This window comes from Musa acuminata, chromosome BXJ1-7 (genome assembly GCF_036884655.1).
Source record: "Musa acuminata AAA Group cultivar baxijiao chromosome BXJ1-7, Cavendish_Baxijiao_AAA, whole genome shotgun sequence".
NCBI classification, from domain to species: domain Eukaryota; kingdom Viridiplantae; phylum Streptophyta; class Magnoliopsida; order Zingiberales; family Musaceae; genus Musa; species Musa acuminata.
In genome coordinates this window covers 13999115-14071203 of record NC_088333.1, presented here as the reverse complement: position 1 = coordinate 14071203, position 72089 = coordinate 13999115, and the positions used below count along the sequence as shown (strand labels likewise).

General features: G+C 41.2%; 2 protein-coding genes across 7 annotated transcripts; both read right to left on the bottom strand.

Annotated features, from left to right (window-relative positions):
• Window positions 1-39745: 39745 nt before the first annotated feature.
• On the bottom strand, window positions 39746-45848 carry LOC135678918 (putrescine hydroxycinnamoyltransferase 1-like). Its single transcript, XM_065192171.1, has 2 exons — window positions 45125-45848; window positions 39746-40781 (listed from the first exon to the last, which is right to left on the bottom strand). Exons 1-2 carry the CDS (start codon window positions 45518-45520, stop codon window positions 39888-39890), a joined length of 1290 nt encoding a protein of 429 aa, XP_065048243.1. The 5' UTR covers window positions 45521-45848; the 3' UTR covers window positions 39746-39887.
• A 1227-nt stretch (window positions 45849-47075) lies between these two features.
• On the bottom strand, window positions 47076-70043 carry LOC135678916 (AUGMIN subunit 8-like). 6 transcript variants are annotated; one of them, XM_065192168.1, is made up of 7 exons: window positions 69771-70042; window positions 67410-68794; window positions 66739-66858; window positions 65528-65644; window positions 65311-65400; window positions 48036-48143; window positions 47076-47615 (listed from the first exon to the last, which is right to left on the bottom strand). In XM_065192168.1, the coding sequence occupies exons 2-7, from the start codon at window positions 68706-68708 to the stop codon at window positions 47550-47552; spliced, it is 1800 nt and encodes a 599-aa protein (XP_065048240.1). In that variant the 5' UTR covers window positions 68709-68794; window positions 69771-70042; the 3' UTR covers window positions 47076-47549. The 6 variants fall into 6 exon arrangements, with proteins under 6 accessions (XP_065048240.1, XP_065048238.1, XP_065048237.1 ...); XM_065192166.1 differs by having other exon boundaries at window positions 67410-68718; XM_065192165.1 differs by having other exon boundaries at window positions 67410-68711.
• Window positions 70044-72089: the final 2046 nt, after the last annotated feature.

The window sequence follows — 72089 nt, the reverse complement described above, 5'->3', positions numbered from 1 at the left end:
CACATCCATCTGCCAGATCTCATAATCATAGTGTGGTGCAATAGCCAATAGAATTTTGATGGATTTTAGCATTGTTGCGGGTGAGAAGGTTTCGTCGTAGTCAACACATTGCCTTTGACGATACCCCTTAGCCACTAGCCTTGCTTTATAGGTCTCTACCTTTCCATCTACTCGGATCTTTTTCTTAAAGATCCACTTGCAACCGATGGGTACAATACCTTCGGGCGCATCAACTAGGCTCTAAACCTTGTTGGAGTACATAGAATCCATCTCAGAATTCATGGCTTGTTGCCACTTCCCGGAGTCTATACTCATAATAGCCTCCTCGTAGGTCTGAGGATCAATATCCTCAACATCCTCTCCTCTAATATGTCCCACATATCTCTCAGGAGGATGGGATACTCTATCAGACCTACGTAAAGTTGAAACTTATGTATTAGGTACCTGAACAGACTCGGGCTGTAGAGTGGTGCTTGAGCTTGGTTCTCCAACCTCGCTCAACTCTATCATTCTCGCACAGTCTCTGCCAAGAATGTGTTCCTTCTCAAGGAACACTACTCTCTTAGCTACAAAGACCTTTTGGTCCTCGAGATGATAGAAATAATACCCACAAGTTTCCTTTGGGTATCCCACAAATTTGCATCGCTCTGTCCTTGATTCTAACTTATCGAGGTTGTATCTTTTAACGTGGGTAGGGCAGCCCCAAATCTTAACAACCTTAAGATCAGGCTTCTTCCCTTTCCATATCTCATATGGTGTAGACACTACCGACTTAGTTGAAACTCTGTTCAGAAGGTAAGCTGCGATTTCTAGGGCATATCCCCAGAATGAGATGGGTAGGTCAGCGAAACTCAACATGGACCGTATCATATCTAATAACGTACGATTTCTCCTTTCAGAGACACCATTGAGCTGAGGTGTATAAGGAGGTGTCCATTGGGATATTATCCCATGGTCCTTGAGGAACTGAGTAAACTCTATACTTAAGTACTCACCTCCTCGATCTGATCGAAGAGTTTTGATACTCTTTCCAGTTTGGTTCTCCACCTCATTCTTATACTCTCTGAATTTCTCAAATGCCTCAGACTTGTACTTCATTAAGTACACATATCCATACCTTGAGAAATCATCAGTAAATGTAATGAAGTAGGAGTAACCTCCAATGGCATGAGTTGACATGGGTCCACATACATCACTATGTATGAGTTCCAACAACTCAGTGGCTTTCTCTCCAGTTCCACTAAATGGAGAATTGGTCAGTTTTCCACGAATGCAAGGCTCATAAGTTGTATATGACACATAGTCGAATGGATCTAGATATCCATCATTTAGCAACTTTTGAATCCTTCTTTCATGGATATGACCTAGCCTACAATACCACAGGTATGCACTGTTCATCTCATCTTGTTTCCTTTTGGACACATTTACATTCATGATATGTGGAGTAGTGTCTTGCATAAACAAACCTTTATGCAATATTCCTCTCGCCAATCTCCCCTCGGCTTTGTTAGAATTTACAATAAATTGTAGATGTGATAAGCAATACTGGTATCCAATACCAATGTACTATCACAAAAATCTGATAATTAGAGATTGATCATGAATATGCCTGAAGCTTCTCCAAGCTTCTATTTCGCCCTTTCTGCAAGGTACTCTTTGTAGTTTCTCTTCCAGTGCCCATCTTTACTATAGTGGAAGCACTGGCCTTTGTCCTTTGCTGGGTATTTCTTAGCAACCTTTGCTTTACCTGGTTTGCCCTTGCCCTTTCCCCTCTTAAGGGACCTTTCTGCTTTCCTTTTCTTTTTGGTCTCACTAGTGTAGAGAACTGGCTTCTCTTTCTTAATAGTACTCTCTGCCTCCCTCAACATATTGAGGAGTTTTGGGAGAGTCACCTCAAGCTTGTTCATATTAAAATTCATTATGAACTGTGAAAAGGAATCTGGTAGGGACTGAAGAACAATGTCCACACACAAGTTATCCTCTAGGACCATTCCTAGACATGTGAGTTTCTCTATCCACTCAATCATCTTTAGGACATGGTTCTGAACCGGTGTCCCCTCAGTCATCCTAGCGCAGAAGAGGCTCTTGGATATCTCATATGGCTGAGTCCTTCCCTGTTCCTCAAACAATTTGTGGATATGTAGGAGAATGGATCTAGCATCCATCTTTTCATATTGTCTCTGTAACTCAGGAGTCATAAAGCCCAACATATAGCACTGAGCAAGAGTGGAGTCATCAATGTACTTCACGTAGTGAGCGATCTCAACCTCGTTTGCTCCTTCTTCGTGTTAGGATCGAGAGCACTAAGAGGGGGGGGGGGTGAATTAGTGCAGCGGAAATCTTACAATAATTTAAAAACCAAAAGCTGCGTTCGTTCAAAAATTATTATGATGCAAAAGCAAATTCTCAGTTTGTATCTAAGTGCAGTTTGCGTCTAAGCGCAGATTGCGTTTAAGCGCAGTTTTGCGTCTAAGCGCAGTTTTGCGTCTAAGCGCAGTTTTGCGTCTAAACTCAGATTTACGTCTAAACGCAGATTTACGTCTAAACGCAGATTTACGTCTAAACGCAGTTTTACGTCTAAACGCAGATTTACGTCTAAACGCAGTTTTACGTCTAAACGCAGTTTTACGTCTAAACGCAGATTTACGTCTAAACGCAGTTTTACGTCTAGACGCAGATTTACGTCTAAACTTTGAAACTCGTTTGTATAATCGCAGAAGGCAGTATGCAGTTGAAAACAAGACGTAAACGTGAACTGAAATCTGATGATTGAGCGAGGAAAGCCGATTTACGTCTGAATGCAGTTTTACGTCTAAGTGTTGAAACTCGTTCGTAAAATCGTAGAGGACAGATTGCAGTTATTAATAGGATTAAAATGTAAGCGTAAACTGCAAAGAAGCTCGTTCGTAAAAGCACGGAAAACAGTTCTGCAGAATCAAACGTAAACGTAAACTGTAATGTATGAAAATACGAATTTACGTCTGAATGCAGATTTGGAAGAATAGCACTTAGAACTTGTTCGTGAAAGCGCAGAGAGCAGTAGTGATGAGGGAGGTTTGCAGTAATGATAAAGTGCTCGAAAATAAACGCAAACCAGAGATTTAGAGTGGTTCGGTCAGCCTTGACCTACTCCACTTTTGGCTTCCTCCACCGATGAGGTTGCCGACGTCAACTAGGTGCCTTCCTTCAATGGGCGAAGGCCAAACTTCCCTCTTACAGTTTCTCTCCTTTTGACAGGCTTAGGAGACAACCTTTACAGACCTTTCTCTCCTCACTTTACAATTGAAAACTTGAAGAACAGAAGGAGGAGACTTAAAGGATTTACAACACTTTTGAGCTCTTAGAATCACAGAAAAGATCAAGATTTCGGTGTAGGTCTGTATCTTTTCAGTGCTGAATGAGTGGGGTATTTATAGGCCCCAACCCAATTCAAAATCCGAGCTCAAAACGATCAAATCGATCAAATCCCAGAATTCTGGGATCAGGCGGTTGCACCTCTCGACTGGAGAGGTGGCACCGCCTGGCAGAGCTCGAAGACTGAGCTCTGCCGATTGCTTCTCTCTGCCAGAGCTCGAAGACTGAGCTCGATGGTTGCATCACCTGGCAGAGCTCGAAGACTGAGCTTGGTGATTGCATCACCTGGCAGAGCTTGAAACTGAGCTCGGTGGTTGCATCACCTGGCAGAGCTCCAAGCTGAGCTCAGGCTGATCCACCTCTTTGCCAGAGCTCGAAGACTGAGCTCGGTGATTGCATCACCTGGCAGAGCTTGAGACTGAGCTCAGGCTGATGCACCTCTCTGCCAGAGCTCGAAGACTGAGCTCGGTGGTTGCATCGCCTGGCAGAGCTCGAAACTTGAGCTCTGGCGGTGCTACCTCTTGGCAGAGGAGGTTGCACCGCCCAGTCTAGCTCGAAGACTGAGCTCTGGGCGGTTGCACCTCTCGGCTGGAGCGGTTGCACCTCCCAGCCTTGCAGCCCTGGCGGTTGCACCTCCTGGCTGGGGCGGTTGCACCTCCCAACCCCACAGCCCAGGCGGTTGCACCTCCTGGCTGGGGCGGTTGCACCTCCTGGTGCAATCAGGGTCCGAATGGTTCACTCCATTCGGCCCACTTTGAATCTTTTCAGGGGCCCAATTGCCCCAAGATTAAGCTAATGGGATCACCTCCCATTTTCATGCTTAATCATCATGCTAACTACGATTAACTCTAAGACAACTTCTGCAGCTTTGCTCCGATGCGTCAATCGCTTCTTCCGGCGAGTTTCCGGCCAACTTCCGTCGATCAACCGATAACCCTCGGTGATCCTTCTGCGGACATCCGGCATACTCCTGGACTTTGCGACGATCCACTTGGCGAGTTCCGACGAGCTTCGCTTGGCAAGCTTCTGGACTTCTCGGATCTGTTCTCGCTGAACCTCCGACGACCGTCCGAACTTCCGTCGAACTCTCGAACTCCCAACGTGATCATGATCTTGACTCCGGCGCAACACCTGCTGCTTGTCTTACTCTTATCGTAGTTAATCCTGCACACTTATCTCAACACATAGATTAGATAACAAATGACAATTGACTTCATCATCAAAATCCGAGATTCAACAATCTCCCCCTTTTTGATGATGACAATCAATTGATAAAGGAGTTGTCCTTAACTCCCCCTATCTATATGCCATAGTTGAGATAAGTCAACCTTGAATTCAAGACCTAAGAATTCAAGTGACGTATTGATAAGTTAGATCAGTTAAACTTATCAATGCTCCCATCATGATGCCCATCATGATGTATCTCTTCAAGAATTATGTCAAGGCATGACATACATCATCAAGTTTGTATGATAGTGTTTGTAACCATTCATCATGTAATCATATAAAGCTACGAAGGACTTTTTACATGATGCACACATTTGAGATTTTCTAGCAAGTTTGCATTTTCTTCACAATATAGAATATCAAATCAAGATTTGATGTAAACTATAGCACATGTTCACATATCTCTTGGTGATGCAAGGATGGCATAACATTGTTTATAGCATCACTTAAGTATTTGCAACTATGACATAGATATGATTATGGCAGTTCAGTTATGACATAGTGTTTATCAATTCATATGTTTCTCCCCCTTTGTCATCAACAAAAAGCATGATAGCATTATCAAGCATATAAAGGAAGTCATGACACATATATCTCTTTATTGTTTTTGCTTGACGGAGGAAAGTCATTTTTCAAAGAGTTTTCATAAGAGTGTACGGGAACATCCCATTTTTAGCATACAACCCGAAAAATGAACTTCTTACATGCATTTGGTTAAAAATATTTGTCACATAATTTGCAGCATGTTATTTGATCAAGCGTTGTCAAGGCATGTAATAGTAATAACATTCGAAAAATAATTTTAACTAGTTTAAGTATTCGGACACATCAACATTCCTAATTCTCTTCTTATGTAATCAAATTGTTCTTCACATAGGGGTTTTGTGAAGATATCAGCTAGTTGATGTTTGGTATCAATAAACTCTATGGTTACATCATGATTAGTGACATGATCTCGTATAAAGTGATGTCTAATATCAATGTGTTTTGTTCTTGAGTGTTGTATAGGATTTTTAGTTAAGCATATTGCACTCGTGTTATCACATTTAATGGGAATATCTTTAAGATTCACTTTGTAATCTTCTAAAGTGTTTTTCATCCATACAACTTGTGCACAGCATGCACTTGCTGCAATGTATTCAGCTTCGGTTGTTGATAAGGCAATCGAGTTTTGTTTCTTAGATGACCAGGATACAAGGGCATGTCCTAAAAATTGACATGATCCTGATGTGCTTTTTCTGTCTAGTTTACAGCCAGCGAAGTCCGCATCAGCATAGGCTGTTAATTCAAAATTTTCTGATTTTGGGTACCATAATCCTAGATTGGTAGTTCCATTGAGATATCTGAGTATTCTTTTGACTGCTTTGAGATGAGATATCTTAGGGTCTGATTGAAATCTAGCATAAAGTCCTACACTGAACATGATATCTGGTCTGGTGGCAGTAAGGTAAAGTAAACTTCCTATCATACCCCTATAGGTTTTTTGATCGAAGCTTTCTCCATTCTCATCAATTTCTAACTTAGTGGAGGTGCTCATAGGAGTGTCAATGGCTTTTGAATTATTCATTTTGAACTTCTTTAGCAAACTCACAGCATATTTGGTTTGACTAATAAATATGCCATTGCTTAGTTGTTTGATTTGTAGGCCTAAGAAGAATGTTAACTCTCCCATTAGACTCATTTCGAATTCATGACTCATAGTTTTCGCAAAGGATTCACAAAGAGATTCATTTGTAGAACCAAAGATAATATCATCAACATAAATCTGAATAATGAGAAAATCATTTTCAAAATTTTTGATAAACAATGTAGTATCAACCTTGCCTTTTATGAAATTATTTTCAATGAGAAAAGAGCTAAGTCTCTCATACCAAGCCCTTGGGGCTTGTTTTAAACCATAGAGAGCTTTAGTTAATCTAAACACATGATTAGGGTAGCCATTATTTTCAAATCCAGGAGGTTGTTCAACATAAATTTCTTCGGAAATGAAACCATTTAGAAAAGCGCTTTTAACATCCATTTGAAATAACTTAAAATTATTGCAACTAGCGTAGGCAAGGAGCATCCTTATGGCTTCCAATCGAGCCACAGGTGCGAAGGTTTCTTCGTAATCGATACCTTCTTCTTGGTTGAAACCTTTGGCCACTAATCTAGCCTTGTTTCTAACCACGATACCATTTTCATCTTGCTTGTTTCTAAAGACCCATTTAGTACCAATTACTAAATGGTCATTTGGCCTAGGAACAAGCGTCCACACCTCATTTCTCTCAAATTGATTTAATTCATCTTGCATTGCGATAATCCATGAATCATCTTTCATGGCTTCATCAACACATTTGGGTTCAATTTGGGAGAGAAAAGCGGCGTTGGCACAAAAGTTTTTAAAAGAAGATCGTGTTTGAACCCCCTTTGATGTGTCTCCTAGGATTAGCTCCTTAGGATGAGCATCTATATACTTCCAATCCTTGGGTAAGGATGTTTTGGAAGTGGATGCAACCAAGTTGCTGGTTGGAGACGGGGTTTCGTTTAAATTCAAGGAATCAAAATTAACATCATCATCAAGATCATTTTTCTTAATTTCTGAAATCTCATTGAAAACAACATGGATGGATTCTTCAATAATTAAGGTTCTTTTATTGAAGATGCGAAAAGCTTTAGAAACCGAAGAATAACCAAGAAAGATTCCTTCATCAGATTTAGCATCGAATTTTCCTAGGTTATCCTTTTCATTCAAGATAAAACACTTACACCCAAAGACTTTAAAATATGAGACATTGGGTTTTTTGTTATTCCATAACTCATAAGGAGTTTTGGTGAGTAAGGGTCTTACTAGGACTCTATTTAAAATATAGCATGCAGTGTTTACAGCTTCGGCCCAAAAATATTTGGGTAGGCTATGTTCATTCAACATGGTTCTTGCCATTTCTTGTAAATTTCGATTTTTTCTTTCTACTACCCCATTTTGTTGAGGATTTCTTGGAGTAGAGAAGTTATGGTTGTATCCGTTGAGTTCACAGAATTCTTGGAAGTCATGGTTTTGAAATTCTCCACCGTGATCACTTCTAATTGACGAAATCATAGATTCCTTCTCATTTTGAACAAGTTTACAAAACTTGGTAAAATGTCTAAAGCATTCATTTTTTTGTTTTAAGAAGTAGGTCCATGTATATCTGCTGTAGTCATCAATAATGACAAAGGCGTATTTGCTACCTCCTAGACTCGATGTAGAGATTGGTCCGAACAAGTCCATATGGATCAATTGTAGGGGCCTAGAGGTGCTTATTTGATTCTTAGCTTTGAAGCTACCCCTAATTTGCTTACCTAATTGGCAAGCATCACATACATTATCTTTGATGAACTTGATATGAGGAATTCCTCTTACAAGTTCTCTAGATGATACTTGATTGATTAGTTTCATGCTAGCATGACCTAATCTTCTATGCCATAGCCAAGCATCCTCATTCATAACGGCAAAGCACATTTCATCACATAAGTCATTGATGTCAATAGTGTATACGTTGTTTTGTTTTAATGCAATCATAGATATATTTTTGTGTGGTTTTTCAATGATGCAGGCATTAGATTCAAATCTTATAATATATCCTTTATCACATAATTGACTAATGCTCAAGAGGTTATGTTTTAAACCATCAACTAGTAAAACATCTTCAATAGAGAGGTTGGATTTGTTACCTATGGTTCCTTTGCCAATGATTTTACCCTTGTTGTTGTCTCCGAAGGTGACATATCCTTCGTCTATGCTAGAGAGCTTAGAGAATTGAGATGGATCTCCGGTCATATGCCTTGAGCATCCACTATCAAGGTACCATTTCTTGCTCCTAGCTTGCGATTGTTTAGTTTTCTACAAGAAAGGATGATGTTTAGGTACCCATTTGCTTTTGGGTGCCTCATAAATAGATCTACATTTTCTATCATGTTGCATAGAGTTTATCATGGTTCCATTAGGAACCCAAATTAATTTGTTTGGACTTATTTTCTTGAATGGACAACAATGTGTCTTGTGTCCAGATTTGCAACAAAAGTTGCACTTGGTTTGGTTTTGAACATGTAAGATGGGGCCTTTTACAAAGGTAGTTGGATTTCGGTGAGGACTCCTCACAAATCCAATCCCACTTCTTTTGGGAGCATGACCCTTGTTTGTAAGGATCATGTTTAATGACTTGCTACCAACCTCGAATTTCTTCAAGGTGTCCTTAAGTAGCAAGTTTTCTTTTTGTATAGTTTCTAAATCATGACATTTGATACATGAATTTAAACTATCATGATGTTCGACTTTTAACTTATCAAACTCACAAGTAAGATTATCATGTACCTTTTTTAGCAACTTGTATTTTTTATTTATAACTTTGCATTCATCAAATAAATCATGGAAGGCATTTAATAATTCATCGAAAGATAAATTAGCATCTAATAAATCCGTTACCTCCTCTTCGATGCCCATAAAGGCGTAATGAGCAACTTGCTCGGTGTTGGACTCCTCTTCCTCAGATGCGCTCGAATCATCCCATGTTGCTTGGAGCGCCTTCTTCTTTGTTGTTCTTTTCTTGACTTGGGGACAATCACTCTTGTAGTGTCCCGGCTTTTTACATTCGTAGCAGATTACTTGGTCCTTCTTGGGTTCAAGTTTATTTTTCACATCGTTTTTAAACTTGTTTCTTTTGAAGAATTTCTTAAACTTTCTTGTCAAAAGTGCCAAGTCATCGTCACAATCCTCATCACTTGAGTTTTCTCTCAAGTGGCATTCAGAAGTTTTAAGTGTCATATCCTTCCTGTTCTTTGGAAGGATGTCTTCTTGCTCTTCATGAGCTTTGCAGGTCATTTCGTAGGTCATTAATGACCCGATTAGTTCTTCAAGAGGGAAATTTCGCAGATCTTTTGCCTCTTGAATGGCGGTGACTTTAGGATCCCAACTTTTAGGAAGGGATCTTAGTATCTTATTAACAAGCTCAAAATCCGAAAAGCTCTTTCCGAGTCCTTTTAGACCGTTGACGACATCCGTGAAACGGGTAAACATGTCGCCAATGGTTTCACTCGGTTTCATTCGGAAAAGTTCAAAAGAATGCAGCAACAGATTGATTTTTGACTCCTTCACTCTACTTGTGCCCTCGTGGGTCACTTCAAGTGTGTGCCAAATATCAAAAGCAGTTTCGCAAGTTGAAACACGATTAAACTCGTTTTTATCAAGTGCGCAAAATAAGGCATTCATAGCCTTTGCATTAAGAGCGAAAGCCTTTTTTTCTAAATCGTTCCAATCAATCATTGGAAGAGAAGATTTTGAAAATCCATTTTCAACAAGGTTCCACAGTTCAAAATCCATAGAAATAAGAAAGATCCTCATTCGGGTCTTCCAGTAAGTGTAGTCCGTTCCACTGAACATGGGTGGACGTGTAATCGAATGCCCCTCTTGGTTTCCGGCGTATGCCATCTCTCTTGGGTTTTAATCCTTTAGAGAGTTAACCTTGCTCTGATACCAATTGTTAGGATCGAGAGCACTAAGAGGGGGGGGGTGAATTAGTGCAGCGGAAATCTTACAATAATTTAAAAACCAAAAGCTGCGTTCGTTCAAAAATTATTATGATGCAAAAGCAAATTCTCAGTTTGTATCTAAGTGCAGTTTTCGTCTAAGCGCAGATTGCGTTTAAGCGCAGTTTTGCGTCTAAGCGCAGTTTTGCGTCTAAACTCAGATTTACGTCTAAACGCAGATTTACGTCTAAACGCAGATTTACGTCTAAACGTAGTTTTACGTCTAAACGCAGATTTACGTCTAAACGCAGTTTTACGTCTAAACGCAGTTTTACGTCTAAACGCAGATTTACGTCTAAACGCAGTTTTACGTCTAGACGCAGATTTACGTCTAAACTTTGAAACTCGTTTGTATAATCGCAGAAGGCAGTATGCAGTTGAAAACAAGACGTAAACGTGAACTGAAATCTGATGATTGAGCGAGGAAAGCCGATTTACGTCTGAATGCAGTTTTACGTCTAAGTGTTGAAACTCGTTCGTAAAATCGTAGAGGACAGATTGCAGTTATTAATAGGATTAAAATGTAAGCGTAAACTGCAAAGAAGCTCGTTCGTAAAAGCACGGAAAACAGTTCTACAGAATCAAACGTAAACGTAAACTGTAATGTATGAAAATACGAATTTACGTCTGAATGCAGATTTGGAAGAACAGCACTTAGAACTTGTTCGTGAAAGCGCAGAGAGCAGTAGTGATGAGGGAGGTTTGCAGTAATGATAAAGTGCTCGAAAATAAACGCAAACCAGAGATTTAGAGTGGTTCGGTCAGCCTTGACCTACTCCACTTTTGGCTTCCTCCACCGATGAGGTTGCCGACGTCAACTAGGTGCCTTCCTTCAATGGGCGAAGGCCAAACTTCCCTCTTACAGTTTCTCTCCTTTTGACAGGTTTAGGAGACAACCTTTACAGACCTTTCTCTCCTCACTTTACAATTGAACTTGAAGAACAGAAGGAGGAGACTTAAAGGATTTACAACACTTTTGAGCTCTTAGAATCACAGAAAAGATCAAGATTTCGGTGTAGGTCTGTATCTTTTCAGTGCTGAATGGGTGGGGTATTTATAGGCCCCAACCCAATTCAAAATCCGAGCTCAAAACGATCAAATCGATCAAATCCCAGAATTCTGGGATCAGGCGGTTGCACCTCTCGACTGGAGAGGTGGCACCGCCTGGCAGAGCTCGAAGACTGAGCTCTGCCGATTGCTTCTCTCTGCCAGAGCTCGAAGACTGAGCTCGATGGTTGCATCACCTGGCAGAGCTCGAAGACTGAGCTTGGTGATTGCATCACCTGGCAGAGCTCGAAACTGAGCTCGGTGGTTGCATCACCTGGCAGAGCTCCAAGCTGAGCTCAGGCTGATCCACCTCTCTGCCAGAGCTCGAAGACTGAGCTCGGTGATTGCATCACCTAGCAGAGCTTGAGACTGAGCTCAGGCTGATGCACCTCTCTGCCAGAGCTCGAAGACTGAGCTCGGTGGTTGCATCGCCTGGCAGAGCTCGAAACTTGAGCTCTGGCGGTGCTACCTCTTGGCAGAGGAGGTTGCACCGCCCAGTCTAGCTCGAAGACTGAGCTCTGGGCGGTTGCACCTCTCGGCTGGAGCGGTTGCACCTCCCAGCCTTGCAGCCCTGGCGGTTGCACCTCCTGGCTGGGGCGGTTGCACCTCCCAACCCCACAGCCCAGGCGGTTGCACCTCCTGGCTGGGGCGGTTGCACCTCCTGGTGCAATCAGGGTCCGAATGGTTCACTCCATTCGGCCCACTTTGAATCTTTTCAGGGGCCCAATTGCCCCAAGATTAAGCTAATGGGATCACCTCCAATTTTCATGCTTAATCATCATGCTAACTACGATTAACTCTAAGACAACTTCTGCAGCTTTGCTCCGATGCGTCAATCGCTTCTTCCGGCGAGTTTCCGGCCAACTTCCGTCGATCAACCGATAACCCTCGGTGATCCTTCTGCGGACATCCGGCATACTCCTGGACTTTGCGACGATCCACTTGGCGAGTTCCGACGAGCTTCGCTTGGCAAGCTTCTGGACTTCTCGGATCTATTCTCGCTGAACCTCCGACGACCGTCCGAACTTCCGTCGAACTCTCGAACTCCCAACGTGATCATGATCTTGACTCCGGCGCAACACCTGCTGCTTGTCTTACTCTTATCGTAGTTAATCCTGCACACTTATCTCAACACATAGATTAGATAACAAATGACAATTGACTTCATCATCAAAATCCGAGATTCAACACTTCGGGCGTAGGCATCACTGTATCAAGGACGTACACAATTTTCTCCGCTGTGAGAACAATTCTCAAGTTATGGAGCCAATCCGTATAATTTGGACCAGTGAGGCGGTTGACATCAAGTATGCCACGTAAGGGATTTGAAAGCGACATTTTCTGAAAATAAAGATGCAGCAGAAATGAATAATATGCAGATTTTGTAAGAAATAAACTATCAAGATATGGACTTCTATCTTAATATGCTCCCACTTTTTTACTAATGAGTCACGTGACACCCTCAGCACGTGAAACGGAAGTCTCCGGCAGACTTCTAGTGGGGATCAGGATCCAATCAGCGTCTTAGTGTAACCTCGAGGGACTCGACCAATCACACTAAGCCTAAAATGTAGGCAACTCTTGCCGATCATAACTCCTTGTGATTCCCGTCCTATTCGGCCTCTGAATCACCATGGCCTCGAGGGACTCGACCAATCATGATGCTCGGTTAAGTCAACACCTTCATTACAAGATGAGTCTGATTTGATGATATACCCTCGAGGGACTCGACCAAGCATACCATGCCCTCAGGTCACCGGTGACATCTCTATGTCGTAAGCAAGATAGCGAATCGCGATATATGTGAGTCTCGAGGGACTCGACCAACTCAACCTACACCGGCAATCGGTTCCTACTTATAACGATGGAAGGCCACATGGGTCAATCTAATTGTCTCACGTTTACCGACTTAATATTATCGAGAGATGTTTCTATGATTTGGTCTCCTAATATGACATGTCACACATATACATATTTAATATATATCTACATCGCATGCAAATTTATATACATATCTAGTATGTGTATAAGCAATCACACCAGATGATCATGGACCACAACCTAATATGATTAGGCCCGAGCCAGTAGGCCTAATCACTCACATCAAGATCTATGTATGCAATGGTGCATCTCCATGCCCTGTGATCATCCATCTCGTCCTCGTCGGTTCCGTCAACATCTTGATGCATCTTCATGCTAGTCATAGGTGCCCAGCAAGCCAATCACGTGAGTGTTGGCACGTGTGACTTGATACAGAATCTTTTTGCTTATTATATTTTGGCGTATATCACTTTATAACTATTGCATAAATGCATATATATTGTGATGTCCTTGGATTTGTGCAATGGGAATCGGATCGTGATGAGATCACGATAATGAGATCGATTCACCTTTAAACACATATCCTAAATAATCCCGGTCATAGGTTACTCGAGAGGGACATCGTGATAACCGGATAGACTGGTGTGCTGTATACCCGTCCATATGATGGATGCAGCTGGTCTCATAGCTGCTCGTGTAGGGACACTAGGGATACAGTACAGGTGCTCATTGGAGAATGAGTTCACTGATTGATCCGCTTACGAAATGCTGGATGGTTGATGATGCCTTATTGTCAGACAGCGATTCCGTAGTCCTAGTGGTGTATCTGGTCCTTCGACTTGAGACACCAAGGATGTCCTGTATGAGTGCTCCACTCTTTGATACCAGACTTATAGGTTTGGCTGTCCCCAGATCTAGTACAGCTGGTCATTGGGAGTGGTAGTCGACCTTACGAGGGCTATTGAGTGTCGATAGAGGATCATCCACTCTCGGTATCATGAGAGGAATATCCCATGTGTTCTTGCTCAGACAAATCCCTGGCCAGGGTCATTCGGGTTGAGAGAGAAAGAGTTCTCCGGGAGAATCCGATTAGAGCGAGACTCGAGTAGAAACCGTATGGGTCTGACAACACCATGCTCGATATACGGTCTCTGGGATATTAGATGGATGAGGGACTATAGGTACATGGTAACTGAGGACAGACAGGTCCAATGGATTGGATTCCCCTGTATCGTCTGGGGACTACGGCGTAGTGGCCTAGTACTTCCGTAGTCGATGAGTCGAGTGAATTATTACAGAGATAATAATTCACTCAGTCAGAAGGAGTTCTGACAGGTATGACTCACGGCCAGCTCGATATTGGGCCTAGAGGGTCACACACATATGGTAGGCATTGCGATGAGTAGAGGTTCGGATATGAGATATCCGACGGAGCCCTTGTCTTATTGGATGCAGATCCAATACCCACTAGGGAAGGACCTATTAGGGTTTGACACGGGATCTCTATAAATAGGAGGGATTCACAGCCTCATAGGCTAGAGTCTTTGCTTGCCCTTCCTATTCTCCTCTCCCTCTCCCCTCAGAGTAGGCCTGGAGTTTTGAGGAGCGTCGTCGCAACCCTGCTGTGTGGATCACCGCTAGAGAGGAGGACGCTTGACCTCCTTCACCCTCTCCTAAGGATCTGCAAGGAAACAGGGATATACGATCTCCCTAGGTAACACAATCTCTATACGCAGTTTTGTGTTTTTTGCGGATTTTGCGCACCAATCTTCGCACGACGATGAACATCTTTTTGGGAATCGGGGATTTTTGTTTTCTTGTTCTTCCGCTGCGCATATGATGTCGCCCCCTATGATTTCCCAACAGTGGTATCAGAGCCAGGTTGTTCATGCGAATGATTGGTTTTGAACTGCGTGTATTGTGTTTAGGAAGAATTTTGACGTCAAAATCGTTGACGCAAAAGCGAGGAAGGGCAGCAACAGTTGCTGCCCTCGATCTGCATGCCTGCAGCCACCTGCAGCGGCAGCCGCAGTCGCAGCCAGGCAGCACAGCGCCGGCGCATGCGCAAGCGCTGTGTCTGCAGCAGCCGGCCGACGGCCTGCTTGCAGCAGGCTTGCTGCCGGCGGGGCTGGCAGCCCGCGGGTAGAGGCGCCTGCGGCCGTTGAGCCCGCGGGTAGAGGCGCCGCGGGGCAGCAGCGCGGGCTGAGGCACCGCAGGGCAGCGGCGCCTGTGGCCGCTGCTCCCACGGGCAAAAACCTCGCAGGGGCGGCCGCCAGCGAGGCAGCACCGCCTGCGGGCGCTGCCTCGCCGGCAGAACTGCCCGCGGAGGCGGCGACGCCCGCGGGGGCCAGCGGGCGTGCCGCCCGCAGGCGAGGGCAGCGCCCCGCCCCTCGCCGCACAGGCCGCCGCCGGCAGGGTGGCGGCGGCGGCAGCAGCGAAAAGGGGAAAGGGCATTAGGGTTTTCTGGGCAAAAAGACAGTTTTGCCCCCTCGGAATTTGAGAAATTCCAGTTTTTGTCTTTTGTCCAAATTACGAAAGTACCCTTAGGAATTGAGAAATTCCCTATATATCCCTGATTTCAGAAAATATTAATTAATTAAAAGGTTTAGTTGATTATTATTTTTTATTATTATCTAGTAGTCCTACATGATGATGATTATTTATACATGTGATGTATGATGAGTGGACGGATGATCATGGACCGTGTGATGTGTGTACTTGTGATTATTATTATTGAGGTCTGCGAACCTCCATTATATTTCTCGTTTATTGTCGGGCCTGCGTGCCTATGATTAAGTTGTAATCACATGAGGAGGCGCAGCGAGAGCGTGGAAGTCATAGCGGGACCCACGAGACGGACGATCGTGATGCATGGAGATGCATCAAGATGTCGACGGAACCGACGAGGACGAGATGGACGATCACAAGGCATGGAGATGCACCGTTGCACACATAGATCTTGATGTGAGTGATTAGGCCTACTGGCTCGGGCCTAATCATATTAGGTTGTGGTCCATGATCATCTGGTGTGATTGCTTATACACATACTAGATATGTATATATATTTGCATGTGATGTAGATATATATTAAATATGTATATGTGTGACATGTCATATTAGGAGACCAAATCATAGAAACATCTCTCGATAATATTAAGTCGGTAAACGTGAGGCAATTAGATTGACCCACGTGGCCTTCCATCGTTATGAGTAGGAACCGAATCCCGGTGTAGGTTGAGTTGGTCGAGTCCCTCGAGACTCACCTATATCGCGATTCGCTATCTTGCTTACGACATAGAGATGTCACCGGTGACCTGAGGGCATGATATGCTTGGTCGAGTCCCTCGAGGGTATATCATCAAATCAGACTCATCTTGTAACGAAGGTGTTGACTTAACCGAGCATCATGGTTGGTCGAGTCCCTCGAGGCCATGGTGATTCGGAGGCCGAACAGGACGGGAATCACAAGGAGTTGTGATCGGCAAGAGTTGTCTACCTTTTAGGCTTAGTGTGATTGGTCGAGTCCCTCGAGGTTACACTAAGACGCTGATTGAATCCTGATCCCCACTAGAAGTCTGCCGGAGACTTCCGTTTCACGTGCTGAGGGTGTCGCATGACTCGTTAGTAAAATAGTGGGAGCGTATTAAGATAGAAGTCCATATCTTGATAGTTTATTTCTTGCAAAATCTGCATGTTATTCATTTTTGCTACATCTTTATTTTCAGAAAATGTCGCTTTCAAATCCCTTACGTGGCATACTTGATGTCAACCGCCTCACTGGTCCAAATTATACGGATTGGCTCCGTAACTTGAGAATTGTTCTCACAGCGGAGAAAATCGTGTACGTCCTTGATAAAGTGATGCCTACGCCCGAAGAAGGGGCAAGCGAGGATGAGATCGCTCGCTACGTGAAGTACATTGATGACTCCACTCTTGCTCAGTGCTATATGTTGGGCTCTATGACTCCAGAGTTACAGAGACAACATGAAAAGATGGATGCCAGATCCATTCTCCTACATGTCCGTAAATTGTTTGAGGAACAGGGAAGGACTCAACGATATGAGATATCCAAGAGCCTTTTTCCGCGCTAGGATGACTGAGGGGACACCGGTTCAGAACCATGTCCTAAAGATGATTGAGTGGATAGAGAAACTCACAGGTCTAGGAATGGTCCTAGAGGATAACTTGTGTGTGGACATTGTGCTTCAGTCCCTACCAGATTCCTTTTCACAGTTCATAATGAACTTTAATATGAACAAGCTTGAGGTGACTCTCCCAGAGCTCCTCAATATGTTGAGGGAGGCAGAGAGTACTATTAAGAAAGAGAAGCCAGTTCTCTACACTGGTGAGACCAGAAAGAAAAGGAAAGCAGAAAGGTCCCTTAAGAAGGGAAAGGGCAAGGGCAAACAAGGTAAAGCAAAGGTTGCTAAGAAAGACCCAACAAAGGACAAAGGCCAGTGCTTCCACTGTGGTAAAGATGGGCACTGGAAGAGAAACTGCAAAGAGTACCTTGCAGAAAGGGCGAAACAAAAGCTTGATGAAGCTTCAGGTACATTCATGATCAGTCTCCATTTGTCAGACTCTTATGATAACACATGGGTATTAGATACCGGTAGTGCTTATCATATATGCAATTCGTTGCAGGTTCTGGCAAGGCCTAGGAGACTAGAGAGAGGCAAGATGGACCTCAAGATGGGTAATGGAGCAAAAGTTGCTGTATTAGCTGTTGGCGAGGTCGCCCTACATCTGCCTAGTGGAGCTTTTATTGCATTAGATGCATGTTATTTTGTTCCTTCTATTATCAAAAACATTATCTCCATTTCATGTTTAACAGTTAGTGGATATAAATTTGTTTTTGAGAACAATGGTTGTTCGATATTATTAGATGATAAGATCATCATGAAAGGAACATTGCATAATGGTTTATTTATGTTAGACACCACTCCACGTATCATGAATATAAATGTGTCCAAAAGGAAACGAGATGAGTTGAACAGTGCATACCTGTGGCATTGTAGGCTAGGTCACATCCATGAAAGAAGGATTCAAAAGTTGCTAAATGATGGATATCTAGATCCATTCGACTATGTGTCATATGCAACTTGTGAGCCTTGCATTCATGGAAAACTGACCAACTCTCCATTTAGTGGAACTGGAGAGAGAGCCACTGAGTTGTTGGAACTCATACATAGTGATGTATGTGGACCCATGTCAACTCATGCCATTGGAGGTTACTCCTACTTCATTACATTTACTGATGATTTCTCAAGGTATGGATATGTGTACTTAATGAAGTACAAGTCCGAGGCCTTTGAGAAATTCAGAGAGTATAAGAATGAGGTGGAGAACCAGACTGGAAAGAGTATCAAAACTCTTCGATCAGATCGAGGAGGTGAGTACTTAAGTACAGAGTTTACTCACTTCCTCAAGGACCATGGGATATTATCCCAATGGACACCTCCTTATACACCTCAGCTCAATGGTGTCTCTGAAAGGAGAAATCGTACATTATTAGATATGGTACGGTCCATGATGAGTTTCGCTGACCTACCCAGCTCATTCTGGGGATATGCCCTAGAAACCGCAGCTTACCTTCTGAACAAAGTTCCAACTAAGTCGGTAGTGTCTACACCATATGAGATATGGAAAGGGAAGAAGCCTGATCTTAAGGTTGTTAAGATTTGGGGCTGCTCTGCCCATGTTAAAAGACACAACCCCGATAAGTTAGAATCAAGGACAGGGCGATGTAAATTTGTGGGATACCCCAAGGAAACTTGTGGGTATTACTTCTATCATCTCGAGGACCAAAAGGTCTTTGTAGCTAAGAGAGCAGTGTTCCTTGAGAAGGAACACATTCTTGACGGAGACAGTGGGAGAATGATAGAATTGAGCGAGGTTGGAGAACCAAGCTCAAGCACCACTCTACAGCTCGAGTCTGTTCAGGTACCTAATACACAAGTATCAACTTTACGCAGGTCTGATAGAGTATCCCATCCTCCTAAGAGATATGTGGGACATATTAGAGCAGAGGATGTAGAGGATATTGATCCTCAGACCTACGAGGAGGCTATTATGAGTATAGACTCCGGGAAGTGGAAAGAAGCCATGAATTCTGAGATGGATTCTATGTACTCCAATAAGGTTTGGAACCTAGTTGATGCACCCGAAGGTATTGTACCCATCGGTTGCAAGTGGATCTTTAAGAAAAAGATCGGAGTAGATGGAAAGGTAGAGACCTATAAAGCAAGGCTAGTGGCTAAGGGGTATCGTCAAAGGCAAGGTGTTGACTACGACGAAACTTTCTCACCCGTAGCAATGCTAAAATCCATCAGAATTCTATTGGCTATTGCAGCACACTATGATTATGAGATCTGGCAGATGGATGTGAAAACCGCATTCCTAAACGGGAACCTCGAGGAGGAGGTGTATATGATGCAACCTGAGGGATTCGTGTCCAAGAACTGCCCAGATAAGGTGTGTAGGTTGCTTAGATCCATTTATGGACTAAAGCAAGCTTCCCGAAGTTGGAACGTAAGATTTGATGAGGCAATCAGATCTTATGACTTCGTTAAGAACGAAGATGAGCCTTGTGTATACAGAAAGGTAAGTGGGAGCGCTATCACCTTTTTGGTGTTATATATGGATGACATCCTCATCATTGGGAATGACGTAGGAATGCTATCCACTGTAAAGACTTGGTTATCTAGACACTTCTCCATAAAGGACTTAGGGGAAGCATCCTATATCTTGGGGATTAGAATCTATAGAGATAGATCCAAGAGGATGCTTGGCTTGTCCCAGTCCAGGTACATAGAAACCATTGTCAAAATGTTTGGCATTGAAAATTCTAAGAAAGGGCGAACATGGATATGATACCTTATGCCTCAGCAATATGGTATATCATGTATGCCATGCTATGTACTAGGCCTGATATAGCGCATGCTCTGAGTGTCACGAGCAGGTATCAGGCGGATCCAGGCTTGGAGCACTGGAAAGCAGTAAAGTGTATCCTTAAGTGCTTGAGAAGGACTAAGGATCTTTTACTAGTATATGGAGGTAATAGCCTTAAGGTTGAAGGCTTCACTGACTCAAGTTTTCAGTCTGATGTCGATGATAGCAAGTCGAATTCAGGGTATGTGTACACCTTGAATGGAGGAGCAGTGTGCTGGAAGAGTTCCAAGCAAGATACCACTTCTGACTCGACCACAGAGGCGGAGTACATTGCTGCATCAGATGCAGCAAAGGAGGGAGTCTGGGTGAAGAAGTTCATCACAGATTTGGGAGTCGATACAGATAGCGACAAGTCGACTTCCTTATATTGCGACAACTATGGGGTGATTACTCAAATAAGGGAACCCGGGTCTTATCAGAAGTGTTCTGAGGAGGTTCCAGCTTATAAGAGAGATCGTAACCCGAGGAGATGTAGCAGTGGAAAGAGTTCCATCCGAAGATAACATTGCAGATCCACTAACAAAGCCGTTGTCTCATATTGTCTTTGAGCGTCACAGGGGTCTGATGGGGATCAGACACATAGGTGATTGGCTTTAGGTCAAGTGGGAGATTGCTAGTCATAGGTGCCCAGCAAGCCAATCACGTGAGTGTTGGCACGTGTGACTTGATACAGAATCTTTTTGCTTATTATATTTTGGCGTATATCACTTTATAACTATTGCATAAATGCATATATATTGTGATGTCCTTGGATTTGTGCAATGGGAATCAGATCGTGATGAGATCACGATAATGAGATCGATTCACCTTTAAACACATATCCTAAATAATCCCGGTCATAGGTTACTCGAGAGGGACATCGTGATAACCGGATAGACTGGTGTGCTGTATACCCGTCCATATGATGGATGCAGCTGGTCTCATAGTTGCTCGTGTAGGGACACTAGGGATACAGTACAGGTGCTCATTGGAGAATGAGTTCACTGATTGATCCGCTTACGGAATGCTGGATGGTTGATGATGCCTTATTGTCAGACAGCGATTCCGTAGTCCTAGTGGTGTATCTGGTCCTTAGACTTGAGACACCAAGGATGTCCTGTATGAGTGCTCCACTCTTTGATACCAGACTTATAGGTTTGGCTGTCCCCAGATCTAGTACAGCTGGTCATTGGGAGTGGTAGTCGACCTTACGAGGGCTATTGAGTGTCGATAGAGGATCATCCACTCTCGGTATCATGAGAGGAATATCCCATGTGTTCTTGCTCAGACAAATCCCTGGCCAGGGTCATTCGGGTTGAGAGAGAAAGAGTTCTCCGGGAGAATCCGATTAGAGCGAGACTCGAGTAGAAACCGTATGGGTCTGACAACACCATGCTCGATATACGGTCTCTGGGATATTAGATGGATGAGAGACTATAGGTACATGGTAACTGAGGACAGACAGGTCCAATGGATTGGATTCCCTTGTATCGTCTGGGGACTATGGCGTAGTGGCCTAGTACTTCCGTAGTCGATGAGTCGAGTGAATTATTACAGAGATAATAATTCACTCAGTCAGAAGGAGTTCTGACAGGTATGACTCACGGCCAGCTCGATATTGGGCCTAGAGGGTCACACACATATGGTAGGCATTGCGATGAGTAGAGGTTCGGATATGAGATATCCGACGGAGCCCTTGTCTTATTGGATGCAGATCCAATACCCACTAGGGAAGGACCTATTAGGGTTTGACACGGGATCTCTATAAATAGGAGGGATTCACAGCCTCATAGGCTAGAGTCTTTGCTTGCCCTTCCTATTCTCCTCTCCCTCTCCCCTCAGAGTAGGCCTGGAGTTTTGAGGAGCGTCGTCGCAACCCTGCTGTGTGGATCACCGCTAGAGAGGAGGACGCTTGACCTCCTTCACCCTCTCCTAAGGATCTGCAAGGAAACAGGGATATACGATCTCCCTAGGTAACACAATCTCTATACGCAGTTTTGTGTTTTTTGCGGATTTTGCGCACCAATCTTCGCACGACGATGAACATCTTTTTGGGAATCGGGGATTTTTGTTTTCTTGTTCTTCCGCTGCGCATATGATGTCGCCCCCTATGATTTCCCAACACTTCATGCATCACGATTGTCCGTCTCGTGGGTCTCGCTATCGCATCCACGCTCTCGCTACGCCTCCTCATGTGATTACAACTTAATCATAGGCACGCAGGCCTGACAATAAACGAAAAATATAATGGAGGCTCGCAGACCTCAATAATAATAATCACAAGTACACACATCACACGGTCCATGATCATCCGTCCACACATCATACATCACATGTATAAATAATTATCATCATATAGGACTACTAGATAATAATAAAAATAATAATCAACTAAACCTTTTAATTAATTAATATTTTCTGAAATCAGGGACATGTAGAGAATTTCTCAATTCCTAAGGGTATTTTCATAATTTGGATAAAAGACAGAAATTGGAATTTCTCAAATTCACAAGGGCAAAACTATCTTTTTGCCCAAAACCCTAATTCCCTCTTACTGTTGCCGCCGCCGCCACCCTGCTGGCGGCGACCTGTGTGGCGAGGCGAGGGCGCTGCCCTTGCCTGCAAGCGGCACGCCCGTTGGCGGCGCTGCCGCTGCAGGTGGGCGCCCCCGCCTCCGCGGGCGGTTCTGCCTGCGGGACAACGCCCCCACGCGGTGTTGTCCCGCCGGGCGACCGCCCCTATGGCGGGGGGGGGTTTCGCCCGCGGAAGCAGCGGTGGCAAGCACCGGTGCCCTGCGGTGCCTCACCCCGCGGGAGAAGCGGCCACAGGCGCCTTTGCCCGCGGGCTGCCAGCCCCGCCGGATGCAAGCCTGCTGCAAGCAGGCCGCCGGCAAGCTGCTGCAGACGCAGCCCCTGTGCTGTCCGCCTTCGGTTGCGCTGCACGCATGTAGATCGAGGGCAGCAACTGTTGCTGCCCTTCCTTGTTTTTGTGTCAACGATTTTGATGTCAAAATTCTTCCTAAACACAACACACGTAGTTCAAAACCAATCATTCGCATGAACAACCTGGCTCTGATACCACTGTTGGAAAATTCTTGGGGGCGACATCATATGCGCAGCGGAAGAACAAGAAAACAAAATCCCCGATTCCCAAAGAGATGCTCGTCGTCATGCGAAGATTGGTGCGCAAAATCCGCGAAACTTAAAATTGCGTATAGAGTAGATTGTATTTACCTAGGGAGATCGTATATCCCTGTTTCCTTGCAGATCCTTAGGAGAGGTGAAGGAGGTCAAGCGTCCTCCTCTCTAGCAGTGATCCACATAGCAGGGTTGCGACGACACTCCTCAAAACTCCAGGCCTACTCTAAGGTGGAGAGAGAGAGGAGAATAGGAAAGGCAAGCAAAGACTATAGCCTATGAGGCTCTGAATCCCTCCTATTTATAGAGGTCCCCTATCAAATCCTAATGGGTCCTCCCATAGTGGGTATTGGATCTGCATCCAATAAGACAAGGGCTCCACGGATATCTCATATCCGAACCTCTACTCATCGCAATGCCTACCATATGTGTGTGACCCTCTAGGCCCAATATCGAGCTGGCCATGAGTCATACCTGTCAGAACTACTTCTAACTCAGTGAATTATTATCTCTGTAATAATTCACTTGACTCATCGACTACGGACGTACTAGGCCACTACGCCGTAGTCCCTAGACGATACAGGGGAATCCAATCCATTGGACCTATTTGTCCTCAGTTACCGTGTACCTATAGTCTCTCATCCATCTAATATCCCAGAGAAAGTATATCGAGCATGGTGTTGTCAGACCCATACGGTTTCTACTCGAGTCTCGCTCTAATCAGATTCTCCCAGAGAACTCTTTCTCTCTCAACCCGAATGACCCTGGCCAGGGATTTGTCTGAGCAAGAACACATAGGATATTCCTCTCATGACGTCGAGAGTGGATGATCCTCTATCGACACTCAATAGCCCTCGTAAGGTCGACTACCACTCCTAATGACCAGTTGTACTAGATCTGGGACAACCAAGCCTATAATTCTGGTATCAAAGAGTGGAGCACTCATACAGGACATCCTTGGTGTCTCAAGTCTAAGGACCAGATACACCACTAGGACTACAGAATCGCTATCTGACAATAAGGCATCATCAACCATCCAGCATTCCGTAAGCGGATCAATCAGTGAACTCATTCTCCAATGAGCACCTGTACTGTATCCCTAGTGTCCCTACACGAGCAGCTATGAGACCAACTACATCCATCATATGGACGGGTATACAGCACACCAGTCTGTCCAGTTATCACGATGTCCATCTCGAGTAACCTATGACCAAAATTATTTAGGATATGTGTTTAAAGGTGAATCGATCTCATTATCGTGATCTCATCACGATCCGATTCCCATTGCATAAATCCAAGAACATCACAATATATATATATATATATATATATATATATATATATATATATATATATATATATATATATATATATATATATATATATATATATATATATATATATATATATATATATATATATGCATTTATGCAATAGTTATAAAGTGATATACGCCAAAATATAATAAGCAAAACGATTCTGTATCAAGTCACACGTGCCATCACTCACGTGATTAGCTTGCTGGGCACCTATGACTAGCAAGTTGTTCGTAACTTGCACCATGCTTATGCAGTAATCGTATATGAGGATATCAGCAGGGCAATGGATCTAGTAACGGAAGCTTGAATAGCTTGGAGGATGAGGCGATCTTGACATAACCATAGTTTGTGGGCTGGATTTTGTAACATCCCCCATTTTTGAAAATTTCGTAAAATATTTATTTGTAAAAATAAATATTATTGAATAATTATTTTATATTAAATGATATTATATTAAAGTTTATGGCTAGGGACCTAATAGTAAATATTAGAAGTTTGATATAATTTATGAAAGATTCAGATTTAAGTTAAAAAAAATTTAAAAAAAAATAATAATGGACATGTGTCACTAGCTAACCTAAGGGTGCAACTTATCTTTTCTCTAAAGATGAAACCTAGCCCTTTTCATGCATGCATGACACATTGCAACTTTTGCATTAGCCAAAACCCAAATAATTAGATGAAAGATTAAAGAAAACAAACATGAAGAGTTGCAACCAACGTGAGTTTGAGAAAAGAAGAAGAAGAAGAAGAAGAGCTTGAGGTTTTTCATCAATTTTTCTACATTTGGGATTCAAATAATTTCAAGGCAAGTGTTCTAACCCCATCCCATAGTAACCTTAATTTATGTTTCCATTTTTATTCTGCAAAATTTGAAAGATTTCAACTGAGAACCAGACATTTTTTCGTTTTGATATAAAGCTATGAATATGTAATTTTTCGGTAATCTGACCTCTATGCAATGTTTCGGTCATAACATTTTGTAGTAAACTCTAATTTAGACAAGACCTATTCCATTTGAAAGTAGATAAAAAAATCTTTATTTTGATACTAAGACCGAATGATTTGGAGTTTAAATACCTACTAAGACTTCTGTTTAAATTAACCCTACAGATTCTGCAAAACAGGGACTAAAATTTTTGACCTCTTGTTGCTTAACTACTTATAACTTTGTGCTGTAAACTCAGATTCATACAAAGTATGATTTATTCGAAGCTAAAATCAAAATTCTTTCTGTATATACCTGATTTGAAATTTTTGGAGTACAATTGCTAACTGAAATATCTGCTTTCATCGACCCTATGGATTCAGTAAAACAGAGCTAATATTTTCAGACCTTTCGCTACAAAATTATCCGTAACTCCCTATTGTAAATTCTAATTCTTGTAAAACTTGATTTGCCTAAAACTAGATTGATAAAGATTTCTAATGATACCTATTTTGTATTAATTGGAGCATAATTGGTTATCCAAATAGTTTATACAATGTTCCTATCAAATGCTGCCAGAATCGAGCTTTGGTCGATTTCGGCTTTCCTTGTTTCTTCTATTTGGAAATCGATTTCGGCAAAAACTCTTACTTCAGTTAAGCTTTACATTATTATCTTAAATTCCTGTATACTTTTGTCCTTTATTTATTTGTACATCTGCAGCTATCATCTAAAGTTCATGTTTGCATCGTAATGATTCGGCACATGCATCCCATTGTTCTGTATTTGCTTTCGATATGTGCCCCTTCCAGTTTTATTTCTTTGGACATTGAATTCACCTAACTTTCTTATTTCAATTGAGCTATATATGATTTTTTGAAATCCTTGTATGCTCTTGCTTTTGTTTTCTTTCAAATCTGAATACATTTATGAAAGATTATGTTTGTATCGTATTGACTCGAAAGGCATATGAACATTTCATTATTCCACATGTGCTTTCGATATATCCCAATTCATTATTCATAATACCCTTTTGTACTATGGTGTTTGTGGGATTATTTGGACCTTTGCTAGAAATGGTAAAGGGTATGTGCTTAGAGCCAGCGATACTCTAGATTATGTTTGGTGGTCATTCAGAAACGGATGGACCATATTATGTTTGGAATCCCACTTCACCTTCTATCTGTTTGATATGAAATTCAGAGCTACCTAGCACTTGGGCAGGGTGAGAGGGCTCGAGTAGGAAAGGGCTACCCGTGGATGGAGTCGAGAACTCATCACGGCGTGGAGCCACCACTGAGTTAAACCTCACATGCACTATGCTAGAGTACGACGTTTGAGCTTCTATTTCGTATTTGTTCTTTCATATGTTCTGAAATGCTTCTTATGCTTCCGAAATATTTTCATATGCCATTGATACGTTTTGAAGCATTTCATTCACCATTTATATGTTCCGAACTGTTTTATATGCCATTTATATCCAAAATGCTCCTTACGTCTTTGTTATGCCTTGAAATTACCATATGTCATCGATATGCTCCTTATGCCAATTATATGCTCCAATTACCTTTCCTCGATTGTGTGAACAAAACACGCTTCGAATAAAATGAAATCGTAATTATGTATTCATGATATCCAAAATGCTCCGTACGTCTTTGTTACGCCTTGAAATTATCATATGTCATCGATATGCTCCTTATGCCAATGATATGCTCCAATTACCTTTCCTCGATTGTATGAACAAAACGTGCTTCGAACGATATGACATTGTAATTCTGCATTCAGCAAAACATGCTACTGTTTCATCTTGTATCTCTGCTTTGTATTTTGATACCTTATTTGTTTGAAAATTGTCCTCTTTGCTATGGATATGTTAGTCATTTGCTGAGCTTTATATGCTCACCCCATTGCTATATAAATTTTTCAGGATAGCTTATCGCTCACTATAATGTGTAAATTGGGTTGAGGCAGTGGATGACTAGAAGATTTTGGGGCAAATATTTTATACTTGATAGGTTGATGTTGTATAAGTTCTTTTTCGGTGTAATGAAATATCAATGACAAATCTAGATTGATGTATCTTGTAAATATTTGAAAAGTACCTCTTACGTCAGGATTTTGGAAATGTTAAGTTTAAAACTGTGTACTGATATAAACATGTAGTACATGTTGGTTTTGTGATTGCATTAATTACCGCGCTTATGGATTTATGATATAGTTATGGTTTAGTTAAGTTGCTTTTAGATTTTAAGAATCATCTAGTGACATGATGTATGATTATAGACTGCACAGGTTTTGTGAATTGTGGATTGTAAAGGTGAATGACTTGAATGTTTTTTTTTCTTAGTGACCTCAAATGTGTGATTGGATCTTGGATTGTCTGTTGAATTAAATATTATCAATCTTGAATTAGGTTCACACCTCCTAAATGAGAATCAAATTCGGGGGGCGTGACAGAGTGGTATCAGAGCATGATTTGAGGATCATTGAAATATTTGATATATTCACGTGCAAAATATATTGAGGTCTATGAACTATATTGATTGGTGAAAATTTTCTTTAATGCATTTTAGGAATCTAGGATGATGAGGACATTTAGTCCTCCTACTTTATCTGCTTTTGATTAATTAAGTGTGATAAAAGGGTTGATCGAGGATATTAAATCAAAGTGGCATAGTAGAAGCGTGGCGAACCTAATACATTAGTGGCAAAAAAAAAAAAAAAAAGATGATGCGATTGGAGAAAATATTTGATGTACAAAATTGTTCTGATGATCAAAATAATTTCTAGAGATCAAGGACAAGAATAACAAGGACAAGTTTACCAAAAAAAAAATATTAGAAATGAATCAAAATATGATAATAAGAGGGTCAAGACATCATCGATTTAAAAAAGGGAAATCACCACAAAAGCTTCAATCCTGTGTACGATGCGAGTTAGATTATGAAATGAGTTTGTATTTGTAGGTGACTAGAGCCTATTTTGCTTGTGAAAATTTGGATCATAAAATAAAAGACTGCCCTTTGAACAAGAAGAAAGAATCACTGCCTCATAAATCATCAGTCCATGTCAGAGTGTATGTTATCACGGAATATGATTATAAAGCTTATGAATTAGTGATCGAAGGTACTATTCATGGTTCTGATAGAATGCAAATATTTGTTTGACCATGTGTCTCATCTATGATTTGATTTGCAATATTTTGCTTATCACATGGGCATTCAACCTAAATCACTGGATTATATGCTATATGTAAATACGACTATTGGGGATTGTTTGATAACAAACTCGATCTGGTTATCTTGTTTGATTTCTATTGGAGAACACGAACTTCTTGCTGATTTGGTTCTCCTAAATATTTGGAGTTTTGATATTATACTAAGTATGGATTGACTATCTTCCAATCATACCAGTATAGATTGTTATACAAAATGATCACTTTTTGCATACTAGATCATCCCATCTTTTATTTTGAGAGTATTGGGCATGAGTTACCTCCTTGCCTGATGTATTTCCAAATGACTTGTCAGGTTTACCTCCAGATAGAGAGGGTGAATTACTATTGATTTGGTCTCCGGGACAACCCCAATATCTAAGCCTCCTTACGGAATGGCACCACTTGAGCTAGAGGAATTGAAAATGAAACTACAAGAACTATTAGATAAGGGTTTCATTCGACTCAGTGTTTCACCGTGGAGTGCTCCGGTGCTATTAGTTAAGAAGAAGGATGGAACATTAAGGCTTTGTATTTATTATATACAATTGAATCAGGTGACCAAAAAAAAAAAAAACAAGTATCCCCTACCTAGAATTGATTATTTGTTTGATCAATTGTAGGGTGCACAAGTATTCTCCAAGATTGATTTAAGGTCATGTTACTATCAGTTGAAGATCATGAAGGAGGATATTCCAAAAATAGCTTTTAGAACTCGATATGGTCACTATGAATTCTTAGTGATGCTTTTTAGTTTAACTAATGCCCCTGCAGCTTTTATGGAACTGGTGAATAGGATATTTCAGCCATTCTTGGATGATTGTGTGATTGTATTCATTGATGACATATTAGTATATTTAAGGACTAATCAAGAGCATGAGGAACACTTGAGAAATATATTGTCCATACTAAGAGAAAAGAAGTTATATGCAAAGTTCAGCAAATGTGAATTTTGGTTGAATGAATTTGCTTTCTTAGGCCATGTGATTTCAGGGAAGGGTATATCTGTTGATCCAAAGAAAGTGGAAGTTGTTGTTAAGTGGGAAGTACCAACAAACATGACAGAAGTTAGAAGCTTCTTGGGCATGGCAGGTTATTATAGGAGATTTGTGGAGGGATTTTCTTGAATCGCTCAACCTCTCACCAAACTCACTCAAAAGAATGTGAAATTTGTATGGGGTGATGATTGTGAGCAAAGTTTTCAAGAGTTAAAAAGGAGATTGACTAGTGCCCCTATTCTCACTATTCCAAGTGGTGATGAGGGATTTATGGTTTACATTGATGCCTCAAGAAAGGGCCTTGGATGTGTTTTGATGCAAGAAGGGAAAGTGATTGCTTATGCTTCTAGACAACTAAAGAGTTATGAACTGAATTATCCAACTCATGATTTGGAATTGGCAGCAATTATTTTTACTCTAAAGATTTGGAGGCATTACTTGTATGGATAAACATTTGAAATCTTTACTGATCATAAGAGTTTAAAGTATATTTTTACTCAAAAAGAGTTAAATATGAGATAGCGGAGATGGATAGAACTTCTAAAGGATTATGATTGTACCATTCGTTATCACCTAGGTAAAGCTAATGTTGTAGCATATGCCCTTAGTAGAAAATCGACAAGTTTTATGGCGATTTTGGTTGTGAAGCAATGGAAGTTATTAGAAGAGAATTATGATTTGAATGTTATGAGAAAAGGGCAAGACTCAATGATATTAATGGCCTCCATCCAAGTGCAATCTGATCTCATTCAATAAATTAAAGGAGGACAACTACGAGATCGACGCTTGATCTGCTTTACTTAAGGAATGAAGTAGAAAAGAGATTGAAACTGAATTTTTGAGTTTCAGAGGATGGCCTATTGAGATTAGGGAATAGAATATATATTCCAAATGACTCAGATATCAAAAAATCAAATCCTGAGGGATGGTCATAATTCAAAGTACACCATACATCCTGGTAGCACTAAGATGTATAGAGATATCCAAAGTCATTATTGGTAGGAAGGCATGAAGAAGGAGATTGCAATATATGTTTCAAAGTGTTTGACTTGTCAACAAATCAAAGCAGAACACCAAAGACCTGGAGGTTTGTTGCAATCTTTAGATATTCCTGAATGGAAATGGGAATGTATTACCATGGATTTTATTTCAGGACTACCCCGAACTTCAAGAAAGCATGATGTTATTTGGGTTATCATTGACAAGTTAATGAAATATGCATATTTCCTACCAATCAATATGACTTATTCTCTTAATAGGCTTGCAGATTTATATATAAATGAAATAGTAAGACTTCATGGTGTTCCAAAGGAGATAATCTCTGACAGAGACTCCAGATTTCTATCTAGATTTTGGAGAAGGTTACAGGATTCTATTGGCACTAAAGTCAAGTTTAGTAGTGCTTATCACCTTGAAACTGATGGTCAATCAAAAAGAACCATTCAAACACTTGAGAATTTGCTTCGAGCCTATGTTATGGATTGGAAAGGTGAATGGGATAAATATATCTCTCTTATTAAGTTCACTTACAATAATAGTTTTCATTAAAGTATTCAAATAGCTCCTTATGAAGCTTTATATGAGTGAAAATGCAGGACGCCTATATGTTGGGAAAAACTTAGCGATAGAAAGTTATTAGCACTAGAAAAAGTACAAGAGACTACTGAGAAAATTCAACTTATAAGAAAAAGGTTAAAGACTGCTCAAAGTCGTCAAAAGAGTTATGCAGATAATAGAAAACGAAATATTGAGTTTCAAATCGGGGATTTTGTATTCCTGAAGGTCTCCCCTTCTAAATGTATTGTAAGATTTGGGAAGCAAGGAAAGTTAAGCCCAAGATTTATTGAACCTTTTGAGATTCTTGAGAGGGTTGGTTCTATCGCTTACAGGATTGCCTTGCCACCATCATTGTGTCATATCCATGATATATTTCATGTTTCAATGATCAGAAAGTATATACCTAATCCCTCTCATGTTATTGAGTATGAGCCGATTGTGAATGAGAAAGACTTATTTTACAAGGAAGAGCCCATTCGAATTATTGATAAAAAAGAGAAGATCTTAAGAAATAGAATCATTACTCTTGTTAAAGTAATTTGGAAGCATCATTCTACAAATGAAACGACCTGGGAGATAGAGGAAGAAATGAAAAAAGCTAATCCTCATCTTTTCGCTAAAAGAGGTATGACAAATTTAGAGGACTAAACTTTTCTTTAAGGAGGGGAGAGTGTAACATCCCTCATTTTTGAAAATTTAATAAAATATTTATTTGTAAAAATAAAGATTATTGAATAATTATTTTATATTAAATGATATTATATTAAAAGTTTATGGCTAGGGACCTAAGAGTAAATATTAGAAGTTTGATATAATTTATGAAAGATTCAGATTTAAGTTAAAAAAAATAAAAAATAATAATAATGGACATGTGTCACTAGCTATCCTAAGGGTGCCACTTATCTTTTCTCTAAAGATGACACCTAGCCCCTTTCATGCATGCATGACACATTGCAACTTTTGCATTAGCCAAAACCCAAATAATTAGATGAAAGGTTAAAGAAAACAAACCTGAAAAGTTGCAGCCAACGTGAGTTTGAGAAAAGAAGAAGAAGAAGAAGAAGAAGAAGAAGAAGAGCTTGAGGTTTTTCATCAATTTTTCTACATTTGGGATTCAAATAATTTCAAGGCAAGTGTTCTAACCCCATCTCACAGTAACCTTAATCTATGTTTCCATTTTTATTCTGCAAAATTTCAAAGATTTCAACTGAGAACTAGACCTTCTTTCGTTTTGATATAAAGCTATGAATCTATAATTTATCGGTAATCTGACCTCTATGCAATGTTTCGGTCATAACGTTTTGTAGTAAACTCTGATTTAGACAAGACCTATTCCATTTGAAAGTAGATAAAAAAATCTTTATTTTGATACTAAGATCGAATGATTTGGAGTTCAAATACCTACTAATACTTCTGTTTAAATTAACCCTACAGATTCTACAAAACAGGGACTGAAATTTCTGACCTCTTGTTGCTTAACTACTTATAAATTTCTGCTGTGAACTCAGATTCATACAAAGTATGATTTATTCGAAGCTAGACTCAAAATTCTTTCTGTATATACCTGATTTGAAATTTTTGGAGTACAATTGCTAACTGAAACATCTGCATTCATTGACCCTATGGATTCAGTAAAACAGAGCTAATATTTTCAGACCTTTCGCTACAAAATTATCTGTAACTCCCTGTTGTAAATTCCAATTCTTGTAAAACTTGATTTGCCTAAAACTAGATTGACAAAGATTTCTAATGACACCTATTTTGTATAAATTGGAGCATAATTGGTCATCTAAATAGTTTATACAATGTTCCTATCAAATGCTGCCAGAATCGAGCTTTGGTCAATTTCGGCTTTCCTTGTTTCTTCTATTTGTAAATCGATTTCGACAAAAACTCTTACTTCAGTTAAGCTTTACATTATTATCTTAAATTCCTGTACACTTTTGTCCTTTATTTATTTGTACATCTGTAGCTATCATCTAAAGTTCATGTTTGTATCGTAATGATTCGGCACATGCATCCCATTGTTCCGCATTTGCTTTCGATATGTGCCCCTTCCAGTTTTATTTCTTTGGACATTGAATTCACCTAACTTTCTTATTTCAATTGAGCTATATATGATTTTTTGAAATCCTTGTATGCTCTTACTTTTATTTTCTTTCAAATCTAAATACATTTATGAAAGATTATGTTTGTATCGTATTGACTCGAAAGGCATATGTACATTTCGTTGTTCCACATATGCTTCCGATATATCTCAATTCATTATTCATAATACCCTTTTGTACTCTGGTGTTTGTGGGATTATTTGGACCTTTGCTAGAAATGGTAAAGGGTATGTGCTTAGAGCCAGCGATGCTCTAGATTATGTTTAGTGGTCATTCAGAAACGGATGGACCATATTATGTTTGGAATCCCGCTTCACCTTCTATCTGTTTGATATGAAATTCAGAGCCGACCTAGCACTTGGGCAGGGTGAGAGGGCTCGAGTAGGAAAGGGCTACCCGTGGATGGAGTCGAGAACTCATCACGGCGTGGAGCCACCACTGAGTTAAACCTCACATGCACGATGCTAGAGTACGATGTTTGAGCTTCTATTTCGTATTTGTTCTTTCATATGTTCTAAAATGCTTCTTATGCTTCTTATGCTTCCAAAATATTTCCATATGCCATTGATACGTTTTGAAGCATTTCATTCACCATTGATATGTTCCGAACTGTTTCATATGCCATTAATATCCAAAATGCTCCTTACGTCTTTGTTATGCCTTGAAATTACCATATGTCATCGATATGCTCCTTATGCCAATGATATGCTCCAATTACCTTTCCTCGATTGTGTGAACAAAACACGCTTCGAACGAAATAACATCGTAATTCTGTATTCATGATATCCAAAATGCTCCTTACGTCTTTGTTATGCCTTGAAATTATCATATGTCATCGATATGCTCCTTATGCCAATGATATGCTCCAATTACCTTTCCTCGATTGTATGAACAAAACGTGCTTCGAACGATATGACATTGTAATTCTGTATTCAAGCAAAACATGCTACTGTTTCATCTTGTATCTCTGCTTTGTATTTTGATACCTTATTTGTTTAAAAATTATCCTCTTTGCTATGGATATGTTAGTCATTTGCTGAGCTTTATATGCTCACCCCGTTACTATATAAATTTTTCAGGATAGCTTATCGCTCACTATAATGTGTAAATTGGGTTGAGGCAGTGGAAGACTAGAAGATTTTGGGGCAAATATTTTGTACTTGATAGGTTGATATTGTATAAGTTCTTTTTCGGTGTAATGAAATATCAATGACAAATCTAGATTGATGTATCTTGTAAATATTTGAAAAGTACCTCTTACGTCAGGATTTTGGAAATGTTAAGTTTAAAACTGTGTACTGATATAAACATGTAGTATATGTTGGTTTTGTGATTGCATTAATTACCGTGCTTATGGATTTATGATATAGTTATGGTTTAGTTAAGTTGCTTTTGGATTTTAAGAATCATCTAGTGACATGATGTATGATTATAGACTGCATAGGTTTTGTGAATTGTGGATTGTAGAGGTGAATGACTTGAATTTTTTTTTTCTTAGTGACCTCAAATGTGTGATTGGATCCTGGATTGTCTGTTGAATTAAATAGTATCAATCTTGAATTAGGTTCACACCTCCTAAATGAGAATCAAATTCGGGGGGGCATGACAGATTTGGCACTGGACTGGGTTCACCTAGGATATTGATTATTTCAGGTGGACATTGGAGAGAGCCATTAACGTAACCTAGGAGATCATAGCCAAATAGAAGATTAGAAAGTTGTGTCCGCCAAGATGCGTAGTTGCCGCCTTTGGATAATTTAATGGGAATAAGTGCTGCAGCATTGATGGTGATAAGACTTTGAGAAGTGCTCAGAGTCCCTACAGAAATGGGGACAGGAATATCGGAAGAGGAAAATGAAGACATCCCAGATATTTTGTGACGGTTTAAGTGATCTTTACAGAAGATGTAAAGATATAGGAGGGAGGGAGGAGGAGAAAAGCATATCAATGTGCTGTAGAGGAGGCTGCAACGATGAACTGCAGAGGAGGCTGCAGCGATACGACAGAGAAGGCTGCAGTGATGCAGCGATGCACTACAAAGGAGGTTACAGTGATACGGCAGAGAAGGCTATAGTGATGCAGCGATGCACTACAGAGGAGGCTGCAGCGATACGACATAGGAGGCTGCAGTGATGCAGTGATGCACTACAGAGGAGGCTGCAGTGATGCAACGATGCACTATAGAGGAGGCTGCAGTGATGCAACAATGCACTACAGAGGAGGCTGCAGCGATGGGCTAGGAAGCTACAGCGATGAGCAAGAAATTTGCAACAATTAGGTGAAAAGAAAAAAAAATTGCAGTAGTTACAATTGCAGAAAATTGCTACGGCAGAGGGAAGCGGCTGTAGATGGAAGTTGTAAAAATTGCAATCGTTCCTAATGCCGCAGGAAGGCAATGATGGCTGTGGCGGTAAGGATGGCGACAGTAGCACTTCTCGCTCGAGTGAGATGTGGGAACGAGGAGGGGAGGTCGCTGGCTAGGGAACAATTGAGAGGACGGCGGCCACCACAGTAGTGTAGGCAAGGTTCTTGTGAGGGTAGGAGGTGGCCGAGTAGTCTCCGACTCCGGAACATGAAGCAGCGACACCGGAGGAGAGGAAAGTAGCAACAGTAGAAGGCTTCGGCAGAGCTGCCTACATCCGCAAGGAAGAAGGCTCTGATACCATGTTAAAAATTAAACAAAGAAGATAAAAAGATAGAAATTGTAGAAGAAACTATGAAATGTATAAGGTGTAATTGCCTAGTTCATTTTGTTATTGAGCTCTTGATAGCTATTTATACACACTCAGCATGGAGATTATACAAATTCAACATGAAGGATTTTTCTCAACTGCTTAGAGATTTCCTCAACTGCCTTAGGAAATATTATCTTCTTATCAATGTGAATCTAGATATATCATCTATAAAAGTAATGAAATATCTATTACCTCCTCTCATTAATATGCCATTTAATTCACATATATCAGAATGTATTAAGTCTAACTAATTAGTATATCTTTTAACACTTTTGAATGGTTTCTTCATCATCTTTGATTTAACACAAATTTCATATTTATTAAGATCTTTAAAATGATAATTAATTAAACCATACTTAACCATTCTTCTAATGGTGCTAGTTCCAATACGTGCTAATCTATCATGCCATAATGAATAAGAATCAACAATATAAATAGAAGCAACATCTTTATTAAATTTAGAATCATTGTCAACAATAGATAATTTGACCATTCCCTCAGCTTTTTCCAACAAAAGTTTCATTACGGGATAGAATTAACATTCCGGATTCAAATACAGATTTAATTCCAGGTTTGCTAAGGAGATTCTCATTTACTAAATTTCTACTCATATCTAGTACATGAAGAACATTAGTAAGAGTGACTTTCTTACCCGAAGTGAAAGTGAGTTCCACATTTCCCTTGTCAATCACCTTAGAACGAACTTCATTTTCCGTTTGAATCTCTTGCCCTTCTATGATTTCTTTGCAAGTCTTGAAGAGTGCCTTATCATAGCAAATATGGACGGTAGCACAAGTATCGTACCACCAATCAGAAACCTTGCCAAATATGACATTCACTTCGCTGACCATAGCGATTATATTATCATCTCCCTCAACGGAGTTGACTTTCGATTTCTAGCCCTTTTTAAATCTGCAATCCCTAGCAAAATGACCAGGTTTTCCACAAACAAAACAGCCTCCACTCTTTGGCTTCTTAAATTTTCTTTGATCCCTTTTGGAGCCAAAATGATTTTCCTTATTTTGTTTGCCTTTGTTGGAATTCTTAGGCTGATTCACAACATTTGCTTTTATATTGCCAAAAGAGTTCTCACTCTTTTCTCTCATCCTCGATTCCTCCTCGATTCGAAGATGTTTTTGAATTTGCTCCAAAGTGATATCCTTGGAGTCATGCAAAATCTTCTTCCTATACCCTTTCCAAGATGAAGGCAACTTGGCTATTATAGCCCCTACTTGAAAAGGTTCAAGAAGTTCGATTTTTTCAGCCTTCAATTGATTAACAATGACCTGCAACTCATGCACTTGTGCCAAGATTGGCTTGTCATCCATAAACTTATAATCAAAATATTTAGAAATCAAAAATTTCTTTGTACCTTCCCTCTCAGCATGATACTTGAATTACAAAGCATTCCAATTTGCTTTTGCAGATAGTTCCACCGTATAAAGATCATAAAGTCGATCCGAAAGAGCATTGAGAATGTGTCCTCTACACATGATTTCATCTTCGATTCTCTTCTTTTGTTCAGCCTTGACTTCATCAGTGTCATCATCGGTTGGATCAGGAATTGGTTGAAGATTTGGATCAAGCACATAGAAGATCTTCAACGCAGTCAACATGAATTTCATCTTGTCTTGCCAACGGGTAAAATTCGTTCCATCAAAATGATCCAAACGAACAAAATTTTGATTCAATACTTTGGTGATATTTGTGGCCTCCATAGTGAATTTATATAAACTCACAAATATCGTTTTTAGATTGTTGGGAAAATACGACAAAGAAGAGGATAAAAACACTATGGAAACAAATAACAAACACAAGATCAATAATACTTTAGGAAAGATATTTAAGCTTGAAACGTGTATAAACACTTTCCTAAAAATGATATTTGCACCCTCTTCTCAATAAGATTGCTATGGGTTTGATGCAAATAGTTTTAGTGGATTTAACAAGCCTTTAGAATATCTGTATTGAGCAAACAATAAAGAATCTTCAAAGAGGAATTAGAGAATATCTAATTCAATCACTTGAAGAGTAAAGAAGAAGAATATGAAAAAGATGTCTTAATAATTTATCCTCAAATATATATTTTCTCAAAAGAGACGATCTTTGAAAAAATAACTACCAAAATAACTATAAAAGAAAATAACTTTTCAAATAAATCTTTTGAAAAAAAATTCTTTTTTCTTTTTAATTTGAATGATTTATAACATGAATATGTACAACAATTCATCATGCACGCCGCTCTAATTCAGCATCGAAATTCTAGTTCTAGATGAAAGCCAACCACTCGCATGGCGGTCATGTGAACCTTTTATGAATCATTGATAATTTGACTCTGATGTTGTCGAGATTTGCTTTTGTTTTCCTTCTTAATGGTCTACGGCCATTTACACAACACAATATTCTATCAAATTTTATGATTTGATAGAAAATTAGCTTAAGCCTTAATTAAGATACAAGTTCATGTCTTAGTTAAAGTAAGGAATCTTAGATTGACCAATCTTATAGATAATTGCTGGTATAATAATTCATATTTAAGAAGAAATGATAAGAGATGAGATTGAGTCTGAAATATTTATTATGCTTGATACGAGTTTTTAACTCTATCTCTTAGTCTTCCCCTCTATTATTTTAGTTTGATTTTGAATAGAAAAGAAGATAAATATGTTTGCAACATTATTCATATAGGTGAAATAAAAGTTCCACAAAAAGAATTAAAAGAGTCCAATTACATGTACTAAGTTTGTTTATCCTAAAACAGATACGTTTGAGGGCTTTGATTGAATTACTATCTAATATAATATATGTTAATCTGGATAAGATTAACTTAGACTCATCATTTTTCGTTTTGTAACATAATATCAGAGGCGCCGACAAAATTTGATTGAATGAGTCATTAAAAAAAATTAATTGTGATCTAAATGAGTCACTGAAAAAATTAAACCAAATATTTATGGATAAAGACGATCTAATGATCCGATGTTGTGAATGATTGAAGGGGTCGGATTTGACCCATAACTTAAAAAGTTAAATTCTTGATTGGATTGAATTTTTATCTCATCACCCAAGAACTATTTGACTTGATTAATATATCTATAACATATAAATAAGAAACTTGATCATGAGCCACACACACACACACACATAAAGCTTCCCTCTGTAGATCCGATTAGTCCCCTTTGTGCTATTTTAGAGCATCGAAAAGAATATGTAGAATTATTCGAGGTCAAATTTAATGAGATGTTGATCATATTTACGTTCATATTATCTGGAAAATTGATAAAAATAAATAAATAAATTGAAAGATATTTTTATCACATTAAATGGTGTGCATGATGCTCTCACACACGTAGATTTGAACATAAAATATATTACTTATGCTACAATGTATTAACCAATTTGAATATTTAAACAAATACTTAATATAATTTTTGAAAGAAGAAAATCCACGTTCACTTGAGTTGGTCAGCTCTTTCTGTTTCTCTTCTTTGCTTATTCGTTCCCTTTCTTTCCCTTATATTTTTTAGATGTCGGTGTCTCTCGGCACAAATAATTTGATTTCACTAACTACATTGAGAGTATAAAATAATTGTTTGAAGAGAGGAGCCTTCTTCATGTCCTATTCCCCCCGCTCATACTGTGTTCTGAGAGGTGGCAACTTAGTTTATTGGCTTGTGAAGCAATGTTGAGGTCACCTCGAGTTATATTATAGACTGTCATGCATAAATGCATGATTACAATAACACTCACTACGATGTCACGCTACGTACTTCCATGTCTTGATTTTATGACCGCTTAATTTTACATCGTTTATAGAAAGGAAACATTCATGAATTATATTTTATTTAGTTCCTGCCATATGCGAAAGTTTTGAGAAAATTAAAATCTTCCAAGCATGCATGCATGCACAAACAAACATCACATGAACACAAGGTGAGAAGAAGTTCAAGTGAAACCATGCATCCTGGTTAAGCTCCTTCCACAGTCTCCAAGTTCTCGTAGAACGCCTTCTTGAACCTTGGCATGCTCTCCTGCTGCAACCCTAACACGACAGCAACTCCCCCGTCATCCTTGGGGCTGTGCGCAACAAACACCAACCCGCATACGACTGAAGCCTGCGACATGTACATTGGCTTACCCCACCCGAAATCGGCCCCATGCGTCGGCAGCCCCAGCCAGCTGACCACCCACAGGTCGGCCCCGGACCACCTCCACCTCCCTGTTATCGAGCCGGACACATCACTCACTTCCATGTAGTCTATCAGCGACCTCACGTAGTCGTCGTCCAGCCGCGCTATGGCGTCATGAATCTTGTCAGCCCCGAACTCGAACGGGCTCGACAAAACCTCCGCGACCCTCGCCGTGACCGACGTCCTGAAGACGGCATTGCCCACATAACCTTCCGGGAGCGGCGGTCTCATGCGAGTGCGTGCGTCGCCGATCACGTACACTCGAGTCTCCTCATCGTCTGCGAGTTCCCGGGCCTTGCATGAGCAGCGCCAGACGTGAGCCACGACAGCTTTGAAGGTGGAGAGGGGCCTGACGCCTTTGCCGCGGCTCTTGAGGCGGCACAGCTGGTCCTTGGACAGCGTAAGGATGGCGGACGCCACCGGGGATGGAACGGTGGCCGAAGGCGTGGGCTGTTGCACTTGCCTGTGAACGTACTCAGGGTGGTCGAAGAGGACCTGAGGCGGGGAGCGAGCGCGGAGGAGGGTGCGGTCCAGGCAGGGGTTGACGGTGAGCTCCGCGCCGCGAGCGATGTCAGACCATGCGTTGACGAAGCAAAGAGCAGAGAGGCCGTCGGCAGCGGTGTGATGAACGGCGGTCGACAGGCACACACCACCACACTTGAAGAAAGTTACCTGCAGTCAAATGGTGACTCCACTGTGATGTATTTATTATTCCCCATCATAAGAATATTAGAAGATAATATTTTAAAAAACAATATACATATATATATATAATATAAGTGAACTTTTAATGTTATTTCCAAATTTATGTTGATATGCATTTTAGATTATTTCATAGATTGCTAATATTTTATGTAAAAATAATAATGTTTATTTCTAAAATTCACTTTCATCATATTTTTTGGAAAATGTCTAGTTAATTTTTTGGAACCAGTTTGAAATTTTTTTTATGAACTAAGAAAAAAACAAAAAAGGACGAAAAAGACATGAAATAGGGTCCCTCACTTATGAGGGATAAATTAGAAAAGCTGAAATAAAAAAAAGAAAAAAAAAACTCAATTAGAAAAGCAGGTTACTTTTTTGGATTTTAGTTCAATTTCAAGGGACTAATAAGACAGTTTAGATTTGTTGGCTCCTGCAATACACATGAGAAATCATGGTGCCTGCCAAAGCACACAAATGACTGACGCAACCAATCCTAACACTTTTCTATATGAAATAATTTTAGTTTTTTACGTGACAATCTTATTAGATAAATTTAGTGCAGCATCAACGTTCTCTCTTTTCTTTTCTTTTTTATTCTCTCTTTGAAAAGATTACATGCAAGGTGATAAGATATATTTTGGGTTCAAGACACGTTATAGTCGATGTCATGTTATGCTACAACCGAATCAGCAAGGGGAGCACCCCGACGCACCAAGTCAGAATCCGTATCGAGACATTGTTTGATACGTCCCATCCCAGAAGCTCGGGACGACGCCGCCCAGTGTCGTTCCGCGCGTCCCGGGACGACGACCGCACAAAGGTACCATTTCATCCCTCGAGGATCGGTCACCACGCCAAACTCACATACGACCGACCCTCGTACAGTAATATAAAAGCCCCTAGCCGACATCTGGTCAAGGGGAGGAGAAAAAAAAGAAGAAGAGAACCAACTACTGACTTGCTCATCGGAGGGGCCAAAGTCGAGAATCACCCGACGAAGGTCATTTTTGCAGGCAAGCGGCCACCCTGAAGTCGTGAGCGTCTCAACCCAGGAGTTATCATCCAGTGTATGAGGGCGAGCTACGAACCAACCAGGAGATCGAGAGACGTTGATCAACACCCCGTCGCGAAGGAACGACCTACCTCGGCATCCAGCTCAGTCGACAGAAGGCTCCCGACATCGACCCGTGGACCAAGCCGTGCTGACTCATCAACCAGATTGGGGGCAACATCACATGCGCAGTGGAAGAACAAAAAAAATAAAATCCCCGATTCCCAAAGAGATGTTCGTTGTCGTGCGAAGATTGGTACGCAAAATCCGCGAAACTGAAAAACTACGTATATAGTAGATTGTGTTACCTAGGGAGATCGTATATCCCTGTTTCCTTGCAGATCTTTAGGAGAGGGTGAAGGAGGTCAAGCGTCCTCCTCTCTAACGGTGATCCACACAGTAGGGCTGCGATGACGCTTTTCAAAACTCCAATCCTGCTTTAAGGTGGAGAGGGGAAGGAGAATAAGAGAGGCAAGCAAAGGCTCTAGCCTATGAAGCTCTGAATCCCTCTTATTTATAGAGGTCCCTTGTCAAACCCTAATGGATCCTCCCCTAGTGGGTATTGAATCTGCTTCCAATAACCCAAGCCTTTTAGATTACTGGATCTCTATCCAATAATCTCTCATGGGCTCGTATTGGATCTCGTCCATGGGATCCAATAATTCAGGGGCTTATTGGATATCCAATAAGACAAGAGCTCCGTCGGATATCTCATATCTTAACCTCTACTCATCGCGATGCCTACCATATGTGTATGACCCTCTAGGCCCAATATCAAGCTAGCCGTGAGTCATACCTGTCAGAACTCCTTCTAACTCAATGAATTATTATCTCTGTAATAATTCACTCGACTCATCGACTACAGATGTACTAGGCCACTACGTCGTAGTCCCCAGATGATACAAGGAAATCCAATCCTTTGGACCTGTCTGTCCTCAATTATCGTGTACGTATAGTCCCTCATCCATCTAATAACCCAGAGATCGTATATCGAGCATGGTGCTGTCAGACCCATACGGTTTCTACTCGAGTCTCACTCTAATCGGATTCTCCCGGAGAACTCTTTCTCTCTCAACCCGAATGACCCTAGCTAGAGATTTGTTTGAGCAAGAACACATGAGATATTCCTCTCATGATACCGAGAGTGGATGATCCTCTATCGACACTTAATAGCTCTCGTAAGGTCGACTATCACTCCCAATGACCAACTGTACTAGATCTACGACTGCCAAAACTATATGTTTGGTATCAAAGAGTGGAGCACTCATACAGGACATCCTTGGTGTCTCAAGTCTAAGGACCAGATACACCACTAGGACTATGGAATCGCTGTCTGACAATAAGGCATCATCAACCATCCAGCATTCCGTAAGCGGATCAATCAGTGAACTCATTCTCCAATGAGCACCTATACTGTATCCCTAGTATCGCTACACGAGCAGCTATGAGACCAGCTGTATCCATTATATGGACGGGTATACAGCACACCAGTCTGTCTGGTTATCACGATGTCCCTCTCGAGTAACCTGTGACCGGAATTATTTAGGATCTGTGTTTAAAGGTGAATCGATCTCATTATCGTGATCTCATCACAATCCGATTCCCATTGCACAAATCTAAGGACATCACAATATATATGCATATATGCAATAGTTATAAAGTGATATATGCCAAAATATAATAAGCAAAAAGATTATGTATCAAGTCACACGTGTCATCACTCACGTGATTGGCTTACTGGGCACCTATGATTAGCAGCACCAAAACCTAAGCCCGAGTTTTGCCACTCGGCCCACAAGTCCAGCTCCTTCCTGGGTCACTCCAGATTGGTTCCCGACTTGCGACCTACCGACACCAAAACCTAAGCCCGAGTTTAGCCACTCGGCCCACAGGTCCAGCTCCTACCCGGGTCACTCCAGATTGGTTCCCGACTTATGACCCACCGGCACCAAAACCTGAGCTTGAGTTCAGCCACTCGGCCCACAGGTCCAGCTCCTTCCTAGGTCGCTCCAAATCGGTTCCCGACTTGTGACCCGTCGGCACCAAAACCAGAGCCCGAGCTCAATCACTCAGCCCATAGGCCCGATCTTCAACCGAGTTGCTCCAGCTCAATCTTCGACTTGCAACTCGTCACATCTTTTACCGAGTCACTCCAGCTCAATCCTCGACTTGCGACTCGCCGATCCTCTACCAAGTCGCTCCATCATGATCCATGACTTGCGACTCGCTGGCCCCAATTCCAAGCTGTGCCAAACCGGTTATCCGACTTACGACACATCGATCCGCCTCATCTGGTCCCAGCCGCCCGATTAGCGTAGCCAACCCTTCCAAAGGCACTGGTTGCCGCCCCTCCAAACCACCCCACGACGAGCCAATCTAGCTTCCCCTCGCAAGCAATCAACACAATCGCAGCATTTTCGACCTAGGCATGCCTCTCACACCCTCAGGGACCCCACGGCACGCCTTGATGGGGGGAGAAGTGATAAGGTATATTTTGGGTCCAAGACACGTCACAGCCGATGCCACGTCACGCTACAACTGAATCAGCAAGGGGAGCACCCCCACGCGCCAAGTCAGAATCCGTACTAAGGCGTTGTTTGATACGTCTCATCCCAAAAGCTTGGGATGGCACCGCCTGGCGCCGTTCTGCGTGTCCTGGGACGATAACCGTACAAAAGTACCATCTCATCCCTCGAGGATCGGCCACCACACCAAACCCGCCTACGACCGACCCTCGTATAGTAGTATAAAAGCCCCTGGCCGACGTCCGGTCAGGGGAGGAGAAAAAAAAGAAGAAGAGAACCAACTACTAACTTGCTCGTCGGAGGGGCCAAAGTTGGGAATCACCCAACGAAGGCCATTTTTGTAGGCAAGCGACCACCCTCGAGTCGCGAGAGTCTCAATCGAGGAGTTGCCATCCAGTGCACGAGGACGAGCTGCCAACCAACCAGGAGACTGAGAGACGCTGATCAAGACCCCGTCGCAAGGGTCCGATCGATCTCAGCATCCAACTCGATCAACAAATAACTCTCGATATCGATCCGTGGATTCGGTCGTACTAACTCACCAACAAAAGGTAATGATGATGATGATGACGATGATGATGATGATGATGATGATGATGATGATGATGATGATGATGATGATGATGATGATGACACGTGATATCGGATCGGAATAGCAGATCGAAGAAGAAAGATGATCCAAAAGCGGATGTACGATAGGAAGAAGAAGATGATGATGATGATGACACGCATACCTGAAACATGCACAAGGGCGGCTCATCGGACTCTACGTTGGGCACGAACAGTTTGTTCATCTCGGCGGACGGTGCCAACTCCCCCAGCTCTTCCAGCGTCGAGTCGGAGCGAGCCACCACGAAGAGGACCCCCTCGCCGGTGCACTTGATCTCGAGGCGGCCGTCGGAGTCGAACCCGAGGCGGCCGGCGAGCGGGTAGAAGGGGACTAATGCCTTGGCTAGGGCTGCCTTGAGCAGCTGTACGGAGAAGAAACCGGAGTCGCCACCGGGGTGATAGAAGTAGACGACGGGAGTGTGAGCTCGAATCACCAGCAAGTCCAGGTTGGAGAGCCAGATGGATCCCTCGGGAGTCTGCTCGCCTGGAACCACCATGCCGGATTCCACCACTTCCACCATCCCTCTCTCTCGCTGTGTGTGGCGGGGTATGAAGCCAGCCGATGCTCTATCGACCTTTCTAATCAGGTGCTACTTTAAGAACTTGTCGTGGACCAGTAGAGCACTATGGATGCTTCTCATCAGCAGCCTCATGTGCAAAGACTTTGAATCGAGATGAAAAATCTAGATGCTGAACATATGCACCTCGTGACGATTCCAAAATGTTCCGCAGAAGACAAATCGTTCATTGACTTCGTGACGATTTGAAGGAACCACTACGATATGCACTCATCGAAAAAAGGTTATCGATCAACAAAACACTTGGTTGCATTCATTCAGCTAAAGCAAATCCATGTTTTCCAAGGCAAATTTTTCCCTTTTGTTTGTTCCTTATAAAGTAGCAATATCATCATCAGCCAAAGCCATGATCAAACGAACAATCATCACGAGATTAAGTGATGGACGTCATTAATGACGACTATCTCTCCGTTTTCCGTCAAAACCTATCAATTCATCAACGGCATCACTGTCTCTCGCCCAAAGGTTCCTCTTCCACATGACTGGTGGCAGATTTGAATCCACTCCCATACGACAGACGACGTGCGCTCGTTAAGTCACCTCAATTACTGGTGGCAGATTTGACGCTAAAAATGGCCGGACATGGATGCCACCACATCAATGATATAGTATTTATTATCCAGTGAAATCTTGACTGATATTAGTATTATATTTGTATTTTAAGAAATATGATAGGAAAGAACAAAAAACATTTCAATTGATAGGGCTTTCAATTTCTACCTTCGTCAAAAAAATCTATTCCTCTCTTGATAATATTATCCTGCAGAAAGGTTTTCTAATCTAATATAGATGATCGAGATTTGGTATGACAATGACATCCACCATAAAAATCAAAGAGAAACCGACTTTAAATTCTCAAAATAAAATAATTCATAACTGGCCTTGAAACTTTTATAGTACTAATATTCTTTTCGAAAAGGCCTTTCTACGTTTCTATCCTTGCCAAGTTTGATCATAATATATTTGTCATTATAAAATTTTAATTTTAATTTATTTCATGTGTCCTTCAAATATTGTGGTTTTGATAATACCCATCCAAAAAATTTATGTCTATATATATATATATATATATATATATATATATATATATATATATATATATATATATATATATATATATATATATTCTTGTCATCATAATAACCAATGAAATTATAAAGGGCACTAATGTCAGAAAAGAATAAGCTAACAGCCAAATGATAATTAGTATCACCATGATGGGCATATGTTCATGTTTTAAGCGTAAAATTTGATTTAGACTACTTAAATTGTAATAGACGAAAAGATGAAATCCGAAATGAGTTTAATTTATATTTATTTTCTTTAATTTTAACATTTCTCTTTTTATATTTTAATTTATTTTTCAACCAATTTTGATGCCATTAACCAATGCCGAATATGATTTTGCAACCTACCTATGTATGACAAATTTGAATCTAATTTTGCTTCTGCTAATAGTGATATTGAGAGCATATTTGTAAAGCATATTAAACATAGGTTCATCTCAACTATCTTAATCTTTATCAGTAATAAAATCTCCAACATCTCCAAGTGGTTATTCACAAGTAATCAAGTCATCACATCTGTAGACTTGCGAGTTACCTGTTAGAGAGCAAATCTGAAACGAGTTGGGTTGTAACTTTAGCAGTTCCCATCCTGCTAAAGTTGTTAATATATACATACATATGGAGAACTGAGCTTACTGATTTCAACCTTTTGCTTCTCATGTGTTGTGTACTTCCTTTTTTGCCTTTGTATGAGCACTAAAAAATTACATTTGACAAAAATAAAAATAACAAAATGAGGAGAAAAAAAAGGAAAGGGAAAAAGAAAATGGGGGTGTGTGTGCGCGCGCGAATAGCCCAAAACGAACTAACCACGGGTTGCAAGTTTCATCTCTTCCATTTCGAAGTTGTTACCTCAAGAAGCATGGGCTCTCATCACCTGATGACCTTTGATTTATGGAACTTGGTTAATCTGGCTCATAAGCGTCTTGTTTTAGTTGTATGATATGTGTTCTAAGACTGGACTCCAGCACCTGTTTCATGAAAAATCTCGGTTAAGATAAGATTTCCTGTTTCTGTATATTGTGTGGCTAATAGTATGAAAATATGGTTCCTTTAAGAAAATAAATGGATACTATGTAAGTAGTAGTACAACATGATTACACAAACGAGCCTAGTTCTCCATGGTTGGCCCTAATACCGAACAAGTTAAACATGGTATTCATGCAAGACAACATCCGGTGAACCACGGTTGACATAGATACAGGGAATTCATTAAAAGACATGATGTAAGGACAAAATTAAGCTTTCCATACCAGAAAGTTGCTAATGTAAATTACTTCATGTGAGAGATATCAATAAAAGAAACATGTGGAGAAACTAATGGTTGTATTTTGTAGTTGAATAATATATGACTGGGCTTGTAGCATAAGCATCATTTTATCAGCACTAACCTGCATCGCTGCTGTTGAAGCTAGTAAATCTCTGCACTCATCAAACATGGATTTTTCTCTTGCCGCAATGGTTGAAAGCTCAGAGACCAGCGACTTGGTACCCTCTACCTGATAAACATAAGCAAATATCAATATTATCATATTTGAACCCAGAATCACCGGAACAATCAACCATGATCCGAATCTCGGATTTTGATGAAACAAATTGATAAGTGTTTATAATTTGATTTGCGTTTTGAGTGACGCAAGATGCAATCATGTTGGGCCGGAGGAAAATATGTCGAGCCAGAGGAAAACATGTCGTAAGATTAGACGTCGAGCCGGAGGATCGATCGACGTATCGACAGAAGGCTTCGGGCCATGGATTCGGGCATCGAGCCAAGAAGAACGGATATTGCACCAAGGATATCGGAGTTGCGAAGGTCAACTGGCCGATTAGGAAATAGGCCGCAAGAGAGGACGATGCGCCGAAAAATCGAACAAAGCATCGATTGATCAATGACATGCCGAACAACATGATTCATGCTTAATAATAATTGTCTAGATCAAAGTGTGTTTTATGTGTGCAGGATTAACTACGATAGCAAGACATAAAACAAAATGAAGTCCCGGAGTCAAGAACGCGATTTCGTTGAGAGTTCGAGAGTTCGTCGGAAGTCCGGACGTTCATCGGAAGTTCTGTCGGAATTGACCGAAAAGTCCAGGAGCTTGCCAAAGAAGCTCATCAGAACTCACTAAGAAGATCGTCGTGAAGTCCAGGAGCTTGCCGGGAGTCCGCTGGAACATTGCCGAGAGATCGTCGGAAGTTCGCCAGAAGATCGCCGGAAGCTCGCCGGAAGAAACCTAGACTTACGAACTTTGTTTAGCTTAGTAAATGTCTTAAAATTCATAGTTAGTACATAATTGGAATTAGAATTGGGCAAACCCAATTAGGGGACAGTTGGGCTAAGTTTGGGCTGTGTTGGGCCAAGAAAAAGGCCCAAACAGTGACCAAACAAGTGAAACTGTCGTGACACAATCTCCGAGACTATGTCAGGCGATGATACAGCCAGTCTGGGCGGTACACAAGTGAAACTATCGTGGCACAATCTCCAAGACTTTGTCAAGCGATGATACAACCAGTCTGAGCGATAAACAAGTGAAACTATCGTGGCACAATCTCCGAGACTATGTCAGGCAATGGTATTGCCAATCTAAGCAGTGGTACCGCCCAGACACAGTCTTCTAGGCGATGGTACCGCCCAGTGTCAAGCTGCAACCGATGGTACCACCCAGTGTCAGGCTGCAACCGATGGTACCTCCCGTACCCTAAAATTTCAAGGGATTTGAATTTTGGCTCCATTTTTTAAGTCATTTGGGGTTTATAAATATCCTAGCTATTCCTACATGGAGAAGTAAGAAAAGTAAAAAAACTCTGTGTTTCTAGAGTTGAAAACCCTTGTAAAGTATAGAGTCCCTCCTCCTAAAGTTTAGAGACCATTCTAAGGGAGAGTGTGAGGGAAGCTTTGTAAAAAAGGGTTGTAAAGGTTCTCTCCTGAGCCTGCAAAAGGAGAATAGAGTTGTAAGAAGGAGGTTAATCTTCGCCTATTAAAGAAAGATCATTAGTGGATGTCGATGGCCTCGACGGAAGGGGAATCGACGAAGTGGATATAGGTCACGGCGACCGAACCACTATAAAAAACTTTATTTGCATTTCTATTCTTGTTATTTACCTTCACTGCAAACTACTTACTTGCTTTACTTTCATTACGCTTACGAATACAATTTCAAAATTAACATCTCTCCGAAACGATTTTCGTCGAAATCGATTTTAATCGAACGAAGATTTTTTAAACCGACGTAATCTTTCCGCTGCACTAATTTGAAATCAATCACACAAAATAAAACACATAAAAAGAAAATTGTATTATCATTGGAATCAAAATGATAACCAAATCGCTTATTTAAAGAAGCCTTATGTTTAATGTGTTATATTTTTTGTCATGATGAGGAAATTTGTTTTTTGGTTTAAATGATGATATATGCTTCGATTTGGCATAAATGAAAAAGGCATGCTTCTACAACTTAAAATGAAACAACCAAAAAAGGAATGCATTTTAAAAATAAATGTTTGTATCAGGGTCTGCCATACCGAATCGTACCGCCCGTACCGGTCCGAGAGGCGACCGGTACGCGGACCGCCCGCTACCGGATGATACACCCAAAAAATGCCCGTATCGAACGATATGGGTAATATCGGGCGGTAACGGTCAAAATTTCGATCGTTACCGAGTGGTACCGGGCGGTAACGGTCGAAATCGACCGTTACCACACTGTAGCAGTGCTACAGTGCTCCAACGGTCAAATTGACCGTTGGAGCCCTTTCTCCTCCTATTTAAACCAATCTTCTCTCCCCTATTTCATTATACTCTCTTAAACTCTCTCTCAAACATTTTTTTTCTCTCATAAACTCTATAAAACAACGATTTGTGAATTCAATCGAGACTAATTTGGAAAGATTAAGAGGAAGAACTTTCTAATTAAGAGGTATGTATTCGTTTTCTTTAATTAGAGAGTAATTAAGATATTTAAGATTATGATTAGTGTTTTTCATGCATAGTAAGTATTGAATAATATTTATCATAGTAAAATAAGTTTAATTAAATTTTATTAAAGTTATTTAATGCTACGATTAGTTATTTTAATGATGATTTAATCGAAATTTGTTTGATTTTATATCAATTTAATGTCTTTAATACCTATTAGGGTATTTGTCATGTTTATAGTGGTGAAAGAGAAGTAATTAATGAAAAATTAACTATATTAATCATATAATTAGTGTAGATAAATGATAATTTTATCATAATTTAAATTTTGAATCATATTAGATTAAAATTACATATTTAATGTTTCTTTTATGTGTTTAACATATATATGATGGTAAAATAAATTTAATTATGTTTTATTAAAGTTATTTAATACTGTAATTAGTTATTTTAACGATAATTTAATCAAAAATTTTTGATTTTATGTGAATCCAATATCTTTAATATCTATTAGGGTGTTTGCCATGTTTATAGTTGATGAGGATAGTAATTAAGATAAAACTCGGTTGACGTCAGATAACGCCTCACGCCTCGATCAACGCGACAGCACCTGGTCAAACGAACCAGAACGTCGGCCGAGGCACATTAACGCCTGCTCAGGCTCGGTTCTTCACGCCACGCCAGTGTCAGACGTTATCAGCCTGCCCCCTGCAAGCAGGCACATCAGGAAACAGTACACTTCCCTATAAATACCTTCTCGTTCATCAGGGAGGTGGGAGGACGGACACAAGAAGACTTCTTCATCCGAAACCCCTTCACATCATCTGACTTGATCGTCGGAGGGGTCGGGTCGAGAAGCAAGCACATCAGGAAACAGTACACTTCCCTATAAATACCTTCTCGTTCATCAGGGAGGTAGGAGGACGGACACAAGAAGACTTCTTCATCTGAAACCCCTTCACATCATCTGACTTGATCGTCGGAGGGGTCGGGTCGAGCTTCCCGACCCGACCTTTGTGCAGGTGTGAGGCCGGAGGTCCCCACGGGACGCGTAGGCGAGGAGCTCTTGCCCGGAGGAAGCAGCCACCCCGTCCCGATCGGACCACCGCACCCGACCACCTCGGCGGGTTCGAGAAACGCCCCAGGGAGATCCCCCGTCGTCCGGACCCGAACCGAGCCGCGTCGGCCCCGAAGCCACGGCTCAAGGTTGTTTCCCATAACATATTGGCTCAAGGCTCAAGGCCTGCCCGCTTGAGTCGTGTCCCTCAGCCTGAGTCGTGTCCCTCGACCCGAGCCGTACCCCTCGACCGAAGACTGCCGAGTTCACCTCAGCGCAGCCTGCCCGCCTGAGTCGTGTCCCTCGGCCTGAGCCGTGTCCCTCGGTCGAAGACTCCCGAGTTCACCTCAGCGCGACCCGCCCGCCTGAGCCGTGTACCTCGGCCATCGGTCGCGTGATGCTCGAGACCACACCTGCGCGGCCAGCCCGCCTGCGTCGTGCTCCTCGGCTCCATGCTCCCCGAGACACACCTGCGCGACCAGCCCGCCTGCGTCGTGCTCCTCGGCCCCATACTCCAGAGACACACCTACGCGGCCAGCCCGCCTACGTCGTGCTCTTCGGCCCCATGCTCCCCGAGACACACCTGCGCGACCAGCCCGCCTGCGTCGTGCTCCTCAGCCCCATACTCCAGAGACACACCTGCGCGGCCAGCCCGCCTGCGTTGTGCTCCTCGGCTCCATGCTCCCCGAGACACACCTGCGCGGCCAGCCCACCTGCGTCGTGCTCTTCGTCTCTATGCTCCCCGAGACACACCCGCGCGGCCAGCCCGCTTGCGTCGTGCTCTTCGGCCCCATGCTCCCCGAGACACATGCGTCTTGCTCCTCGGCTCCATGCTCCCCGAGACCACGCCTGCGCGGCCAACCCGCCTGAAAGCTGAAGCCATGCCTCGGACTCCCGTTACAACGACCGACGCATAGCTTCTTTCCGGGGGGAATATGATGAGGATAGTAATTAAGATAAGACTCGACCGATGTCAGATAACGCCTCACGCCTCGATCAACGCGACAGCACCTGGTCAAACGAACCAGAACGTCGACCAAGGCGCATTAACGCCTGCTCAGGCTCAGTTCTTCACACCACGCCAGTGTCAGACGTTATCAGCCTGCCCCCTGCAAGCGGGCACATCAGGAAACAGTACACTTCCCTATAAATACCTTCTCGTTCATCAGGGAGGTGGGAGGACGGACACAAGAAGACTTCTTCATCTGAAACCCCTTCACATCATCTGACTTGATCGTCGGAGGGGTCGGGTCGAGCTTCCCAACCCGACCTTTGTGCAGGTGTGAGGCCGGCGATCCCCGCAGGACGCGCAGGCGAGGAGCTCTTGCCCGGAGGAAGCGGCCACCCCGTCCCGATCGAACCACCGCACCCGACCACCTCGGTGGGCTCGAGAAACGCCCCAGGGAGATCCCCCGTCGTCCGGACCCGAACTAAGCCGCGTCGACCCCGAGGCCATGGCTCAAGGCTGTTTCCCACAACAATAGTGTTGAAAGAGAAGTAATTAGTGAAAAATTAACTATATTAATCACGTAATTAGTGTATATAATGATTTTAATACTTCTTTTATGCATGCAACATATTTATGAATTATGATAATAAAATATGATTAGTTATGTTTTAATAAAATTACTTAATATTGTGATTAGTGATTTATGATCGATATTTGGTCAATTTAATATATTTATACTTTATAGTTTATTTGATTTAAATTTGATAGGATCATGGCACCAAAGGAACAGCCACATGATGATGCATAGGTTCATGCCCGAAAGCTAGATGGAAACCGTCATCATTGGCAATGTATTTATTGTGACTACATTGGTAAAAGTGGAGGAATAACTCGAGTGAAAATGCATTTGGCTGGTGGGTATCCTGATGTTGCAAAATTCAAGAATGTTCCAACGGAGATCCGTAAATTATTTCAAAGCAAGCTTAAACAAGCAAAGGAAGATACATTAAAAAAGAAGGCAAAAGTTGAGGAAGAATATCATAGGGCTACACAGGAACCAGTTTATGATCAGTATGAGGGTTGCGGCGATGAAGTCGACCCGGATCTCACAACTGGGATTCGTGCATCATTGGAGCATCAATATATGGTCGATGAAGTAATGAGGCATCGACGACCTGTCTCACAATTAGAGCATGGCAGTGGTAGTGGAATCCAGAGGTCAACCAGCATAAGGCAACCAACTGCTCCTTCTCAGTTAGGCCGAACTAGTAGCATGAGATATGGTGGACTCCGTGGTTTTATAAGAGGTCTTGGCAGGAGGTCCGCACCAGATATTGTTGATATTGATCTGCAAGCCTATCCCCCACAAACAGCGAAACAGACACGGATTGACGATGCATACACAAAAGAAAAAAAGCAGGGTATTGGAAAGGCAATCTCAAAATGGTTCAACTTTCATAGGATTCCAGCCAACACAGCCCAAGGTCCATATTATCAGAGCATGATCTCCTCTATTCAAAAGTCTGGCACAAGGATCCAACCTCCAACACCGAAGGAGATTTACGGCGTGTACTTAGATGAGGAGGTGGCAGAACTAAATGATTGGATCAAATCCTTCAAGAGGCAATGGGACGAATATGGGGTGACATTGATGTGTGACAGTTGGACAGGACCAACAAGAATGAGTATCATCAACTTTCTTGTTTATTGCAATAGAATAGTGGTGTTTTATAAGTCCGTTAATGCTTCTGAAAAGATCCAAGATGCAAACTACATTGAGAGCTTGATGGACACTATGATAGAGGAGATTGAACCACAGTATGTTGTCCAAATAATAACTGACAATGGAGTGAATTTCAAAAAGACCGGTTTGCAATTGATGAAAAAAAAAAAACTTTGTTTTGGACTCCATGTGCAGCTCATTGCATAGATCTAATGCTGAAGGATATTGGTGAGTTGGATGCGGTCAAGAAATGTATAGCTCGAGCACAATCAATTACAAAGTTTATATATAATCATCATTGGGTCCACGCATTAATGCAAAAGTATGTAAATTGTGAATTACTTCGACCTGGAATTACTCGGTTTGTTACCAATTTTATTGCATTAAAGTCATTACAGCAAAAAAGGCATGGCTTAAAGGCAATAGCTAGCTCACAAGAGTGGTCTGAATCCAGATATTCGAAATTGAGTGATGGAAAGAAGATAGAAAATGTCATTCTTTCCTCTAGATTTTGGGAGACTATAGCAAAAATCATAAAAGGTATGGAACCACTTTATATTGTCCTCCGTAAGATCGATATGGACAAGCGTCCACAAATGTCGTATCTTAAATATATGCTGATTTCAGCAAGAGAGGAGGTCAGGAAAGCATTCAAAGATGATTTTAAGGTCGACCAATACGTACGAATCATTAATCGTCGGACCGAAGTTCATATGGATCAAGATATCCATAATGTAGGTAAATTCATATTCAGAATAATTTAATTTATTATTGTTTAGATAATAAAAAATCATACTAACAAAATTATGTTTTGCAGCGTATTATCTAAACCCAGCAATTCAATATCGATATTTTCTTGGAACGCAAAATAATTTCCTAATGACACTATGAAATGTTATATATCGGCTCTTGCCAAACACTACCGAGGCAGCCGATGCTCTTATGGAGGGTCGATTATTTCGAGAAACAGTTGGTTCATTCTCCGACGTTGTAGTTGTATCATGTCGTTACACTATGGATCCTGGTGAGGAAAAGTTATGCATATTGATTATCAATTATATTTAATATTAATTATTTATTATGCTAATAAAATCTTATTTATATCTTTTTGTAGTCGAGTGGTGGCTACAATTTGGAGGCGATGCACCACATTTAAGGAAGGTTGTCGTTCGTGTACTTTCACAGACAACAACATCTAGTGGTTGCGAACGTAATTGGTCAACGTTTGCATTGATTCATACAAAGGTCCGCAACAGACTCTCTTACAGACGGTTAGAGAAACTAGTATATGTCCATTATAACATGCGACTAAAATTGCGATGTGCTGAGTTGGATAAGAAGCCAGAGGAACCAGATATTGATCCCATTAACCTCCAATTCTACAACGAAGATTCAAAGCCAATGTTAGATTAGGTTAAAGCAGTAGAGAACCAAGAGGATCCTCTACTTGATGAGGCGGGAGATCCTCAGCGTCCTTCACGTTTTATCACCGAGGCAATAGTAGAAGAAGAAGCACAACCCCAACAGGTAGAAAATCCCCCTCGATTACAACATGGTAGGAGTCAAACTGCTCGAGGAATTACCGATACCCAACGGTCACACTCGTCCGCCAACGTGCAAAGGCAAAGGGGAAGGCAGTAGCATCAGTTGCATCGTTGGAAAGAATCGAGTCGGGCGACGAGACACCTTCACAATCACATTCTCTTTCTCGCTCGGTCCAGAGACATGACAGCAACACGGACAGCAGTGCCTCGATAGATGATGGCGGTGATGCCGGGCAGTCGTTGGTCTCATCTACACAACTTGAGGGTGGTGAATGGACTGAGGAGCAATATTTACACATGCCACTCAAGATTCAGATCATGGAACTCGACAAGGTACTGGTCAAGTTTATGCGCGGAAGGGGAAGGGGAAGGCAGTGGATGAATATGAACAAATACGACAGAGCATACATGATATAGACACAGAAAGAGACTCATCGTATTCACAGCCATCGTATTATGGAGAATCATATGGGCAACAAAAGTATAGTGATAGTTGGTCATCCTTCTCTGAGCAACAGCATGATACAGAACAACACCAATATATGCCTCAAGAGCTGCCTCGGACAAATATGATTCATGACGATCAATCTACGATCAGCACCACATTGATGCATCAATGGCATACGGTGTATCAATACACTATGTCATGGGATCAATTTCATGATTGGGTCCAACAAACGTATCATATTGATATGTATCGGATCGAGGACCCCGATTCACCACCCGTGGAAGCCCGTCGTTCGTTTTGGTGGTAGAATTAACAATCAGGTATATCTAGATATATGATTATTTAATTCATTTAAATTTTAGAGTTTATATTGTAACAAAATAGTCTAACAATTCAATTGATTTTTGTGTAGATATTTCAATCTATAACGAGCTGAGATACGAACCTCGAACAAGACTACCTCAAAGCCCGAAAAAGATATGTGATGCTATTCTTACCTAATTTACATTGATTTTGCTAAACTTATACTATTACTATATTTATTTCTAACTTGAAAACCCTATCCTAACTTTTTTTAAATTTTCAGGTATTTTCGGAGGGATAAATCGATGGAATCAGGTATACCGCTCGGTACACCGTACTGTATCGTACTGAGCCCGGGTCGAAACGCAGGTACGGTACAGTACGACGAACCTTGGTTTGTATCATATTTGATGATTTTATATTTTTTAAACTATGCATGATGAGTTGAAGTAGTAATGGTTTAAATGCATGAATCGACAATTTTTTTTGTCACACGAATCATGACTTCGTCACTTGATACTCTAAATTTTTTTTATAATTCATGAAAAATTGAGACATTATGCATGAATCAAGTTCTCGTGTGAATCTATCTATGTTGCCTTCATTGAATTTTTCGAAAAGTGATTTTGATGATCATTTTGATTATTTAAAAGGAGAATTGTCGAAATGATTCATGAAATTTTAGATTCATGACTTGATCATTCATTTGTTTATAAGATAGTTGAAATCTTTGTACCTTCGAATTCTTCCGTTCTCCTTTCAATTTTTTGAAATTATGCACGTTATATGTTGAAGATTTGACAACATGTTTTGGTATCATGAATACCCAAGAAATGTTGATTTGACAAATTGAATGAGTTAAAAATGAATGATGATTTTTTTTTCTCTCGATTATAACTTGTGATACTTATATAAATCATCATCTTGATTTCTCGATATTTGTGATTTGGAATGATGCATGCAATACTTATGATTTTATTATGATGATATGATGTATTGCATATGATGTGAATCATATTTAAAATTGCTTTAACTTGAATTCAAGGTTTATCTCAATTATGACATATTGTAATAAGAATGACACTTTATCTTTGTCATGATTTGAAAATTGTTGTAAAGGAAAAAAGAGATACAAAATTATATTCTTTCCTTCTTTTTAACAATGACAAAGGGGGAGATAGCTTGCTTGCTTGCTTGCACATCTAAAGAGTAGCAAAAATTACAAACGTACATATCGCAAAAAGAGGTAAAACTTTTTAGTTTGCTGTCTTGCCTATCTCAAAAAACAAAACTTGCAACTTGCACATTGCAAAAGGAAGTAACAATCGCTAGTTTGCACACTTCAACAAGAAAGTTATCTTGCATTTGCTTTCGAAATATTGCTAGCTTACACCTTCTAAAATGAAATAAAAATAAAAAATAAAAAATTTGCTAGCTTGTATGTTGTAAACTTGCTATCTCACTACCTTGCATATCTAAAACTTGATAACTTGCATGTCCTAATATGATGTAGCACTTGCCAAATTTACTAGCTTGCATAATAATTAAAATGGAGATTATGTTTAGTATGCAATGATTTGAACTTATATCTCAAACACTTGATAGTTGAACTTATATCTCAATGTTTAGTATGCATATTGATAGGGGGAGTTTGTTTAAACTCCGGGAGTTAAGGTTAACTCCGTCATCAATTGGTTGTCATCATAAAAAAGGGGGAGATTGTTAAATCTCGGATTTTGATAATGAAACCAATTGATAATGTTTACGATTTGATCTGCGTTTTGAGTAACGCAAGATGCTTCGATCAGGATGAGACAATTAAAGCAGGAAGAATCATGTTGGGCTGGAGGAAAACATGTCAGAAGATTAGACGTCGAGCCGGAGGATCGATCGACGTATCGACAGAAGGCTTCAAGCCATGGATTAGGGTATCGGGTCAAGAAGAACGGATATTGCACCAAGGATATCAAAGTTGCAGAGGTCAACTGGCCGATTGGACAATAGGCGGCAAGAGAGGACGATGCGCCGAAGAATCGAACAAAGCGTCGATGGACCAATGACATGTCGGACAACATGATTCATGCTTAGTAATAATTGTCTAAATCGAAGTGTGTTTTATGTGTGCAGGATTAACTACGATAGCAAGGCATAAAGCAAAATGAAGTCCCGGTGTCAAGAACGTGATTTCGTTGGGAGTTCGAGAGTTCGTCGGAAGTCCGGACGTTCGTCGGAAGTTCTGTCGAAATTGATCGAGAAGTCCAGGAGCTTGCCAAAGAAGCTCATCCGAACTCGCTAAGAAGATCGTCGTGAAGTCCAGGAGCTTGCCGGGAGTCCGCTGGAACATTGTCGAGAGATCGTCGGAAGTTCGTCGGAAGATCGTCGAAAGCTCGCCGAAAGAAACCTAGACTTACGAACTTTGTTTAGCTTAGTAAATGTCTTAAAATTCATAGTTAGCACATAATTGGGATTAGAATTGGGCCAACCCAATTAGGGGACAGTTGGGCCAAGTTTGGGTTGTGTTGAGCCAAGAGAAAGGCCCAAACAATGACCAAATAGGTGAAACCGTCGTGGCAGAGTCTCCGAGACTGTGTCAGGCGGTGGTACCGCCCAGTGTCAGGCCATACCCTGAAATTTCAGGGGATTTAAATTTTTGCTCCATTTTTTAAGTCATTTGGGGTCTATAAATATCCTAGCTATTCTTGCATAGAGAAGCAAGAAAAATGAACAAAAACTCTGTGTTTCTGGAGTTGAAAACCATTGTAAAGTATAAAGTCCCTCATCCTAAAGTTTAGAGACCATTCTAAGGGAGAGTGTGAGGGAAGCTTTGTAAAAAGGGGGTGTAAAGGTCCTCTCCTGAGCCTACAAAAGGAGAATAGAGTTGTAAGAAGGAGGTTGATATTCGCCTATTAAAGGAATATCATTAGTGGATGCTAGTGGCCTCGACGAAAGAGGAATCGGCGGAGTGGATGAAGGTCACGATGACCAAACCACTATAAAAACTTGATTTGCATTTCTATGCTTGCTATTTACCTTCACTGCAAACAACTGTTAGGACCCTTTTTCTAAGCTTTTGAATAATGTTTGTTGAGTCTGTTTAGTCCAATTGTTTATTGAGTCGGTTTGGTTCAGTTAGAGTCAAGTAGAGGTCTATTTAATATTTATTTATTATTAGAGTTCAAGTCCTGATGGACTCTGGGTGGAACTCTATAAATAGGGATGTAACTGCTTCTTTTCAGTAATCTATGAAAAATACTATTGTCTTTGGACAAACCCTAGGAGGTCGATCCCCTCGAAGTGATCAAGGAGGGCCGATCCCCTCGAAGCGATCAAGGAGGCCGATCCCCTCGAAGCGATCATTATCATCCCCATTTCTCCCCTTTCTTCCACGATAAGACTTTAGGGTCTTATCATTTGGTATCAGAGCCTACGATAAGACTTTAGGGTCTTATCATTTGGTATCAGAGCAACGATTCTTGGCGCAACCCGCCGCAACCTTGCTTCCCTTCTTCCCCACCACCACTACAAGGCAACTCTTTCTTCACCGTTATCGTTGTTTCCCCGGCCAGCGACCTTCGACCACCGCTCAACCTTCTCGCTGCCTCATCTCGCTCAAAAAAAAAAAAAAAAAAAAAACAAAGGAAAAAGAAAAGAAGAAACACGAGAGGAAGAAGAAGCCGTAGCCACCCCTGCGTCCCCTGCTTCCAGCCAGCCCACCCGCCGCTGCTGCTCTCCGGCCAGCGCCCACCATCGCCCCGCTTCCCGGCCGGCGACCACCACCGCCGTTGTTCCCCGGCCAGGAGACGACGCTGCCAACGTCCATCCCAGCCCTACTGCCGTCGCCCGCCTCCCCTTCCGTCGCAGCGCAGCCGCTCGACTCTTCTCCTCGGCGATCGTTGGTGACGCTACTCCCAGCCGCGCCACCACCGCTGCCTCTCTACCGCAACCCTAGCCGTGCCCCCCCTTGGGTCGCAGCCGCAGCCGCCTGTTGTCGCAGCCCCTCGTTGCAGCGGTTGCAGAAACAGAGTTCCTCTGTTGCCGCAGCCCCTCGTCGATCGCAGCCGCGCCTCAAGCGTCGTCGCCTTCCAGCCGACCCACCACCACTGCCAGACACCGTGCGGCGACCGCTGCTCGCCTCCCAGCCGCCGCTTCCCTTGGCTCGGGCGAGAACGACCGCCGCCACTCCCCCTTGCTCTGCCCCCTTGTGACCGAGAAACAGGGCAATCCTCTTGCTGCTGCTGCAAATGCCGGTTGCCACCACCGTCGCCACTGCTGCCCAGCCAGCGACGTCGCCGCTCGCCGCCCAGCCTGCCACGACTGCTGCTGCCAGCCACTGCAGCCTTCACCTCAACCCCCTCGATCTGCACCGTTGCTGCAGCCCCCTTGCTCTGCATCTTTGCTGCAGCCGTCGGTTGCCACCGCTGCAGCCTCAACCCCGACCGCTTCAACGCCACCTCCCTCTTGTTCTGCCTCCGCTGCTGCAGTTGTTGGTTGGCATCACCGCAGCCTCAACCTGGCTGCTCGGCGATTGCTTCCTTGGGTCACAGAAGTCACAACCGTCGCCTTTCAGCCTCGGCGCTCTCATCTCACACAGTGACAAAAACACAGGGCAGCAACTCTTCCTCCATCGCAGCCACCGCAGCGGCGAGTCCTTGTCGGCGCTGCCCCCAACCACATCACCATTGCTGCCTCCCAGCCCTCAGCAGTAGCGATCCCTCCACGCAGCGACTGCAACAAGCATTGTTGCCTCTCACTAGCGCCTCCTTCCGCAGTGTGACAGAAACAGAGCAACACTGCCTTCCATCCGCGCTGTCGCAGCCATCGCAGCGGTGAGCCCTTGGCGATGCTGCCCTAGCCGCACCACCATCGCTACCTCCAAGCCCTCAGCAACAGTGATCCCTCTACGCAGCGACCGCAACAAGCATCGCTGCCTCCCACGCGACAACCACAGCTACATCCCCGCATCCTCGCAGTAACCCTTCATTCCCATAGTGTTGCCACCAATTGCATCACAACAGCAGCACCGAATAGGACAGTGATTGATGCCCTTGACCAACACCAAAAATAGGACTTGAGATTACAGATTTGCAGTCTTACGAAATGGCCATCGATAACTCAGTGAAAGCACAAATGGAAGCATTGGAAATTAGAATTGAGAACCGGTTACAAGAAGTACTTAATGATTTCAAAAAGGACTTACTGGGGAGCCTTAGTAAATTTCAACAAGGTGGGAGCTCAAGTTCTACATTGCATAGATCTGGAAATACTAGAAAAGGGCCCCAAGATTATGACACAATCTACTCATACATGAAGGTGGATGGACAGCTCTCAAAAATTTGTCAGACTTCTACAGTGTTGGAATATCAGAGTAGGTTTGAAAGATTATCAAATCAAGCTAGAGATTGGTCGGAACGACAACTTCTGGATACATTTATTGAAGGTCTTATTCCAGAGATCCGGTGTGAAGTTAAGGCTCGTCAACCTCGCACTATGATAGCTGCGATCTCATTCGCACATCTACATGAGAAAAAAATCAACAGGGAAAATCATGGAAACAGAAGTGATAACCACCAGATGATCAATATGCCACCCACCATATCTATTCCCAACCAAAGCCTTGACACCCGAGGACTAACCCAAGAAGAACTCAAGAAAAATTCAGCGAAGGGTTTGTACTATGATGAAAAGTGGAGTATGGAGCACCAATGTAAACAAGGGCAGCATATGATGATTGAGCCAATTGGAGAGGAACCAAAAGCAGAAGAGTTAGACTCCGATCATGAAGGTATAAATTCTAATAAAGACGTTGAACCTACCGTACATACAATGCATATATTAGCCGACTATTCTAACCCGCAAACTAAGGAAGTTGCCGAAACTCTGGAACATCAGCCTGTTATAGTTTTGATTGATACTGGTAGCACTAACTATTCTATGGACAGTGAGACTGTTGACCGATTGGCCCAACACATTGAAGACTGTGACAGATTCAAAGTAAAGATCATTGATGGACGGATTTTCACTTGTGATAGCAAAGGTTCAAAGATAAAATTGATTATACAGGGTCAGAAGTTTCATGCAACAATTACTACACTAAAAAATCAACCTGTTGCTTACACTCTCAAAAAGTGGAGACCATACTTACTTGATCAACGGGTTGTGATGCGTTGCAGATAGTCTATGGCTAAAGTGCCGAAGAGAAGCTCCCTGAGATTGATGCTGCTCAGCCTTGAGGACAAGGCTGATTTGAAGAGGGAGGAACTGTTAGGACCCTTTTTCTAAGCTTTTGAATAATGTTTGTTGAGTCTGTTTAGTCCAATTGTTTATTGAGTCGGTTTGGTTCAGTTAGAGTCAAGTAGAGGTCTATTTAATATTTATTTATTATTAGAGTTCAAGTCCTGATGGACTCTGGGTGGAACTCTATAAATAGGGATGTAACTGCTTCTTTTCAGTAATCTATGAAAAATACTATTGTCTTTGGACAAACCCTAGGAGGCCGATCCCCTCGAAGTGATCAAGGAGGGTCGATCCCCTCAAAGCGATCAAGGAGGCCGATCCCCTCGAAGCGATCATTATCATCCCCATTTCTCCCCTTTCTTCCACGATAAGACTTTAGGGTCTTATCATTTGGTATCAGAGCCTACGATAAGACTTTAGGGTCTTATCAACAACTTACTTCCTTTACTTTCATTATGCTTACGAATACGATTTCAAAGTTAACATCTCTCCGAAACGATTTTCGTCGAAATCGGTTTTAATCGAACGAAGATTTTTTAAACCGACGTAATCGAACGAAGATTGTGGCATGTACTAGTGCAGAGCTTAGAGAATGTTAGAAAATCTACTTTCGTCACTAATTGTTGTTCCGTATTATAAGATCAATCACTATACTATTACTTGAAGAAGTATGACCAACTATCACCATACTACTGTTGGCCATAAAATTCTTCATAATACGACAGTTGTGAATACAATGAGCTTCACTGTATGTCTACGTCGTGTATGCTCTATCGTATCTACTCAAAATCATCCATTGTCTTCCTCTTTCGTGTATAAACTTGACTAGTAGCTCATTGAACTCCATAATCTGAATATTAGGTGGTATATGAAAAATATTGTTTCTCGGTCCATGCACCACCCTCAAATTGTCTAAACGTGACCATCGACTCCCCAATGTCACTGCCATCATCGGTCAAGGCATTGCTATCCACGTCGCTATTATGTCTATGGACCGAGCGAGCTGTTGAATGCGATTAAGAACATGTCTCGTCATCCGACTTGATTCTTTCCAACAATACGACTGATGCTACTGCCTTTCCCTTCGCCTTCGCCTTTGCCTTTGCACACTAAGCGGACGGCTATGGCGATTGAGTGTCTCTAGTTCCTCTTGATTAGAGTGTTCTTCCTTTTAATCCTCCCAAATTAATCTCCAAATTTGATTTAATTCATGAATCACAGCTTTGTTGAGTTTAGTGAAAATATAAGAATGAGAGAGAGATATGAGTGAGAAAGAGTTTGAAAGAGTTTGAAACAAGGCAATCTCACCCCTTGATCGGTAACAATCAAAATCTGATCGTTACCGACTAGTACAAATCAATAACAATCGGATTTCGATCGTTATCAACTAGTACAAACCCCGTATAATGTGATACAGGGTCATGTAATGTGTACTGCCTGATATAGGGCAGTCCGCATACTGATCCCCTATCAAACTACATACCGCCCTTATCAAGCGATACGCCTCAAGACGGTGAACCCTACTTACAAGGATTAAAATGTAGTGCTTCCAAGACAATGTGAATCCAGATCACAACTTCACTCCTTTGGTTTATGTTGATGAGTGTGGTAATCCAACTCAAACTGGAATTGTATAGCTCCACCAAGGAACCAAGCTAGATCATAGCAGATTTAGGTAACACTGGAATTTAGAGCTCCTAACCCAAATTTGATTCTCTCTCAGAGAAGTCCATGACTAATGTCAGAAATCAGAATCAATTTGACCAATGAAAGTTGTCACTTATACAAGAAAAAAAGACACTAGATATGATCATACATTAGATTCTAAAACAAACTTTGGTACAAATACCAATCAGACCAATATATATCAATGGAGTCTTTACTTTTTATTATTTTTTTCCAGTGATATTAGGTGGTATAGGCCGGTATGCCAGTACCAGAATGATCCGACAGTGTCAGAACCGGCACTCGCCTGAGAATTTAAAACTTGCTGACAGTAAATTGGCATATCAATGGCAATTTCCATTAGAAAAGTATTTATGTAAAATATTGCCTCCACAATACTAGTTCAGAAAATACACTGCCAACATATAACCCGGTCGATGTTCATACAAAATGTAATCCTCCAGCTTTTTAGAAGCTTTAGAAATGGTGGGGAGACATCGATGCATAGGTGGACTAAAAGAAAGCACAACATACTTTGTACTTGAAAGGCCCAACATGGAGAACATCAACCTTTAACACAACTCTTGTGAAAAGGTTTTGATATAGATAATCCAACCCCATTTATAAGCACCACCACACTAGATGGGAGTTAATAGGTGGCAATTCAACAATAAAATGATGACTTGATTTATGTTCTTTCCTAACAAATATTCAGAAAGGAAGCATATTGATATTTTTTAAGGTCCTTTATAGTGAACGCAGATCGAAAGCAAAGAATATTATGGCAAATAATGTTATAGTAATTGGTAAAAATCTCAGTGTCACACCTTAGATAGTAAATGGGCAATGGAGGAACCCATTGCTTGCATAACGTCAACTGCTGAACTAACAGCATTTTTTACATCAACTACAGCTGCCTGAAACACAGAGACAAACAATTAAAATATTTTGTTAACTAAAATTAAATATAATTTTCTTTTATAGGCATAATAAGCTACATATATAGAATGAACGAATGTTATCATGTCATCAGTATGTAAATACCTTTGCACCTCCTGTAATAGGAAGACGTAGGGTGCTTGCATTTAAAGCTTCCACTGCACCAGATAAAGAGCTACAATGTTCCCTTTCTAATGCCACCCAACGTTCAAGGTATGCCATCTACAAAGTTGTTCATAGAAGAACTTAAAAGTTAACCATCCAATAAACAAATTCATATGTTGCCTTAACAAACCAATGTGAATGTGTATCAGAACAAAACTGACAAACCTGTTTAACATGTTCAAAACTTACGTGGTAGTTTTAACAAACTTTAGAAACATAATACACTAAAGAAACCATGCATCTACTAATGATGACATTCAAAACTGGTCGGGAGTTTAAAATAAGTGGATCAAAGGGAATACATAATTATACAGCACTAACATCATGTGATGCCAGCTACTCCTTTGTCCAAACTTTGAAGTCAAAAAGCTTCACGTGGTCAAAAGTTAAGCCATGATCATAAATATATGCTACATTTCATCCAAAACCATGAATTATGATGATTGGTAATTCAAAGAACAGAAACAACTTCAAATTAATATATCAAGCAAATTGATTTTGCTACTTATTGTTTTAAACCATCAAAAACTTCAGATGGCATTTATCCTGTTGCAAAATAAGGAACATTTTATTTTATTTAAAACTATAACATTAAATGGTTTATCAGTATACTGATTAAATATTTGATAAATGACTATAAACTCAATGATATGTGTTATCATGGCAGTTAGCTAAAGAGCCTTTTAAACCACATTATATCTTGTGGTGAATAACTTAAGCTACATTAGATATCCCCATCAGATGCATGTATCTCAGAAGTTTCAAAAAACTGGGTTTGCCTCAGTCCATTCAGCGAGACAGATAAAATTTATAAACAATGCATCAGCAATGATCCTCTGATAATGGTGTTCAAGAGTCTATGTAAGTTGTCAAAGATGACCAAGTGACCTGGGTCAAATTTAGACTATTGGAACAAGTAAATGTAGACCTATGAATTTGACTAAGATTAAGATTTATCAAGACCAAATAGAAATTCATCAAATTATCCTTCTCCTAAAAAACAAAAAGCTGCAGTTCTAATAAGACATTAGCTATACACAAAACATCAGATGATGAATAAAAAATGGTAATATCCTGTGTTTATTCAATTCCACATTGGCTATAAGTGCCATGATGAATGAGGTGATAGAACTGAATGAACCAAATTGTACCTGTTCTTTCAAAATTATACGCAACTTCATTTCTACCTGCAGACGCTGCACATCAATTCTTTTCAAGATCACAGGATCATGCAATTTTGAAATTCTATTCCACACACTGTGAAGAACATTCTGTTTTTTGATCAACAGTAAGATAACCATGTTAGCCAAGATATACCAAGAGAGACTTTGACTAAGGTAATTTAGTACAATATCACGGGCATAAAAATAACAACATAAGAAAAGGAAAAGATTAATTCTCAAAACAAGCAAAAGTTGCAATTCATCCAATTTCTTGTTACTTCCTACTAACAATAACATGTTGGTCTATGCTTATCACCTAAACTCTATTATGTATAAATTATTAAGGAATGTCAAAGTGAGCATATTTCTTCTTAGTCGCCCTCAGCATATACTAATGTCCGATTGATCAGAAAAATGCCAACAAGAATGAAATTTGCAAAAGAAGAAAAGAAAGTGTGCTAAAGGAATAATGGCATCACATTGTCTGCCAAATATCTAAACACTCAAACATTCATCTTGCCTTAGAAATCTGCTCGAATATTTTATGCATAACATAATGTGTAAAAGAGATGTCAGAAACAAGAGTAACGTATTCTATCAAGCAGAACTTTGTATTTCATCCTAACAAGTCATTCTTCCTTGGATAGAACTAATAATACCTCTGTCTTCATTTTCTGAACCAATAGTGTCTTGTCTGCTCGAGCGTTGACAAAGCACCACCGCAAGTTTGCATTATAAAGCAGCTTTAGCTGATGAGCATCTTCTATGTGATTTCTATTCTTCTTTCCTTTTCGCACATCAACACTGTAGTTAAGGACAGAGGATGTGCCAACCATTCTGCTAGTAACGTTGCTAGATGATGAGACCGGAGTAGATGGTCTTGTCCTTGAAGGACTTGACATACCCCTAGCAGTATATGATGATGTTGATGTTGACAAAACCTTACTCGGTGAAGAAAGGCTACGCAAACCTGGGACTGGCGATGACTGAGTCTTATTTGACCGCGTTACTGACGAATATCTCATGGAAATTTGTGAAGAGGACTTTACAACTGATTTCACACACTGCTCTGCTCTTCCACCTCCATCATTAAATACTCGCTCCATAACCTCACTTAAAGATGGCTGGGGAACTCTAGTTGCACTATCAGATGACGGATTCGTTCTCTTTGGGGAGACCCCCCGTGATGCAACTGTTAAAGATGCAGATCTACTAGACCTATCAGAGAGATCCACACTTCTTGACAAGCCATTTGCAGACGACCTTCCTCCCAGCATCCCAGGCCACCGACATTGATCAATGACCCTTGCATTTGAGTTATCCAATGGTTTAGAATTCTCTGATTGGTCAGATGAGTTTCTTCCTCTCAGAGGAGTCCTCTTTCTCTCAATTACTATATTGGCCGGAGACTTAATTGTTTTCTCTGAGGAATTCACAACCACTTTTTCTTTTTCACTAACAGAAATTATGGGAGAATCTGACTGGAATGAGGAAGACAGGCTCCGCATTGATGGCCACAAACCATCAGGAGTCCTGTTGCTGAGTAAGCGCCGCGTGGTGCTGTGAATTTCCGCCACCATATCATGTGCTGGTGTTGTTGATCTAGAAGATGGGGAAGAGAGTGTAGAAGAACTAGAAGGGGATGAGGGTGCAGAGAACCTCGATGAAGGGGTTGTTGGTCGTCTCCTCCCAGCAGATTGGGGTCGCTTAGGCAGTGACACCGCAGGAGATGTGTGACTGGCATTTGGAGAGGGGTGTCGTCTTGGTGAACTAGGAGTTAAAACAGGGGTAGATGAGATCCCAGACTTGTACCTAGAAGCAACATTCTTGGGCTTGCAGGTGGCAGAAATGTCATTGTTCTTCTTGGAAGGGAGCAATGGCAACCTATGCTTATCTTCTGTCCAAGATGTCTTCTGCTGTGCCAAACGCCCTCGGTGCTCAACTCCACCTATATCCATTCACTGCCTCCTTCAAATGAAACCACATTGATGAGTTCATGAATCAGAAACGACCTATTTGTGGCAACAGCAGCATCACCACAAATCTGACACAGAAAGACTCCACACTAGTAAGGTGGATTGACACATAAAAATAATAATATCATGAAAGAAGGAAAATTCACAAGCAAAAAAAGAAGTTTTCTAGTGGAAATCCCATGCAGAATGATCCAAGGACAATCTAAAGAGGCAAGAACCGCACGATGGAGAGCACTCAGCTCGGTTCCCACTCCAAATTCCTCAGGAGGAACGGAGGTCACATCAAGACAGAATTTTCAGGTGACAAACACCATAAAGGGGGAGGGGGGGTGGGGGTTGGGGGGTTTGGGTCCCATAACAAGCACAAGACCAAATGAAGATTACCAGCAGAAGACATGGGGATAAGCAAAGAAATCGGCCGAACTATGGAGGATGGTATGCATTAGAGATAACATTTACTAAATACACCATAACATAATATTTCGGTTGTTTGTCGTCTGTCAGAATGCGTTCCACGCAATCCCATTTGCTCTCCACAAAAGAAGTTAAAGTGAAAGAAGAGAGAGATAAGAGGAAGGAGAACAATTGGAACGAGGTGAGAACCTAAAAATAAAAAAGAGCTTCACCTGTAGACACATAGTGAATTGATGAAATGAATCTAATTATAGGCAGGAAGAATGAAGATTCCAGGGTTTTGGGGAGGGGAAAACACGTACACGTGAATAAGAGTAACAATTTGCGCCAAGAACAAACGAATCGACGCACAATTACAACTTTTTCTTACCTCTACGATGTGATCATCCAGCTCTTTTTATTTTCGACGTATGTTTTACTCTCGTCGGATCAACACAAATCATATAAGAAAAGTCAGATAGAAAGCATTGATTTTTCCACCAGAAACCGGCGGATTCCATCAACCCAAGGCCACAAGAACAAAAACGACAACTACACATCTATAAATCATTGCGAATTCCATACAAGTACTTGAAATACACAACCCAAGTCTTCGAAATCATCAAAACCGATAAAAACAAAGAATCTCACCACGGGAATCGTGCACGGTATGTCGTGGAAACCGACGAGCCGCAGCGGCAGCGAGAAAACCCTAATCTCGCGACCGGGACGGCGCCGTCGATTCGAGCTTCCTCAAACTTTGAGGATAGAAAAAAAAATACCAGAACAAAAAAAATAAAAGATGGGTTTTTGGTTTAGTTGTGGTGGAATTCTGTGGGAGGAAAGGAAGAGGAGAGGACGGTAGGCAGATGTTTCGGTTGGGAAAGAATGGGGGTTAGAGGAAGAGCGGGGTTTCCTTTTTCTTTTATGTGACTATATGTTGCATATAATATGTAAAAAGTATATTAATTTGAGACCTAAGCTCACATGCCCAGTTCTCATGCCAATTTTGACCCTTCCTTTTCCAAGTCGATAAGATTTTTCTTCTTCTTTGCATTCCCCTTTGTGTAATTAAAATTGGACGAATCAGAAAAGTTTTTTTTTTATTTTTTAATAGTATTTTTTTACATAATATCTTGAATATATTTTTCTCTCATTTTCTATACATCGGTTCATAAGGTGACCCGATCCAGTTATTATTATGTTTAGTAAAATCGAATAGATCGATTCATCTTATTTATACCAAGTATTTATACGATTTATTTATTAAAAAATGTTATAATATAAATATAAAAATATTATAAATGGACCAGTTAACCTTATGGATTGGTCTCTAAGAAAAGTTAAAAAAAAATAAATTAATGATCGAAGGGTATTTTAAGTATTAGATTAAAACAAATATTGTTAGAAAATTTTAAAAATAAAAAAAAAATTCAAAATTCACCCATTAATCTTCCTAAGTTAACTACACTGTTAACAATAAAATAAAATAATAAATTCCAGAAAACACTATGATTATAAAAACTTTTGTTTAAGGTAACTGGCTTTTTAGCTAATTTTAATACAAATGATCATATCACAATATCAATTTTGTTATTTCGCATTAATTCCTTATGCAATGTATCCGATTTATGTAACGTTTCATATCCTTCCAAATAAGACAAGAGCGATATATATATATATATATATATATATATATTCATTAAAATATTATTTAGCTAATAATTAATCTGTAAATTCGAATTTCGGGGAAGGGGGAAAAGAATTGAATTTGAGGGTGGGTTTGGTCGCAGGTTGTGAGCGTATCGGGTTTTGTTGTACACGCCACGGCGTCATCCTCATTGGACGGAGGAATAGACCACGTCGTCTCGGCTCGAAACGCGTCACGGCTGAAACGTCGGATATGCCGCAGCATCAGTTTAATAAAATTGATCACAACTCGGGGCGCCCATAAAGTTCAAGCGACGCCTCGCCGTTCATGGTTAATCTTATCGTGTCCCCACGTGCATCAGAAACGAACAGAGGGGAATGATCTGCCGCACGACTTTCCACCGTTCGACCGTCGCGATTACCCGTGTGCCTGTTGGATGCCTCAAGCGGGTTCGTGTGGGGCCCGCGTTGGGCTAGGAGAACACCCGGTGGGATATCGGTGCCAGAAGCCGGGGGAGGCACGGCGAGGCGAGTTCCCGTAACCGGAGGGCCCAGGACCCGCTTCCAGTCACATGGCGGCGAGGACCACCACGTGGGAGGGCCACAGCTTCGCTGGGCCCTCAGGAGGAGGGTGAGCGATAATGACCGTTCGATCATTCGGTCCCTTTCTGATCGTGACACGCCAATCCCGCAGCGGGACCAGGTGAGAGGCAGCTACCCTGGAGGCCACGGCATCGAAGAGGGACGCGGCTCCCGTTTCGCCATCGAGCGACCATATAGAGACAGCGCTTGTATCATTGGACACGTCCACGGGTCCACAACTATGAGCCAATGAGAATCGTCGTTCTCTGTATGGTCCCTGGATTAAGAGACGGGATCCAACGAGTAGTGTCCACTATGACACGTCATGATGCCGTACATCATCCGGTGGCGAGATGATGGCGTGTCTCGGACTCTCGGGTTCATAAAGCCTTTATATATATATATGTATATATATATATATATATATATATATATATATATATATGTATATGTATATATATGTATATGTATACGTATATGTATATATATATATATACATATATATATATATATATATATATACCAACATGCTTTTGCTGTCAACATGATTTTGCTGTCACTGTTTCGCTAACTAATAATACTATAAACACTTTTTCCTTACATTAATTATCAAGAATAAAGGTACAACTATTTAGTCGATCACATGATCCAAAAGAGTATGTCTCTGCTTGCATGTATTAGATTAACCCTTTGTTGATCCAACAACAACAAAGCATGACACGATGACTTCCTTTAGAA

What these genes read in the sequence shown, in the direction of transcription:
- LOC135678918 (XM_065192171.1), bottom strand. Translation starts at nt 45,520, where the DNA reads ATGGTGGAAGTGGTGGAATCCGGCATGGTGGTTCCAGGCGAGCAGACT. An exon ending in CGCCCTTGTGCATGTTTCAG is followed by an intron (nt 40,782 to 45,124) that starts GTATGCGTGTCA and finishes ATTTGACTGCAG; the next exon opens with GTAACTTTCTTCAAGTGTGG.
- LOC135678916 (XM_065192168.1), bottom strand. Translation starts at nt 68,708, where the DNA reads ATGGATATAGGTGGAGTTGAGCACCGAGGGCGTTTGGCACAGCAGAAG. An exon ending in CTATTACAGGAGGTGCAAAG is followed by an intron (nt 65,401 to 65,527) that starts GTATTTACATAC and finishes TCTGTGTTTCAG; the next exon opens with GCAGCTGTAGTTGATGTAAA. An exon ending in CTTCAACAGCAGCGATGCAG is followed by an intron (nt 47,616 to 48,035) that starts GTTAGTGCTGAT and finishes TTCATGAAACAG; the next exon opens with GTGCTGGAGTCCAGTCTTAG.